Below are 56,438 nucleotides of genomic sequence, written 5' to 3' on the forward strand. Positions count from 1 at the left end.
ATAAAAATTTTCTAGGTTTCTCTAGTTTAAAGAAAATTGTGTGGAATTCACATTAGTTCTTTATTGATTTATCATTTCAATGGGAGAAATTATATGAAATTCCTCACTTGATCTTTGAGAAAATTAATGTTGACTTTTCTAAATGGAAACTAATCAAAATTGTTTTCTTGAACTTTACAACATTACATTTTCTCCATTTTCAATAATCTAGAATTTTTATGGTGTTCATATGTTTTTGAAATTGCCATATCAGCGAAAAAATCAAATAAATAAAAAAACATGTTCTTGAACTCTGTTTTTTTTTATAAAATTGGTTTTGTTTCAAAAAACAATTATTCCATGTTTTTGAGAACATCAAAATGGTGGTTTCGATACATATATTTCCTGATTTATGAAAGATGATGAGAGATATTGTATATGATTTGAAACAAAAACATATTTTTCAAACCTACAATTCAAGAACATGTTTTTTTGTTTCAATTTTAGATTGAAAAAAAAAAACACCAAGAACATGTTTTCCATATTTCTATTTAAGAATCAATTTGTTTTAAAACTAGGTGGCGGCTTTGATTTGTTTTTAGAACTTAGAAGTCACATTGAATAACACCCCTTAATGATCACTTTTTTTTTTTTTTGCCTTTTTTATTTATGTTTCATTCTTCTTTCTTTTCTACATCCTTCAACCAATCCTCGTTTTAAGGGGCGTTCTACAACATGAATTATTTTTCTTGTTGCTAGTTTGAAGAACAAATCAACACCATCTGGTTTAAAAACAGTTTATTTATCAGAATAAAAACACAAGTTACACAAAAACAATAAATATGTATGAATTTTTTGTTTTCATGCTTGAAGAAAAAATGTTGTTTTTTATTTAGAAAAACATAATTTTGATGGTTTGTTTTTTGGGCTGTGTTTGGAAATGATGCAAATAATTGTGAATGCAAACTTGTAGTGTAAAATGGTTCATATAAATTGCAAAGTTGGGTTAGTTTTGCATTGACAATTTTACCTTCTTACCAAACAGACTTTTAGCTGTAATGGATACAAATACGAATTCCAATAAAGCATATGCCTTTTTTATCAAAAGCCCACTTAATGCAAAATTTACTTCTTTTTTATATATTGATGTGCTTTTACATCTTATTATCAATGTAAATATGCATTGGTCTGTCATTTGTTAATGCATAAATTTAATGTTGCCAAACACAAGCAAAAATGAACCAGAGTGCAAATTTACCCTGAACAGGGATTTACACTCCATTTGCATTGTTTCCAAATGTAGCATTGGGAATAAAACCACATTTTTTTCACCTCCCCAAATAAATCAAAGTTAGAGAGCTTGCTTTCATTTTCTTGCTTATGATGTGACAACTCTGAAAACAAGTGAAAACAAAAACATTCACATTATCAAACATGCCCTTAATTTTTCAATCCGTTTGAACTATGGCATATAAATAATAAGCCAGGCAACTAAGTCCTCTCACTAAGTCTGTGTTTGGAACCACTGTCGTTTCTTGAGAGGTGTTTTCTTAGAAAATGGTGTTGTATAAGCATGTTGTTTTATCAAAAAAAAAAACATTTTCTCATGTTTTTTATTTGGTACCATTGCTATTGCTGCCACATAGACATTTTTCAATGCCATGTCAACATATTGTTGCTAGCAACAATAGAAAAAACTGGAAAACACCAAAAAGGGCATTTTCTCATACCACGCCTTCCCTGATTTCCAAGGCATGGTATAAGAAAACATTTTTTTTTTTGGAAAAAAGACTAATCAAATAGTAGACATTTTCCAAAAAAATAGATTTATGATGTGGTGCTGATGTAGCATTGTTTTATGAGAAAACAACAGTGATACTGAATACCTACTAAAATTTCAAATATTTTCTTCTAATATACACATTACACATTAGAGGGGGATTAAAGGGGTAGGAATAGAACAGGGTGTTTACATATTTTCTTTTGATAATCAACTTTTTAACCAAAGTTAAGGCATTGGAGCATAAGGTAGTTGGAACATTTAATGATGATCCCCACACTTAACATCAATTTCAAACAACAAGATGAGTGCAAAAACAATTTAAAATCTGAACCGTGTTTGCATTTAGGAACCGAAAAGAGGGTAAATATGTAGTATTCATATTTGTGTTTGCATTGCAATCAAACACAGCCTTTGGTATCCAAAGTAATATGAAATCTTGTTTTAGTGCAGCAAACAATGTGCTAGATGACAAATGAAACATTGAAGATGTGCATTTGTTTGAAAGGTTGATTGGATACAAAGATAAACTAGAAGATAAGGGAAAACATGACATGTCATCCAATGTATTGCCAAAAGAAGAATAAGGTGGGACTTGAAGAAAATTTTTTAGATTATTGTAAATTTTGAGATTTTTAATTTTATCTATACCTTGTAAGTTATTCATAATTTTTTTCTTAATTCCATTGTAAATTTTTATTTTCTATTTTGTTTTTGCATTTTTTTAATTTCATTTAATTGTTTTATATTTTCATTGTATGGATTGGTTATTCACGTAGAATAAAATTTTAAGATGATTTTTTTTTTCAAACTATTGTTGCAATCATTTAATTTGTCACTTTTTTTCCTTCATTTTTTCATTGTTTCTTGAGTTTTGATTTTTGTAGTGAAAAAAAAAAAAAAAAACTAAACAATATAGGTCGGCCCAACCAAAAGGTTTGTGAGCCATGAGCCCAGGTTCGTGTTGGGCCCTACCCCCAACCTGCACGGGTTGTGCCGACATGACCCAGTACAATAGCCGTGCCAGCTTGGCATGGCCCACCATAATACTGTGGGCATCCTGAAAATCTGGGCCGTGTTACCCCACTAGCTACTGGGTCATTTGCACCATAATCTTGAAACCACCATCAAACCTACCGATGATAGTGAAAACGGACTTGGGGACACTTCCATTTGTAGTTAAAATGTTTGGGCCATTTTTCTCTTATATTTCCATTCCGTCTGTCACCAGTATCTTATTGCACTCGTGTTTCTACATATATGCAGTGGACACTTGTCAGGAGCTAGGGAGGTGTTTGTTTGTGATATTCCACCTTTTTTTTTTTTTTTGAATTCTTTGCATGGTAATTTTCTTTTGGAATGATAATGTATAGTTTTATAAAAAAAAAAAAAATCAGAATTTGCTCATCACAGAGAATACCTCACACCAACCTCATAGTACATCCCACTGTGTATCAGGACAGATTCCCAGTATGGTCGTGACATGTTTTGACCTTGGTGGGGCATCCAAAACATCTCTGTATTTCTATGTTTTTATTCATGGAGAAATATTTCCAATGCACAGCTGGAAGGGCTGTGAAGTAGGTATGAGTACCAATTTTATGAGGAGGAAATCAGATTTCAAAGCCAGCATAAGCTTGTTTGGTAGCCATATACACATTTGCAAGCACCACAAGATTCAAATTAATGCTTGGTCATTGTTTGTCTGGTTTCTTCTTGAAGGAGCACTAGTTTATTCTCACTTTTACCCTCACTTCCACAGCATATTATCATTGTGCCACATACTAGCTAATGACCACCCTGTATTATGTACGGGCATTGGGCAATTATGTTTATTATGTTTATTTGAGATTAATTAATCTGATTTGAGGTTTTTGTTTAATTTAAGACATTAAATTGGGTTTAATTTGTAATTGATGACTCATTCATTGAGTTTGGATTTTCTCCTCACACCCACCTCACAATACATTGCAGCCATACATAGAAAACATCTCAGTATAAATGAAATCATACAAATATGGGAAATGTTTCCAATGCACATCTACAAGTGCTGTGAATTGATTGTAAGGAAGAAATCTGGATTCCATTTTCATTTGAAAGAGTGAGACCCCACACCATTGAATATTTTATGGTGAGTCTTACTTAATTAGGGTATTGAGCTAAAACTTTATATAGATCCCACATCATTTGAAATGGATAGTTATAAATAGAATAAAAAAAACATTGAGTTTTTCTGTGTATGTATAATGGGCAACGAAATAATAGGGTGTAGCCCTCTCCTGGGGTGATCATGGACTGGGCCCAAGTTGGGCTTAGCAGACTTGCAAAGGGTCAGCCTAATTTAAATCTAATCCAATTATATAAATACATCATCCAAATCTGGGATAATTAGATTAAATGTCAAATCTAACTATACATTTTCGGTATCTAACCCCTATGTCAGGTGAGGGCAGAATTCAATCCAAAATTTTTGTACCAATAACCTAGAGACTTTACTTCAAGCTATTTGGCACCTTCAAAAACACTGAATTTAAGTGTTTAACAAATAGACCTGTTCACGGACTGGGTTTCGAGCCTAACTTTACATTGCGTTGGGCTCGAACTTCAGGCCCATTTAAATTTTAGCAAAAATCAAACCGCAGCCCGGCCCATGAATAAGTCTATTAATCGTGGCCATGATATTAAACAATACAATATCCATGCAACCAAGCGTGAACTATGAAGGAGATTAGTTTGAAGCCAAGCGTGAAACCGTCGTCCACCACACATCTATCCGGTATAAGATATAACATCTCCGTTTTGGCTCTGCATCTGAAATATTTTCGTATTTATATGTTCTTTTTAAGGGAGATGTTCCAGATACACGGCTAAAATATGCTGTGAGGTCTGTGTGTGGCGCTCTTTGTGAGTAACAGATTCGAACACATCTTCTATAATACCAACATTACTTTAATCCTTGCGTGAGGTGAGATTCCTTCTTAGACTCGACACGCCTTTTCACATGTAACATGCTTCTTTTTATTACACTCCAAAAGCATCACAGAAAAATTCTAGCTTTTTCCTTTTTCAACACTAGCTAGGAATCTTCAATTTTATTAATTCAGAATATTTCAAGGTTTGACGGCTCGGATTATATCAACTGAAACCCTTCTAAGTGGGATCTCCCAGTGACTTTTGCCTTTTTTTTTTTCTTTTTCTATCCGTTTCACACGGTGGGATTTTATTCACAAGTATGAATGGGCTCATTGTTATCCATCAAAACCTGCATGGGTTCGTTCATCGTTGTCGCTTCCGAGGGAAGGAAGAAGAGATAGAAAGAAAGCGATATAGATAATACAGTATCCATAAGACCTTAAATCCAACACAAGCTTGGAAGCTGGAAATCTTATGTCTAACGAAGTGATAAAAGATAAACCCTAAGCCCAGCAGCTGAATTATTCCACTTCTTCAATAATTCATAAGCCTTACAGAATCTGACGCGTGTACTTCCAAGAATACTACTTTCCTACGAACCTCATCTCTTCATGCAACCACTCACGTCAACTCTTCCGAATCTATGTCCCTCTCTTACGATTAGGATGATTCAAGTGGAGCCAAGTGGAATATCTTGCAGAAAAATTCGTAGGTTGAATTTGAGATTGAGTTAAAAATATGAATTCGAAGCCTTATATTTGAGTTCTATTCGGAGATAAATTTTATAAAAAATAAAAATTATACATACAAAAATCTATATATATACATGAATAATTATTTCTTATTATATATATAAATATATAAATTAAAATATTATATATTAGTGTTTTTAAATCATTATTGATTCAGACAATTGGACCGTTTGGCCTGTCTCAGCAATCGGTTACCTGATCAGCGACCCACTGACTTCGGGTGATCAAACCATTAACTCATTTAACCCAGATGACAGTTTTGGCCCTTTCTTTTTTATTTAATTATTTTATTAACTGATGACCCAAAAACCTGTGGGTGATAGCTAAAGCGGCTCTGGTTCCGGATTGATTTGTAAACTTGCAAATCCACGAGCCAAGCTTCATTATATGGCCAACTGGGCCTATATATATTGGATTCGAACTCGAATGGCCCGAACTGAATCCATCTTTTCCTGAGGCAAGCTCAAACTCAAATAGTTTGTAAAAAAAGCTCAGCCTCTCTTTCTTTCTCTCTTCACAAATCGATCACCACCCCACCGACGAATAAAAGTCAAGAGCTGAAGAGCACCACTTGATCGGAGGAATTGCTCTGACCTCACAATTGATTGAATCTCGTAATATATATCTCCTCCGAATTTGTCTTATTCTTTAGACTAGAGAGCTTGCCAGTTACGTTACAATTCATAGGTTTTTATTTATAAAGGCAAAAGGTTTCTCTGATTTTTCATTGACAGACATGGCAACTCCTAGCACCATTAACGTCCGCTCCTCTCTGAAAGGCGGTAACGCTGAATCGGGTTCAGGACCGGCCAATTCGTCCAAGGGTTGGTGCTGCTGCTCTCCGACGACACACAGTGGCTCTTTCAGGTGCAAGTTTCATCGGAACCTGTCTTCAACTTGGATGAGACGCACCAAATCCGTGTCCGGAAATAATTCTTCTCCGTCCATCTCGCCGAAGTCAGTTGAGTCTACGTAGTTTCAGTACCTGGGAATTCGTCACCCCATTTATGTAAGGCCCTATATATGTTATGTCAGTAGTGTTGCTTTTGTACAAAATTTTAAAGGTAACTATCACCAGTTGATTGTCTGTTTTTCTTTTCCTTCTTTTGATTAAGTGTGAGGTATCAGATATCTCTCTTTCTAGTTTCGCTGGGCCTGAGATGGGGTAATTAAGGTCTCCTTCCAGTTTACAAAAATCAAAATCCAAAGCAAACCCAGAAAGAATTTGTTCTGTTAGAAAAGAATATCAATCTCCTTGGCTCTGAAGTCTGAACCTTTGTAGTTAGCTGAAAGGACAACTATATATATCATCGTATGAATTAAATATGTTTGTGATCAGATGCTGTTGGGGAACTGGTTATTCCATTAATGGGTTTTTGATGGAAATAAATTAATCGCTTTTAGTTTCATTCATCTATTTGATCAATAGATTCTGAATTCATTTTCATGGCTTCTGTGCCCATCTTTATCTTCAGAGTTGGAATTTTACAATCCAGGAATCCACAGTATGAGAGCTCTATCACCAAAAAGCCCATTGAACCAACAATAATGATCAATAATCCATGGCTTTGGGTCAAAATCAAATCATGGTTTTCTTTTCTAACACCTCAAAATTCATATTGGATAGATGGGATATAACCATCCAATGGCAATTCCGACCTGGTCCCTGGTCGAATGGCTGGGATCATCGATCCAGCATTCCAGTGAACACGATGTTTCTGCAAATCATTATTAATGGGAAACGTAAGGTAAAGTCCAGCAGGTATGACAGTAGGTGAAACATCTGGTTTAAAAATCAATGACATAAACCATTAATATTACGAGTTACGACAAATCCATGAACAGTACCAAGTAGTACAGTATGAATCAGTGTCTCACATCTCTTTCTTCCTTCGATTCCAAAACCAAATCATTCAAACCTCTCAACTTAATTACTTTCTCAAGGGAAGAGAAGGGTCGCTTTTGCAATCTTCTCAACACAATACTCAACAATATGCTTTTGATACCACAAGCTTTGTGGGTAGAGTAATCAGCGGCCATTTGATAACGGCTGAAGTGGCTGAACCCAAAAACTTATTGCTTTGTCTTTACTCTTTAGGCTCAGTTTGAAAAGAGTAAAAATGCAAGTATGTACAGTAAAAATATATATAAAATAATATAAATATAAGATTTTGCACTCTACATGTTTACATTTGTGCTTCATCCAAACTGAACCTTAGTTAGTAAATGAGTTTTTAAGAGGTTGTGAGGCTACTTGAAACTAATAATAATCCATTCAGTTCAATCACTTCAACCGTTACTCAAGGACTTGTTGCTTTAATTTGTCTTTTATTAGTAGATTAAATGAAATCTTTTAGGGGGCATAAAATATATAAATTCCATTCAGCCGTTAAGAATCTCACAACCTACTTTTTGACTGATTCATTAAAAAACAAAACAATAAGTTATTCAATTCACATCAGGTGTTCAGTGCTTTTACCCTAATATGAATACTCATACTTCTTCATTCCTACCATAAAAATCATAATTATCTGACGCCTAGGGCATTCTTGCTTTGAAGCAAATTTACATAGGCAAGCAAACAATTTTGTTCTCTTGGATTCCAAGAAAATTAATTGGTTAGTAGATTTGATGAACTATAAACCTCTAAAGTTGAACTCAACTGAAAATTTTGTACAATTTCGCCCCTTGTAATTAATTTTACAAATAAATGATTGTTATAGTATCGATGCTGCATATACAACACCGTTTTAGGAGAAAATTGTCATTTTTTTGTTTGGAAACATTGTTGTCAGATATAACGTTTCCTGGGGCAACGATAACACCTTCTGTTTGGAACTGGTGCTTCATATATGTTTTTAGCACTGATACCCATTATAAGAAGTCCACATCACTGCTACATCTTGTACTCATTGGCAGCAACAAGCTTCAAATTGAGTAAACATTGAATTCAGCATTTCCCTAGACCACGCCTTTTCGATTTCTAAGGTGTGATTTGGAGCACCGTTTTTTTTATTCCAAACATGTTATCGTTTTCTGGAGTACCGATTTTTCCAACATAATGCTGATGTGTTACCGTTTTCTGGAGCAACGTCATCGATGCCAAGCACCACCATAATCTAATGATGAAATCTTGAGAGTCCAACTTGGTTTCATGCATGGTTTATAACTAGAATTGTCTAATATTTATTAACTAATAATTCAAGCAACTTATATTAGAATGTATGCAATTTATTTATGTATATTAAATATATTTATATATGCAATAAGATGAAAAGACATTTAGACTGCAAGATGCCAACTGATTGGTTAGTAAGGTCTTGGCTGGTTGTAGGAGAGATTTGGCATTGAATCCTACGTGCACTAGGGTTGGGGGCTTATGGGTTTGGGGATGGATTACCCCTGGGTTGTGTAGACCCATTTTAGTTTTTGATTTTACTTCTTTAAATACTTAATTTGAATTTAAAAATTGAGTTATTTGAACAACCACTGTTTGCAAACGTTGACACCATATGATGCCATTAACATATTATCATTTAACTTTAATGGCTTGGACGTGAAGCCAAGACAAATATGGCGTGAGTAACAAAAGTATATACAAGTATAGCTCCCTAAGAAACATCATCTTGAACCTTTTTTGTATAAATTGCCATATTGGCTTTTATTTTCTTGAAAATTGACATCATAACAAATAAATAAGTTGAAATGTCAACACATTTATCGTATATACATTCTTTATCATACCATATAAAGAAAAAAAAAACAAAAATATTTTCTACTTACAGGGCCCACCATCTTGTACTTTCATTCTACTTCTTGTTCTTAGATTAAGTTGGTATTTTCTTCTATTATTTTTTTTCTCATTTTGGATCAATCGTTCTAAGAGTTTGTAATTTTTGTTGTTTTTCTTCCTTTCCTTATTTTTTGGCTTTAATTTGATCATATTTTTCACCTTGAAATTAATTTTAGTAACTTAGAAAACACAAAAGAATTTATTTTCCACCCTGATTATTAGAGGGCCAACTGTATGTAAAAAAGGCTATATTTGGTTTGATGAAAAAAGAAAGGCAAAAATTAGGGAAAATTCTTAGAGAATATCACAAATTCTTATTTTCTATCAAATCAAACATAACCTTATAAGGTATTGAGAGCAGGGTGATAGTAATCTAGCATTGAAGGGAGATGCTTCAAATACGTAGTGACAGTATCTTATGAGTAAGAATAGGTGAATAGGATATCCGGACCCACTAACTCTCTTTCCATCTCCTACAGCCGCACGTTGTGGCATGGTCCAACTTAGGTCACAAATTTAATGACCCAATAATTGGATCCAACTCTAGACCCGGTTAGAAGTGATACTGGATCTCCTCCCCATAAAATTTAGCCATAGCGGTCTTTAACATTCTACCGAAATTTCTACAATACCTTATACTTTCAAACCATTTGGCCGGTCCATGCCTGGAGAAACCCGGGTCTAAACCACTAAGACCCGAAATCAGTGCATATGTCCTATGATATGGTGTAGATTTGGGTATACCGTATACATTTGTCCCGGACCAAACCCGACTAGACATATCCCTACATGGGGGGCCGCTTTTCTTGTACCCGATTTGTAATCTTCTTGACACCCGTACCTGTATTGACATTGTTTCCTTCGCTGACGACGCCAACCCGAGACCCTTTTAAAGTCAAAACAAACCAACAAACAACGAAACCAACAAACCAGGAAAATTCCTCCCTCTCTTCCCCTCTCTCTCTTCGTCACGTCTTGATCGACCGAAAACCCAATCAGTTTATTATAAGTTTGTAACACCTTTTGCCTTGCTTCCCTTTGAAGTCTGAAATCCGAACTCTGAAGTCCAAACGCCAAGGTTGCTTGGTTGCAGAATGGCGGCAAAGGGTGAGCCAGTCTACTACTCGCCCATACCTTCTCCCCCACCAGAGCTCCAGTACCACCAACAACCACCGCCGCAGCAGCATTACATCATCCTCCCTCTCTATTGCCCTCCATGTCAATTCCGCGTTCTTCGGCGCCACCTCCTTGGCGTCGCTGCGCTCCTCCTCTTCGCCGGCGGGTTGTACCTCATCTGGCCCTCCGGACCCGAGGTCAACGTGGTACGCCTGGGTCTTGGCCATGTCCAAGTGCACACCTCCCCTCGTGTCTCCATCGACGTCTCAGTAGCCCTCACTGTCAAGGCTCGGAACAGAGATTTTTTCTCTTTCAACTACAGCTCCATCGTCATCTCGATTGGGTACCGGGGGAAGCAATTTGGGTTTGTGACATCGAACGGGGGTCATGTCAGGGCGAGGGGTTCTTCTTACGTGAACGCTACTCTTAACTTCAATGGAGTTGAGATCCTCGACGACGTGTTTTTATTGCTGAAAGATTTGGCTAAAGGTTCTATTCCCTTAGACACTGTTTCAGAAGTCCAAGGACAGTTACAGTTCTTATTCTTCTTCAACTTTCCACTCAAGGTAATCGCTCGTTCATCCTTTTTGTTCGATTGGTATGTGCTTGCTTGTGAATGCTTCAATTAGTTTAATTTCAATTGGTTGAGAAAACGTGGGCTTGGCTGAGTTAGTACAGATGTTGGGAGGAGGAGATGCTGGAAAATTGGGTTTATACTCAATTTGTAATTTCTTTTCTTTATTTAAGAGTTTAGTCTGGACATTCCAAACGAAGTTTACCTTTTAGGCTACAATGGTGTGGTGCTTCATAAAGACTTAGCTTCTGACACTTTAGGGAGACAGAGGAAACATTATTGTTTCCGTAGCAATTTCTTCATAGTGATTACATACAAATAGTTAGACTGATAGCTTGTATTCATGAATTATCAGAAACAAATTGATCAAACAAAGGGAAAAAGAATTATCATAAACAGTCTTTTTTTTTTTGTTTTTTGTTTTTGAAGAGGTAAAGTAAACAATCTCAAGCTCCGTTTCTGAATTATATCCATACTAAACAGTTAAACATTGCCTCTGTGTCGGGGTTTGAGAATTGCGGAGCATAAAGACTCTGCTCCAAAGTTATAGGTATGCTAATAAAAGGGAAATTGTTATTTGTAATACATAAACCTAGGTATTGTAAATCTGTTTTTCACTTCAAGTTGGAAACTCTATTCTTCTATCACATTCTTTTGTATGATTTCAATCTTGATTCAATTTTTTTGTAGGATTCATTTATTAGAATTAAAACTTATACTTAATTCCTACCAAAACCCACTCACATGCTCTTGTTAACTGGTTCAAATACTAATTGTTGGCCAACAAATTTATCTTTTAACTGCTTTGTAGCTTTTTATGGCCTATGGGGCCAATTCTTCTCACGGGCTGTCAGTGTAGCAGTATTTCGAACGTTAAGTGGTGGCATGTTTGCAGATTAGCTATTGAATGGTTTATGTAATAGGACTCTGTTTCTGTTAAATCTTCTTTATGCCTGGCTGTGACATTTGATCCAATTCATGGAAGCTTCACATTATCAGTTTGGGTGCATCTTTAAATCTTTATCGTGAATATGGATTATGTGTATTTTGATGTTCAACCGAATGTTCGCAATGGAATTCTTCTTCAGGGGTGCTTTAGTTCAGGAAACAAACTATCAGTAATTCCTTATCCGAGTCTGTCCAGTTTTTGCAAGCAATAACTATAAACTTGGCGTTCGATATCATTCTTTTATTGCACAATTGTACCAGATTGCATCAATATCTTAAATTTAGATCATATCTTTTTTGGATCAACTAGTCGCTTGGACACTAGTCAGTCATCAATTGACTAGAAGGGCCAAAACTACTAGTCTTTGCATTGATAAAATTGAGCCTAAGTTGTGTGTGTGTGTGTGTGTGTGTGTGTGTGTGTGTGTGTGAGAGAGAGAGAGAGAGAGAGAGAGAGAGAGAGAGAGAGATTTCACAAATCATTGTTGGATGAAACTCTCATGTCAATAACCATGGAACGTTTTTTTTCATAAATAATGTCCATGGAACATTAAACCATTACCTCCGTCATGTTCCTGCTGCCTGAATCACTCCACAAAAAGAGTCCATCCAAATTGCTTCATGGGATAACCTACCTTATGTAGGACCAGCTCAGTTCTAGTCTTTAGAGAATGTTGAATGGTCTTTTTGATCAGAGTTTTATGGCTGTTGATGGCTGTAATGGCTTCTTGAAGGAATAAAAGAGAAAATAGGGAGAGAAAGAAGAGAGAAAATACCTGGAATCACTCACAGGATGCCTAGAATCACTCTAGGGCATGGGAATCACTCACCATAGCTAGCATAAGCTGAAGAAAACTCAATATAATTCATTACCTTTGTGTAAAACGTCCATACATATTTATAGACTCTAAACTCATAATAATCCTAGGAGTCAAATTGTTAGACTCAAAATAGTCTTAGGAGTAAAACTGTTAAACTCAATAATCCTAGTAGGATTCCAACTAAGCTGTCATATCCTATTTCAATTCAAAGAAGACTCAATAACTCTAATCCTACTTATGCAATGACTCTGGAATTTTAAACATAAACAAACTATAACTAGGCAATTTAAGCCCTATCATTGGACCCCACAAAATTGCAAAATGACAAAAATACCCTTGGTGTTCAATTCACTCCAAATCCCAAGTATCATCACTATGCCATATCAGGACCTGTTGTAAGGCCTTCTTTCTAGAATAAGTCTTCAAGGGTGCTAATCGATTCCTATCACTACCTTATCTCTCCACAATACAAGGTTTATTGCTCCCATTGCTCCTCAGATTTCTTTGTTCCCTTCATATCAAGGGAAAAGCTCTATATTTTGGACTTACATATTGTTAGATTATGCATAAAGGCCCAAATTCTGTGCTTAAGTTTATTACAAAATGAAGTTTTGTGCTCATATTTCCCTAATGTTTTTTGAATTTATATTTTACCCCTTATACTAAAAAGTTATTAGCATTTGCACTGCTAACACAAAAGCATCCGGATTTGTAAGTTTTGGTTGAGTTAACAAATTGCCCTCAACCTAGTGTTTCCAGAATTTCAGAAAATGAAGGCAAAACTACCTATATACGTATCCCAGAATCTGGATTTTTGTGCACTGCCATGGTGCGGGCAACCAGGCACTCACTCCAAGTCAAGGTTTTCAAATTATAGGAGCTTGAATGGTGTTTTTTGCTAGAGAAGGATCAAGAGAAGAAGCGCAAGGGATAAAGTAGACTGATGCAGGGTGTAGGCACACATAGAGATAAGGAATATACAAGCTGCAGGAGCTTTAGTGTTCTTTACTAGAAAAAGAAGAAACAAGAGAAAATCTATAATCATTATTTCCTTCAACTGACAGCAATATGTTTCTTGGTTGCATTTTTTGATGTTCTATAAAAAAACCATGGTTACTGTTAAAAAAGACCATGGTTTCTAAATATTAAGCTTCAAAGTATTTGTGACTTTGTGTTAGAGGATCTTGTGGATTTGCATAAGTCTTAACTTGCAAGTTCTGTTGTGAGGATGAAGGATTTAGTGTACATCTTTTTTTTTGTTGATAGAAAAAGGATTTAGTGTACATCAACTTAGCATATAAACAAACCTTACCATTTTTGTGTTGGCTGGGGAAAAAAGACCCAAGGTTAGAGGTGTGCCCACTGTACTAGTCATCCTGCTCCCCCCCCCCCCCCCCACCAAAAAAAAAAAAGAAAAAGCACTAATTTAATGCAAATATTTGACAAATGATATTGTACTAACCATCCTTTCTAAGAAAAACTAGATTTTATTCATTAATTCTGTTGAGTTGTGTTTTATTTTTGGAATTGTTATCAGGCAAAGATATCTTGCGAGGTGCATGTGAATACGGTGAAGCAGACAGTCACTAGTCAAGATTGCTACCCCGATGTGAGGAATCATTTTCTTCGCTGCTACTTTAGATAGATTTCATTCTTAAATAATAATGTATTCAGTAGTTTAGTAATTAATCTAATTTCAGCTTCAGTTATTAAGGAACTCATAACTTCCTTGATAACATATTCACTAATAGACAAAGCAGTAAGTCATTCAGTTTATCCACTTCAGCTGTTATCATATGGCCATTAAAATTATATGCTTGTGTGGTAAGTGAATCTACCTGCCTCTTGAGTTCATGCATGGTCCATTTGATCCTGACACACCAGTCACCCAGTCACCATCCCAAAATTGTTCTGTTAGAGTCTATTCAAGTTCTGACTGTAGGACATTTTTATATCTGGCTGCCTATAGGTTTTGACTGGCCTGAGCCATAAAATTGTTCAGATGGTTTCTACGACTCTGATGAGCTACAGCATTTGGGCAATATTTAGTTCATTGATAGTTGTCAGGAATCGATGGATATGCACCTAAGCTTTGGATAAAATGGCTTGCAGAACATCTTTTTTGTTCAAACTGCATTGAGTCTTCATTCATAATCTTAGTGCTGGAATTGATTTCCTGCCTTTAATCATTCGAAGTTTCCATCTACTGCTTGGTACCCACTAATCCTTGCTTATCACTAAGGGGGGATTTTACAATATGAATTATTTTTCTTCTTGCCGGTTCCAAAAACAAATCAAAACCATCTGGTTTGAAAACAGATTCTTTCTCAAAACACAAACACAAAAAACTTGTTCTTGGCTGTGTACGTGTTATTTTTTTCATTTGTTTTCATTACTGAAACCAAAAACATGTTCTTGAATTTTCAAAAACATGTTTTCATCCAATTATTTAATATCATATTTCATAAATCATATGATTTCTGCACTACAAAATTTGTTTTGTTTTAAAAATCATTATTTTGATGGTTTCAAAAACATGTATTGTTTTTTTTGACACAAAATTAACTTGTTTTTGCCTTTGAAAACAAAAACAGTGTTCAAGAACATGTTTTTATTTTTTTTTGCTAACGTGGTGATTTCAAAAACAAATGATAACAAAAACATTCATGTTGTAGAACACCCCCCAAAAGAACAAGAGCTAAAGAAGAAAGAATTTATGCATTTTTACTGTGTGGTGATAACTTTTTAGCATCCAAATTTTTTTCCTAATTCTTACGTTGGTATTGGCAATTTGGCATATGCAGCAATAGTAGCAGGGTATTTCGTAAGAGATTCATATGAAGTTGGAAAGTGCTGATTCCCTGACTTTGTGGCACTCCTTGAATTTTCTTAATATGGGTACGGAGATAAACATGTTGGGTTATTGAAGAACAGGTTTTCTTTGTTTTTTTCTATTTCCCGTTGGTATATCAATGTATATGTTCCAGAAGTTCAGCGTGGGAAGCTATTGCAAGGAACTGAGTTCAGTGTTGATGAACAAATGGAGAGATTTTCCAAAGGAAGATCACTTAATATGAAGAGAAAAAAGACATTTTGAAGATGCCGGAGAACGTCGAAAGCAGGTGTATATCCACGGGCAGGGATGGAAGGAAATGGATCAGCACATGTTGCAGCAGCTATGGATTTCAGAGGTCAAGAAATGTCGTCGTTTTCCCCCCGGTTGGCTAGAAGAAACTCTTTCGCAAGACAGCAAGGTGGCTTGAGGAAAATAGCGGTTTCATCACTTCAATTTTCTCCCGTCTTTGGTTCCTGATGTCTTTTCCTCCAAGTGTATAATATATGTATGGCTTTTCTTCTAGTGTTTCTTACTTTCTTCTGTTTTGTCCATTTCTGTACTGGATTTTCCTGTTCTTCAATGAGATTTTTGGGTACTAAAAAATGTGTCTGAATGAGACTTCGATGCATTGATGTATCTATCTTATTGGGCACCTCAACTTGCATGTTTCTTCGAATCCAGATTTGCTCCTCACGCCAACATCACAGCATTTGCAGCTGCATATGAGAACATCTCCCTAACTTTATATGTTGTCACTAATGGGGAGATGTTCCCAATCCACGGCTGCAACGAGTTGTGAGGAGCGAATCCGAATTCCATTTTTTTTCAGCATGTCACTCATTATCAGATCCCATTATTTGGTTTGCATGCAATGGGGATTTGGGGAAGCTCATAAATCGGGCTGACGACTAGGCATGGGTCGCATTGGGACCCCATAAATTAGTAACCAGGTTCAGAAAGGTTGGAGAGGCATCAAATTCACTTTTTTTTTTCTTTCATTTTGCAATCTTAATCTGTCAGCTAACAGAGTACCTCTTGTCACAAGGGAAAGTTGAGGCCCTTGTGTCACTGCCCCCAAAGTATAGGGTATGCCCTTTTTCTAAAAGGAATTAGCAAGTCTCCATGGAACCTAAACCTAGAGCTCTGATCAAAGAAAGCAATCTATACGTTGGATACATTTTCAGAGAGGCTAATGCTGCTGCTGGATTGATTGGCCAACTCAGCTAATCATATAGAGTCAAGCAATATAAACAGGTCTAATTTCTCTCTAAATTATATTTGTTTCTGTGATATCCCTATTTGTGTAAAAGCCCTACTCTTTAATCTTTATATATGATAAATAATTTCCTGTTCTGGGTAAACTGAGAAATAAGACGCCTTCTCTCTCTCTCTCTCACTCTCTCATCCCTGCTTCTGTTTGCCGGCGTGTCTAGTTTATGAGATTGATGACCCAGCACTGAGAGATTACCCACAGTCCACAATCTACAAGCCCTATTTGTTGTTTTAATTTTCCAGGCTATAAGCCCTATTTCTTGTGCTGGTGTCCTTTCACCCCTTTAAGGCTTCAACTGAACATGGCGTCTGAGCTTCCTTCTGAAGCTACCCAAGCATAAGAAAGACTGAAAGACCGAGAGACCGTTAAGAAGAAGGAGCTCATTTGCAAATGCTGTCGTAATTATGGACCCAAAAATGACCCAAGTTGGGCTTTCATCCAAGCCCAACATGCAATCCTTTGCACACTCACAAAGGAATAGATTGAACAGTTAAAATTAACTGAGTGGGCTTTTGTGGTCATATTTAATGATGATAATCTGCAAATCAAAATCAACATATTCTACTCGATCTTATTAAGCCAATCTTCAAACAAGAAGGAGACTAGAAAAAAGAGAGCCCCTTGTTTTCAATTCAAAGTTGAAGCACAACCATCAAATATACACAGTTTCATGCTTAGGAGAACCTCTGATTACTGGCCTTGTGTCGTGTGCGACTGCGACCACCCCACTCGTACTCACCATGATGCTGCCTGCACCGGAACGAACCTGGATGCCGAGTGGGGGAACATATACACCTTCTCGGCGATCCCCCTGCTCCTCCTCCTCCTCCTCCACCACCACCACCACCACCTCCTCCCGCTGCCGGAACTTCCACAGTTGACGCTTGGGGGTTCACTTCCTCGAGCAACAAGGACACCTGAAGGGCAAACCATCTCCTTGCCTTGGCCAAGTCGCCGGGGCTGATCAAGGGAAGACCCGGATGGCACATCTCTCTTTCTTCTTCCTCTGGAGATAAGAGAAGAGAAGAGAAAGGCTAGCTAAGCTTTGGCCAAATGGGATTGATTCTGTTGGCTCAAGTATTTGTATATAGGAAGGAAAGAAAAAGGAGGAAAGGAGGCAAAGTGAAGCTGGGTATAAAGAAAAGACTTGAGGCTTTAGATCGATGGATTCCTCCAAAGGGATTGCTTTTTAGCTTTGGCCGTGGAGGTGTGGTCGTGGGTGTTTTGGGTGATGACGAGTCGACGTGAGAGACCCATCCGACGAGGAATAACTCACTACAGCACTTGTCCGAGGAAGAGCGTCTGCGAATAATTAGGCACTAAGAGTCTTGAGAGTAGAGACGTCCTACTCGCTACCTGCTACTTTACCCAATATCGGCTTCCCACCCCCATCACCCACCTGGGTTTCTTACTTTCATTATTGTTTGAATGCTAATTTTGAGCTCTAAAATAAATGAGAGGGATGAGACTTGACAGTCACATTGATCATTTTTAGTTTTTTCCCAGAAAAAACAAAAGTAAATATGAATTGGATTCCTTCATTGTTAGACTCTTATTTTTCCTTCACTTGTTCTTTATTTTGTGTTTTGGGTGGCTTTTATTTTTTATTTTTTTAGTTTGTGGAGCCCAATGGATGATCTCCCGAGCCCAACTCTAACCTTTGATGGATGGTTTTGTAAGAGAGAGAGAGAGAGAGAGAAGAGAGAGAGAGAGAGAGAGAGAGAGAGAGAGACTGATTACTGAGGTGAGTCTGGATTTAGTGTTTGGATGAATGGTTAGTTTGCAAATTTATTCTGATCCATCGCCTGCTGAGTGCTGAGTATTGCCACCCTAAAAGCTGAATTAGTTTCTCCGATTATTTTAGTGGTGAGATGTTCTAATGGGTCAAATGATCTTTGGAGTATTGGCTCGAACCAATCCATTTCAACAACATGGGAGGAGGGAGGTGTCGACTGTCGAGATAAGAATTAACGTTAGCATCATCTTTCATTCATCCAGATGAGCAGCATTGGGATGGTGAAAGGCCTCCTCTGAGTCCTCTCATCTTCTTGAAGGATTATTAGTCAAGTTGGACGTCAGTGGTCAGTCCATTAGTGACCGAAAGGGGAGTGATCCAAGCTGGCTGGGTGGAGAGAGAGAGAGAGAGAGAGAGAGAGAGAGATACTCGGCCATTTCTTATTATTTTGTTATCTTTTCCCCTATTTTAATCGACCATTCCCTTTCTTTTTAGAAAAAGGTTACAACTTACAGTGAACATGCACGTTTAATTAATGTAGGTAGATGATAAAGTTGGAGAACTGATGCATATGGTTTACCACCAATCTCTCTGTACATGATCTCTTTCTTTGGTTTAGCATAGTTATGTCTATATATATTACTGTTTACACAGGCTAGGATTCAACTTGGATCAGGTTCAGCCCAAACTTGGACCCATTGATATGAAGCTAAAAGAAATAGTGAGTTTAAATTAAATGTCATTAACCTCTTTATTAGTCTGTTCCAATTTGCAGGAGACAGACATGAGGAGAGAGTAATGCTGCAAACTCAAGCACATTGAATCCTCTAGAGAATGGAAATGCTACCTATATTTCCATTTTACCTTAGGGTTAGGGAAGCTCTGCCCATCTTGTGTTGCGCTTATCAACTTTCTTAGGACTAGAATAGTGATGAGTTTAATTAAAAGGTGAGATCAACTTAGGTTCAGCTTGCCCAGTTTCAGCACTTGCTTTTGTCCTAATTCGGCTTTTAGGTAGAGCAACTTTTCAGTATAAAGCCAACCGACCACAATGTACGTACCAAAAGAGGAAGAAACTAGCAAGTAGGATAGGACTAAGAAATTCAATTCCTTTTTCCTCTAAAAAGAAAAATATATGCTCCTAACCAAGTTACTTTAATTTAGGGTAGTAAACTGTAAGCTAGAGATGCTTTTATTTCTTACTGGAGGGACCCAATTTGATTTATTAAAACTAGGGGATTGAAAGACTGAACTCAATGAAGTTCTACGACCCTGTTGATCTATTGCTCCTCCTATAAATTTAAATTTGAGTAGGTCAAATAATCAGTTCAGGCACCTGGGGAGATGAATGTTGCTATTCAGAGATCAAAGGGGTCGTGACTCGTGATGGCTAGTTGGCCGGTGTGAGTGCTATTGACAAATGAGAACTTATTGATATGGAATTCGTGTAGGAATGTATGTGGAACGGGCTTGGGATCCAAGAATTTGTTAAATTCAGAACAAACCCAAAGGAAGCCCTGAATGATGAATATTGGAATTCCTCTTGTGCAAGAATCTTCCTTGGAATTGATTCGGGTCCAAGACATTTCGAGAGAGAGAGAGAGAGCACCCAGGGAGGGTGGATTTGTGGTGGTGCTTTAACCTTAATGTTGGTGATTCGATGCCTTTCTTCATCTCCGGTGATTCCTACAATAAAAGCAAGGAAATGGACTAATGGAGCATGAAATTTATTCAAGTTGGTTGGTGGGGGATTTTGAATTTTTGGGTTCGATTGTGATTGAAACGGAAGGGAGCATCTTGGCCTGGCCGGGTCTAGCTGGTGGGGACATAGGACTGGGTCTGGAGCCTCCATAAGACCACGACTAGACCTGTTAATGGGCCGGGCTCGGGCTGGGCTTTGACTCTTTATTAACAGAAAAATGTTGAGTCCGAACCCGAAGCCCAACCTAATAAAAGAAATTCGAATTTTTCCCTGTTCAAATTGACATTTTCTATTTTAATTTAGATTTTTTCCCCTATTTAAATGAACAATTGGCCTACAAGTGAATCAATAACATTCTCAAATCAAAAAATTTATTCAAATGAACATAACATAGGGTTTTTACTTAGGTTTAACTAAAGACCGGGCTGGGTTTATTTATGTTTAACCATAGGTCGAGCCGGGCCGGGCTCGGGCCGGGCTATTTTGGCAAAGTCCGAGCCCAGCTCGAATTTTATGCGGGCCGGGCTTTTTGGCCCGAGGTTAAGCCCACGGGCCAAAAAGCCTATTCAAGCCCGTCTGGGGGTCGGGCCGGCCCATGAACAGGTCTAACCACGACTTGCCGCTTCTGGATGTTCCTAAAGAGTCCCAATATGGTCCATAGGGTTCCAACAATCAGTCCCAACAACCATTATAGTTGTATATCGGAAACATCTCACCTTGAAGGATGGAGATGATTTCCCTTGCCGATATGGGGATGGGGTAATTTTTATTTCTGATGATGGGGATGGGGAGAGCACTCCCCACTAGCTAGGGGTGTCCATGGACCGGTTTTGGATTGGACCCTATCCAAAACAAAATCAATTTGGATAGATTGGATGGACCAACAAGACATATTAAATTGGTCCAGTCCAGACTTAATGGTCCAAAAGTATTTATTGGATTGGATTGGACCTGGTCCATATGTAATAAATTTATGAATATATTACAAAGAACCCTCATACTATGGGGCAAGTTTGGTCCAGTCCAGACTTAATGGTCCAAAAGTATTTATTGGATTGGATTGGACCTGGTCCATCTGTAATAAATTTATGAATACATTACAAAGAACCCTCATACTATGGGGCAAGTGACAGATAGTCGTTAGACAAAGACCCCCCTTTGTTGGCGCTCCGTCAGTTAGCTTCAAACAAAATTCTCATATGACTGTTTAAAGTTTTCCAAATACCCAAACCATCATTTTCTAATTTATTTTATCCTTTTCTTTAATTTACGAAATTATCTTACTTTGTTTTTTTACACTTTGTACTGTTCATTGTCTTCAATGGAGAAGTTCCCGGTCACTTTGTTGAAGCAACATATCTCCATTTGGGTTAGTTAGTTTTAAGAAAAAATGGCAAAAAAAGAAAATAGAAAAAGTTTAGTGGGATATTTTGGTAATTTAACGCCTTCCGTCATCTGACATAACTGTCAAGGCGGTATTTGTCACAATGTAAAAGTTTTGGGGGTCTTTGTCGCAAATTGAAGTATAGGGGGGGGGGTCTTTGTCACTAACCCCATAGTACGGGAGTCTTTGTAATTTACCCTAAATTTATATTGGATTCGGTTTGATTGAGCCAATACTTGGTCCATTGGTAGAAGATAAGAATATAGGTGTCAATAGACCATGTTTGGTTTAGAATTAATCTAAATTAAAACAAATTTGAACAGATTGGACTGGTCCAGACATTGAATTTGACCTGTCCAAAATGGTTTGAAATATTCAAAGGATTAGATTGGACCTAGTCCATTTGTAATAGACTCACATTGCAGTGGATTGGATTGGACCAAATCCAGTCCCATTGACACCCGAGCTCCCCACCCCATGGGGTCTACGATCCCTGCTATGTTAGGATCCCGGTTTAAATTTGTATAAATATTATTTAAAATATGGTTAAATATGTTTGAATTTATTTTGATACGATTGTAAATTGTAATTATTTTGTTTTTAAAATTTTTAATGAAACAAAAATCAAAAATAAAATGGAGTGAGGATCCCACAAGGATGGGAAAAGCTGGGTTTTTTTGCAGGAACAGGGTTGGGGAGTGACTCTCCATCCCCACCCCACTCCATTGTCATTCACAACCCAACCACTTTCGACCATCATTTGTAAAATTACTTTTCCACAGAAAAATAAAAAAATCTCCACATCTAAACAACAAAACTTGCTGTTATTGCTTCTGACATGGTTGCAAATGGATCAGATTGAATTCAAATAAGTGTTTATCTCATTCTGATCCTAAATATAATGGATGTATAAAATATAAAATAAAACTTGATTCATTTATATATCCAGATATTCAATTGAAAGATCTATGAAGTAGTAAAAAATGATACTTCAATAAAAAAAGACATGATACCCTTGATGGAAAATAATACATAATACCGGAGGGTTTTGACCAATCAAAACCTTCTGTGAGTTTGTTAAAAAGCAACGTGATTGATTATCACTTTTATAATACCCGTTGATTGGTCACAAATTTTTGCTGTATCGTGTTTTTTTCTGTATCATATTCAGACAGAATATTCACATTTTCAAATCATTTCCAGAAATCTTTGGTTGAAGAATGGCTTTCACTGATTTGGAATGATTTTCATCTCATAAATAAACCACTGAAGCCAGAATCATTCATGTTTTAGAACACTTGTAAGGATAGTTTTATTCTTCCAACCACACCCCTTTTTACCATGGTTTTTAAAAACGAACCGGTGACCGAACCGGTCAGGGGTTCAGTTATCGGTTTGAATGGTCCGATCATTCAATCCAAATGGCCGGTTCATTCTAACAAAAAAATAAAAAAAATAAAAAAATTGAAAAACGGTCAAAACCGTTCGAACGATTAACTAGCTGATTCAACGGTTTATTGACTAAAATCAATGGTCAGGTGACCAGTTCCCAGTTTTTTCGGTCCGACCGTCCGATCCAGTCCGATTTTGAAAACAGTGCTTTTTACTCATGGTCATCTTCACCTAGGGGTGCAATTCGGATTGGTTCAATTTAGCATTTTATACTTCTTCATTCCGAGTAAGTTGGGTTGGGTTCATTTAAATTTTGATGAAAGTCCAACCCAAACTTGTTCAAATTGCACTGACATCAGTCCTAACAAATAGAAGTTTGACCCATCATGTATGAGATGTGGAGTGTTTGATCATATTGAAAGCGTATTGGAACATAATTTATGAGAAGATCGAGGATCCCAAGTGATTGGTTTACATGTTGTCGAATTCATGAGAAGGAATGAAAAAGAACATAAACAGGGGTAGGCATGCTAATGCATAACTCATTATCAAAACAATGGAATATAAGTAATATATGAACGAAAAATTATATTAATATTCAATCCCCCCCCCCCCCCTATTCATACTTTCAAAGGGTAAACAAAAGCAAAAATAACAAATTTTGCTTTTATTGGCAATTCAATTATTTTCAAATTTCAACCAAATGAGTTGTGACTTATGCATATACGTAAGAAAGTGGTAGTAGAATAAGACACCCTTGTCTCAAATCATAACCAATCTGTTTTTTTCTTCTTTTATTTATAGTTGAAAGTGCTTTTCTTTTCCTTGGGTGAAGAATGACTTTTCTTGTTTTTCGCTGTGTTTTGTCCAGCAAAAAGAAGAAGAGTCGTCTCTTCTGAAAACAAGAAGTAAATTTAATAAAGTTGAATAAATTCTACGGATAGCAATTGTTTTTTCTTCCAATCACATCATCACCGCGTTGCTGAACAAGTAATCTTGTTTTACCAGAAAATCTAGAAGCAGAGACGACATGCCTACAACAACAAAAATAACAATAATGGATCAGGATTCAAACATCAACAAGGAAAGGATTTATTTATTTATTTATTTTTTCATTACTTGTGAAGAAAATAAATGGAAGGGCTAAAATTAACATGACCGGTTTAGAGTTTAGACCATCTGAAGGATCAAAATTTTATAACATATCGGATTATATCGGTCATGTCGTATCAATAGGTCACTAATACATCAGATTTTGGTTTTTTGGGGTTTTGACCCATTTCAGATGGTAAGGCAAGCCTCAAACCAACCCCTGAAAAAAAAAAATTAGAAAAAGGAGCATGGGGTCGGAGTCGAAAGACCCGATACACCCTATCCCGCATATCGGGGTCGTCGATATGTGGAACCTTGGTTTATCTGCTTCTTATAAAACCCCTTCTAATAGGTCACTAATACATCAGATTTTGGTTTTTTGGGGTTTTGACCCATTTCAGATGGTAAGGCAAGCCTCAAACCAACCCGTGAAAAAAAATTAGAAAAAGGAGCATGGGGTCGGAGTCGAAAGACCCGATACACCCCATCCCGCATATCGGGGTGTATCGATATGTGGAACCTTGGTTTATCTGCTTCTTATAAAACCCCTTCTAGAGAGAGAACCCATAAAACTGTCAAAAACCCCAGCATCTAAGAAAGCTCACTAGGCTACCGGTTTAACCTCGGGTCCAATAATGAGACCCATTCTAAGCACAAGATGTTAAATGGTGAGGCTGAATAGACTGCAGTCCACCTCAAAATTCTGAAATTACAATCGTGCTCACATCAGTGTTATCCATAAAGTGATTCCACATCTCTACCTCGTTATATCACAGATCTATATTAAGAATATCTCTCGTCATTCATCGGGAATGATTCCAATCATGAGGCAATAGCCGTGTTGGTCAGACTCGGATCGTGCTATTTGAACCATAATCCATTCACAAAAATGATATTTACAGTCGCTGGTTTAATTCCAATCATATTATCATAGGGCAGTAACGCTGTTTTGTCAGACTTGGACCGTGATCCAGTGATAAAACGATTTTAGATTTTCTTTTTCTGTTTTTTTTAATGTTGATTTGGTAAAAGATAAGATCAAAGTGATAAACTCATAAACGTGTTACCAAGTATTAAACCATGCACCTAGTATCTGTTGTTTTAAGCTTGTTTGGATATTAAAAAAAAAAGGTTTGAAAGACATTATAAAAATACTTTAATATTTTAAAATGGATTGAGTGGTTGATCATATGGTCAAACCATTTGACCCAGACAAACCAGCCCCCAACGAGTCAACATCCGGTCTGATTTTTATAGCACTGATGTAATCACCAAAAAACAAAAAAAAAAAAGATTATCTCTTTAGTGCTAGTCAATTGCGTGATGTATGCATCCACGGGATAGATCACAATTCAACCCGAGATTGGAAAGCATAGATGGACATGGAGGAGGATTATAGCTCGAATTGATACCCTATACCAAAGGCGTTAGATTGGAATTTTCTATCTATACAAGAATCCACCAGTTCAAAGATACTAATTCAATGATCTTTTCTAACAACGCGGCTGTAGACCTTGGCGCGTATTTTACACTTATGGCCATGATCTACGATCTTCTATTGATTGTGACAGTTTCTGACACATGGAGCCAATCATAAGTGCCTGTTTGGCAGAGCTTTTTCACAATTTCACGTAGTGATTTTGATCTTATGACGTGGATCCCATGATAAAAAAACCGGAGTGGATTGCCCGATATGTATCGTATCGGGGGTTTCCGGATAGGGGAGTTTCGGGTTTTGGTCTAATTTAATAATAAAAAATATAAAAGCGACCAAAAATATAGGCCAATATGCTAATAAGAACATATTCACCTATATCATATTTTGAACCTTGCTATCAACAATGTTTGGAGAAAATCCATTAAGATTAAAATAGCTTCGATAAAATATATTGACTTTTCAGTACAGAGTTCGGATGTGCTCCTCACACGAACCCTACATTATGTATCGGAAACATCTTCCATTATTATATGTTATTATTTATGCGAAATGTTCTCAATACACAGTGCAATGTCACAGTGGAGTGGGTGTCAGGAGTGCTCAGTGAGGACCCTAATTAATTATACTCAAAACGACTCTAACCAAAGCTTAAGCCCTCCCAAACGGATCCTACTTAATTATATTTAATAATAAATAATAATTAAAAAATGTGATTTAATCTCCTAATCTTGTTATTAAATTATCATTCAACGTAATCCCGGTCAAAGACCGGGCCGGGCCCTCATTCCACACATACTTCCAAAAAGATTTTCTTATAAATAACAGTGAATGTCACGAGGCACTCGTCGGATGAGCCAAACCACCCAACGAGTCAGCGTTGGATCCTAGTCAACCAGCCGCCCTCGGCCCACCGAGTTTAGATCAAAAGTAGCCGAGTTTTTACTGCGTTGCTTCAAACCCACTCACGCTCACGGGTACACTTCCTGGAAGCCCAAGCAAAAGCGGCCAAATCACCCCTCCCTCCCTCCCTTCGCTCTATATCTATATAGGCACGAGCAACTTCCCCTGTTCCACATCCTCTCTTCAGAATTAAACATCTCTGCTTGTCTCTCAGCCAATCCATTTGAACGCCTTCCTTCTGCTCTCATCTCCTTCATCTGTGATTGTTCGAAGATGAGTTCCATGAGATTCTACGCCCTCTCGATAGTGGGTTTCTTCGTGTTGGTGCTTTTGAATGTAGTTCAGGGACAGGGCAACTCTCCTTCGCCTGCGCCGGCTGGTGTTCCGGCAAACGACGGTAATTATTATTATTGTTATTATTTATCTCTGTCGCTTTCATTTTCTCATCTTCTGTAGTTATTGCAGTAGTGTATGATTGAAACTGAAGAATTGGGGTGTTTTCTATTGTATGCAGGCAAGGCAATTGATCAAGGGATCGCTTACATACTTCTGCTGCTAGCTCTTGTCATCACATATCTCATACATTAATCTTTTACCCAGAAACTTGATTTTATCCATTTAATTCTTCATGTATTTCTCTTGATATTCATCAGGAGTGATTCATCCATTTTTGTATATGTACCAGAGATTGGAATTTATTGGATTTGACTTTTGAGCTAGTTTCGTAACTCAACTCCCATATCCCTGTTTCAATTCGAATCCACCCAATGGAAAACAGAGACAATAATTCTGGGAAAAGGGATGAGGTTTCAGATGCTGCAGTTCCGGTTCCTTGTCTATATTCTTTAAAATCTAATTTATCCAACGTGGAACTACATTGGATCTAATAAAGCTCAATTTGAAAAAGAGTAAGCAGATTATGTTTAACTAACCAGGCAATGCCAAAGTGCCTATAAGATGATGCTCACCAACCAGACAAACTGACAGTGATTGTCAGATTATTTCCAACTTCCCATCTTTCTTTCGCAAGGGACAATGGTTGTGTTTGGTACCATTGCTTTTATCTATTTAACCCTTTTGTGTTGATGAATACAAATTAACGAGAGATATGTTTTGTCACTAGGTTTTTAAACGGATCGAATTTGAATGGGATCAGGTTACATTCGAATTTGAAATTGATTATAAATATCGATATTTGAATTCAATTTGATACCCAACAGATATTAAATACATCAATTCGAATTCGATTTTGATTATTAAATCGAATATTCCATTCAATTCAATTCGAATCGGACCAATTGGCTTTTCGAATATATTCGAATCCGATTACATTGACAAAATTTGCAAGTTAGGGATTAGATTAATTCAAATCTGATTAGATTAATTCCAGTTTTACAATTAATACCCCACTTACACCCAGTATTGTTTCATCTACCGGGCTTGATGCACTACATTTGTAGCCTTCAACTGTTATTTATCCCCTTATGAGGTATTCTGTGTTTACTTTCAGCTCTTTCCAATTTGATAAAGAAGTACAAACATGATGCATCGTTGATCATTCTAACCAACAGAAACAATTTCAAAGAAGCCATCATACGGATCGAGTATTAACCTGATGAACTTCTGATACTTACCATTACCAATAAGAATAACATGAATACGAAAACTTTAAAAAGATGATACACTTGAGCTTAGTAACCACATATGGCATTAAGTTCCGAAATGGTGAACAAGGATAGAATAAAGAGGACCAGAGTATGCTTACATAACAAGGAAAACCAGAATTTGCTAGCAATATCCGAACTCCAAACCAAAAGGATAAAGTTTTTTTTTTTTCCAATTAAAAGTGAGACACTAAGACACTAAGATCTTCATTTTCAGATGGAATTATGAGGAAATTAAAGTTGTTATACTTCACATTTGATGAGACACGATCCGGGCACTCCTAGCTGGCTACTGACTGGCTCCTAGTTGGCAACGGACAGCACTTGAGAGGAAGAAGATGAAGGATTCCTGGGGGATTTGCCCAGCGGGAATACTCTGAAGCTTAAGTTAGAACGTTGGGGGAGAAAGCAAAGTGTGTAGGTCGCGCTGGATCACTAAGTTCTCAAGATTAGCTCGAGAGCAAGTAAATTTCAGATAGGATCTCAAATGTTCGAGAGAGAGCTTCCCTTTAACTAGGGAGCTCTTATATATGCGTTCTTGTCAAATCGGGCGTAACCGCCACTGGGCTCCTATAGCAATTGTTACTTGCTAGGGCTGCATAGGTGACCGTTGCAGGGTACTACCCAATTGGATGGGTGACACGCCCCGGGAGGACAGGCACGCCACCATCTGTTTAGAGATGTGGGTACAGTCTTCCGAATGGACAAGGACTGCGCCGTCAGTCAAGAGACGTGGCATACTCTAACGGGTATGGTCTTGTTAGATAGAAGCTTCCTTGAGAGCGTCGAGTTGCTTAGTCGCAGGCTACCTTGTAGCGAGCTACCCTGTCATGTAGCGAGCCATCTTGTCACGAGCTACTTCATAGCGAGCTCCTAGGGGTACTTCGAGGTGACCCTCATCGGGGTTACCTTTGGGGCAGTTTTTCTACCTAAGTGTTGCAGCAAGCTGGTACCCTAGCTCGCAAGTTGGGATAGTCTTGGAGTATTCCCTTTCAGTAGCTCGGGGGAGCTCGAGTTCGCGCTGTAGCGAGCTCCCCCTATAGCGAGCTGTCCTATAGGCTCGTTACTTAGTCACAGTTAGGCTGCGATGCTGAGCTGTTGCTCGTCTTGAGTCAGGCCCACATGTCATTATTTCAAGGGGTCGAGTCAAATCATCCTCCATCAATTGCCCCCACTCCTCGAGCTAAGAGTGCTACCTTAGCGTGAGGAGTTCATGAAGTGGGACAGGTGGATTTGACTGAAGTTCAAACTTGATTGACTACTCGCATTAAATGCGTGTACAAAAGTCAGGTGATTTCTGACGTTTCGAATGCCAAGAAATGCGCCGAAGCAGCTCTTAATTCTGGATGTCGTGCAACCGTCATTACCTCAATCATGGAGATGTGCCACCAGTCACATTTCAGTTTCAGAAGACGTGCGGTCAGCTTGATTGCGAACTGTCATATCTGCCTCAATCTAGGTCGTTGGTCTAGGGGCACAGTGGCTATAAATAGGAGGGACCCCAGGCCTCATTTTCTTTCATGCTAACTTGTTGTCTTCGGATTCTGAGGTCACGCATCCATCTAGTTTGCCTGAGCTCTTCTAATCGCACCATTTTATCTTTTCGATGAGTCATTCATTCTATCAATCATGTCTGGGTATCCGTACCACGTTTATCCCCAGGACGGTGACCAAGACGACGACGCCCCCTCAAGCTCGGGGGGAGCTTGGCAGCAGGCTTCGGAGGCCTCCAGCAATGTGGCTTCTACCTCTCGGGGCAGAGAGCTCGACACCTTCGGTCCCTCCTCGATGACGGTCGGGAGACTCAGATCTCTAGTCCACCATTTTCACCTTCCCGGGGACCTTATCTACGGTCTCCCCTCTGGTAACTTTCCTTGGGAGCATGATCCCAATGATATAGTAATTTTCCAAGAACAGCTCAAGGTTGGCTGCGTCTTCCCCTGCACCCCCTAATAGTGGAGGTGTTGAATCATTTTAACATCACCATTGACCAGATCCATCCCAACGCCATCCGGAATGTAGTTGGGACCATTTTCCTATGCTATGAGTATTGCCTCCCCCTTGACCTCAACATCTTTTCTTCCATTCTTTGTATTAAGAATGCCACTCCTAGAGCGACCCCAGAAATGCGTTCTTATTACTTTTCTCCCCGCCGCGATTTTAAGCTTCTGCACGACCTGCCGAACAGGGTTCCCGCCTGGAAGCAGGACTATTTTGTGGTTCGTAACCCCGAGGGGTGGCCCTTCCCAATCCAGGACCCCAAGGTTGAGTTGGACTCTGAAACTCGGAAAATGCTATTGTCCTGGGCAACTGTAGGCCTTCTCTGTTCAGATTACTTGACCGAGGAGAAGCTCGCGTAGGCTGGCCTGAGCCCGGGTAGGTTTCCTTTTATGTCGCATAGTGCCTTGTAAAAATATATCATGTGTATACATATATTTTCTTTTTTACTGGACTAATACCTTATGGTTTTTTGGCCACCTTCTTTCTAGCAACCAAAAGCGTAAGGCTAAGAGGTCACGTCCTGACTGAACTTTCACTTCTGGGGGCACTAAGTTTGGGTCTGCTGAGCCAGACTTTGTTTCTCCACCACCTGAAGTTCCATCGGCCCCATCTGAAGGAGGCGCCAAAGAAGGTGGCCTCAAGGAGGGCGAGCTCCCAAGGCAAGGGGTGATTCCTCCTGGTCCCTCCTGCCCATTCCCCTACCTGTAGTTCCCGGTAGAGAACTGGGAGGGTGTCAACGACTACATCATGGCGGGCCGAAAGAGCCAAAGGGCAATCTACCACGAGGAGGTCACTAGGTGGGGGGAGATGGAGCCCAAGGCGCTCGCCACATTTGCCGCCTCCCACTGTATGGTGGTAAGTAGTCTTTTCTTTTTCTTCTCATTCTTTCCCTTCTTTTGCTGTTCTCTGACCTTAGTCTCTTGTTGGCAGGTGAACACCGCCATCCACACCATGGCCCTCCAGACCAATATCCACTCTGGTGATGCTCGCAATCAGAGGGCCATCGTCCAGAAGCTCCAAGGTGAGCTCGACCAGGCCCGAGGCGAGCTCCTTCAAACTCGCAAGGGGAGGGAGGCCCAGGAGTTGCTCGCCCATGACCAGGAGGCGTAGATCGACAGGCTTTCTGAGGAGAGCGCGCGCTACAGGAGATTCGTCGAGGGTGGCAACGGAGAGGGAGATCCTTCGACAATAGGTCCGGGACTTGGAGTCTACACTTCTGGACCAAACTCGGAACTTCGACACCATGGTGGAGGCTGAGCGGGCTAAGACAGTCTGGGACTTCAAGGACTCCCAAAAATATCACGACCTCCAAGTGGAGTATGGCTCGAGCACGTACCGCTTCGGATTCAAGCTCTGTTGTTGGTTGGTCCGAAACAAATTCTCTGGGCTCAACCTCGACGGCATCACGATGAAGGACCTGGCTCCCGAGACAGCAGACCAGGCGGAGGAAGAGGAGCCTGACTCCCCGGAGGACGAGGACGAGGTGGACCCTTGAGGCTGGCGGCTCTGTTTTTATGCTTTTCTAACTGATTTCTGGTGGTTCCCGGGTGCCAGAACCCGGTTTTCAAAAAATCTTCTTCTTGGGCAGTTGTGCCCTTTTTACTTCTTGTTGAACTTTCCCCAGCTGTTTAGCTCGGTTTTTTATTTATGAAGTAGTAATGAATTTTTTCTTTTTTCTTCTAAGTATGATGTGCCCTTTTATTTTTCGCCAAAGCGATTTCATCACTTGAGCTATTAGAGCTACATATCCCTTAGTGTCTCGAGGCATTTTGATAGTATGCCGCGAAGTAGTTACCGTGCATGCCTGAACTGTGTGTTTGTAGGTTGTACCTTATCCGGTCCAACTGTTGTGTTGAGACGAGCTATGCTTCGTAGGGTTCAGCCCCAAACTGCTTACGCCTCTGATACTTCATACTTTGCCTTCGTTGGCGAAGTGGCTAAGTATTTCATCATGCCGAGGTCTTGGTTAACTCGGTGTTTTAGCCCTTAGGCTGAGGGGGTGACTTATAGTCTGCCCTTAGAGTTTGCCCATGCCATGGAGGCGACTGGGTCTCATTGCGCCGAGGTCGTGTTAGCTCGGCATTTTGGCCCTTAGGCTCTGAGAGTGACGCATGATCTACTCAGTAGTTTGCCCATGCCATGGAGGCGACTAGGTCTTATTGCGTCGAGATCGTGTTAGTTCAGCGCTTCGGCCCTTAGGCTTTGAGAGTGACTCGTGGTCTACTCAATAGTTACAGGTACTTGTCTTGGCCCTTAAGTTGACAATATTCCATGTCGAGGTACTTGTTTCCCTTCAAGGGTTTCGAGCTCGTATGTTCCTTCCCTCGAGCACCTATTTCACTCGGTAGGGTCCTTCCCAATTCGGTCCGAGCTTTCCAACGCCAGGCTCAGGTACCATAACTTTATGAAGGACCAGGTCACCGACGCAGAGGTTCCACTTCTTGACCCTGGCGTTATAGTACAGGGATACTCTTTGCTGGTAAGCTGCGGTCCTGATATACGCGAGGTCCCTTACCCCGTTGAGTAGGTCGAGGTTGGTACGTAACTCGTCTTCATTTCCCTTGTCATCATATGCTTCCAGTTGTAGCAAGGGAACCTCGATCTCAGTTGGGATGACTGCCTCGGTGCCGTAGGTGAGGTTGAAGGGAGTCTCTCCTATAGCGGTCTTCTCGGTGGTTCGGTAAGCCCATAGAACACTAGGTAGCTCGTCTACCCATAGTCCTTTAGCTCGGTCTAACCGTGCCTTCAGTCCATGGAGGATAGCTCTATTCGTGACCTCTGCTTGACCATTTGCTTGGGGGTGTGCGACCGAAGTGAAGTTCTGTCGGATCCCCATATCTTGGCACCAGTTCTGGAATTTGATGTCCTCGAACTGTTTACTGTTATCAGAAATCAATACCCGAGGTAACCCGAAGTGGCACACTATATTCTTCCAAAAGAAGTTCTAGACGTTTCGGGTTGTGATCGTTACAAGAGGTTCGACTTCTACCCACTTGGTGAAATAATCCATTGCTACCACTAGAAACTTTCTCTGGCCTGTCGCTGGTGGAAATGGTCCAACTATATCGATGCCCCATTGCGCGAAAGACCACGAGCTGGTGAGATACTTGAGATCGGAAGTGGGCTGATGATGGATATTGGCATGCTTCTGGCACTTGTCACACTTTCTGACGAGCTCAATAGCGTCTGCTTTCATTATTAGCCAGTAGTATCCCTATCGTAGTGCTTTTTGGGCGAGGACCCTGCCCCCCAAGTGTCTGCCGCATAGGCCCTCATGAGTGTCACGAAGTACGAGCTTGGCTTCGGACGGTCGCAAGCAACGCAGGTATGGGAGCGTGTAGGATCTTTGGTACAACCGTTCGTCTATCATGACGTATTTGGCTGTCTGACGCTTTACCCTTCTGGCGGCATTGCGATCTGCAGGGAGGGTCCCGTGTAGCAGGAAGCTCGCGAGTGGGTCAATCCAGCTCGGCTCTGCTTGAACCACAGGAGCGACCTCCTCTACCCCCCCTCCCCCCCCCCCCCCCCCCCCCCCCCCCCCCGAGAATGCTAGGCCGAGACAGGTTCTCTATGTACATGGTTCTCATGGTTTTATCACTAGTGCTGGCTAACCGGGACAGGGCGTCAGGCTCAGTGTTCTCTAACCTCGGGACTTGCCTGATGAAGTGAGACTGGAAGTTGAGAAGAGACTCTCTTACTTTGGCTAAGTAGGCAATCATAGTTGGTTCGCAAGTTTCGTATTCTCCTATGACCTAATTGACCACGAGCTGGGAATCGCTGTAGATGATAATGTGCTTGGCTTTCATTTCTTTGGATAGAGTTAGCCTAGCTATCAACGCTTCGTACTCTACTTCATTGTTGGATGCCGCAAACTCGAAGTGTAGTACGTACTCCAGTTTCGTGCCACTTGGGGCCGTGCAGGACTATTCCGGCTCCGCTTCCCTACTGGTTCGAGGAGCCATCTACGTGAAGGATCCAGGGCTCCTCATCCCAATTCGCGCTTGGCCTAACTAGGAGAGATGTCGCGCTGACTACTACCTCACGGTGCTCGGACTCAACCGACCTAGGAGCTCCGGGCTCGCCTGAACTGGGGACCTCGTGCTCAACCGGCCTGGGGACTTCGGAGCTGAAAGTGCACTTTGCGACAAAGTCTGCTAAGGCTTGGGCCTTGATAACAGTTCGTGGCTTGTATTGGAGGTTGTACTCGCTGAGCTCAACGGCCCACTTCGTCAGTCGACCAGAGACCTCGGGCTTGAGTAGGACTTGCCTCAGAGGTTTGTTGGTGAGGACGATAACAGTATGAGCCTGAAAGTACAGACAGAGCTTTCGAGCCGCATTAACCAGTGCATAGGCCAGTTTTTCTATCTCTGAATATCTTGTTGCTGCTCCCTGCAACACTTTACTAACATAGTAGATAGGTCGTTGGACCCGATCTACTTCTTTTATTAGTACCGAGCTGAGCACTTCGTCACTTGCCAAGAGGTATAACTCTAAAACATCGCCCTCTTCGGGCCAGGTTAAGACTGGTATGCTAACAAGGTACTTTTTAAGCTCGTCAAACGCGAGTTGACAATCATGGGTCCATTCAAACCCTTTGCTTTTAATTGCTTTGAAGAAAGGTAGGCAGTGATCTATTGACTTGGACATCAAGCAGCTTAGAGCGGCTATTTGGCCATTCAACCTCTAAACCTCCTTCATTTTTCGGGGTGGTCTCATATCTAGGATGGCCTTTATTTTGTCTGGGTTGGCTTCAATGCCACGCCGGTTAACAATATATCCTAGGAATTTACTCGATGTGACACCAAAGACACACTTATTCGAGTTTAGCTTCATATTGATTATACGCAGGATTTCAAAAACTAAATTTAAGTCTTGTATTAAATCACATGAGAAGTGGGTTTTGACGACCATGTCGTCTACATAACATTCTACTTTTTGGCCAATCAATGGCTCAAACTGTTTATTTACAAGTCTTTGAAAGGTCGCCCCAGCATTTTTTAGCCCAAATGGCATGACCTTGTAGCAGTACAGGCCAAGCTTGGTTATGAAGGCAATCTTTTCTTTATCTACCAAGTCCATCCTGATCTGATTGTAGCCCGAATAGGCGCCTAGAAAGCTCAGCAACTCGTGCCCCGATGTCGCGTCCACCAGACGGTTGATTATGGGGAGGGGGAAGCAGTCATTTGGGCAAGCTCGGTTTAGGTCAGTGTAGTCAATGCACATGCGTCATTTACTGTTAGCCTTTTTCACCAGAACGGGGTTGGCCACCCAGCTAGGGTAGTGGACTTCCCTGATAAAATCGGCTGCAAGGAGCTTCCCGATGTCCTCGTCGACTGCCCTTCTTCGCTCTGAGGCTAGGTTGTGTTTATTCTGTCTAACGGACCTAACTATAGGATCGGTATTAAGCTTATGAGTTATAATGCTAGGGTCTATGTCGGGCATTTCTGCCACAGACCATGCAAAAACATCTAAATTTTCAAGTAAAAAGCATACCAGTTTAGATCGCAGAGGCTCCTCAATGGAAGCACCGATCTAAAGAGTTCGGGTTGGGTCCTCCATCGAGGCTAGGATGGAGATGGTCTCTTCTATGGGCGCAGCTCGCTCCTCGCTCTGCTCCGTAGGTCACTCTAGCTCGAGGTCATCGATTGCCTTGGCTTTCCCTTTGAGGGCGGCGATGTAGCACTTGTGAGACTCAAGCTGGTCACCTCGCGCTGTCCCAATTCTGAAGTCCATGGGGAACTTCATGGCCAAGTAGTAGGTGGACACCATAGCCCATAAGGCATGAGTAATCAGCGGACCTACTATGCGCGTTATATGGGGAGGGGGTTGCGACCACTAAGAAATTGTAGTTAAGCCTCACTATGCTAGGCCAAGTGCCGACCTCCACGGGTACTGTAATCCTTCCTTCCCAAGGGCCTGATTTCCTCTCTGTTGAAGCCTACCAGGGGAGTGTTCGCGGGATTTAGGTCGCTCTCCTGGAGCTGCAATTGGTCGAAGGTTGCTTTGAAGAGGATGTCCGTCGATCTGCCTGAGTCGACGAGGACGCACCTGACTTCGAAGTCATTGATCTTCACCTTTAGGACGAGCACGTCAATCATGGGGGTAGTGGACCCCGCACGTGTCATCTTCTGTGAAGAAGATGGGATCTTCCAACCTTGGACGTTTTGGGGGGTTCTACTCTTCCCTGGCGGCTTTGTGAGCTGATGTGCGAGCTGTAGCTAAGGTACAGCCTGCCACAACCGAGCCTCCAACTATGACGTGGATGGTCCCCCGAACTGGTCTCTCTTCGGCGGGTTGCTTCTGTGGCTGTTCCGCTTGCCTGCTGGACTCGGGAGCATCTCTACTCTGCTCCCCTTGCCGACCTGCTTTTTATTATTATTATTATTATTATTATTATTATTATTATTATTATTATTATTATTATTATTATTATTATTACTTTGTACAAAATTTCTCAAATATCCGCGACGGATGAGTTCTTCTATCTCATCGCGGAGATTTTTACAACTTTCAGTACTATCACTGTGATCTTTATGAAAGCTACAATACAGATTTTTATTTCTAACATTAGGGTCCGCCTTCAGTCGAGGTGGCCACTTCACGTACAGAGCATCCTTGATCGCCATGAGGATCTTGGCCTGCTTCGCATTGAGGGGTGTATAGTCCCTTTCTGCTGTTGGAGCTCAGAAAGGATGATTTGGCTTTGTCCCCCGAGCTTGGTCCTTCTTCTTCCTGCTATCTCCCTGAGATGGGGGCTCTGGTTCCCTCTTCCTTTTCTCAAGGGCCTACTCACCCTTCTGGTTGATTTCCTCCTCCGTCCCTATGAACCGGCCTGCGATCTTGTAGAACTTGGTCACGGTCTTGGGTTGATTGACAACTACGTGCCACTTGAACTCTTTGTGGGTGATACCTCGCTTGGCTGCGGTGAGGCGAACTATGGGATCCAGGTCGGGTATCTGTAAAAAAGCATTATTGAACCGCTTGACGTAACTCCGAATGGACTCCCCTTCCTTCTGAACTATGCCAATGAGGCTTTCTTGAGTTATCAGGCACCTTTTGCAGGTGACGAAGTGGGAGATGAAAACTTGCAAGAACTGTGCCCAGCTTCTTATCGAACTAGGCGCGAGGTTACGATACCATGTGTGGGTTACCCCTTTGAAGGTGGTGGAAAAGGCCACGCACATGCAGGATTCACTGGCTCTTGTTAGGTGCATCTAGGACAAGAAGACATCCACATGAGGTCGGGGCGATATAGGCTTGGTTGGCGGGGAGGCCCCCGACCTGCCCACAGGCTATGAGGCGGGGGTGGCTGGCCTCTCCTTCTGGCTATGGGAGGAGGCTTGGCTTTTGGCGAAACCTGGGCCTGGGAGGCCTCTCCCCGACGAGGTAGTTCACTCATGCGGGAGGGCTTGGTCTGCTTCATGGTCGGATGCCGACAGGGAAGCGATGACTGGGCCTGAGGCAAAGAAGGAAACTACTGGTAATACTGGTATTGGGAAACCTGGTGCAACACTTGTTATTGATAGAGTTGGAATTGTTGAAATTGTTGCATTTGATCTTGCATGGCTCGCATGCACTGCATTAAGTCCTCCAACTGGTTCGGGTTGGCTGCTGGGGGCACAACCGAGGGTTCAACAAAGGTTGTTCCAACTATGGAAGGGAGTGGAGCGACCGCGAGTGCCACTGTGAGAGGCACGTTCAAACTGGGAACTCCATCCACGGAGAGGGGGACAATGAACTGCCCAATACAGACAGTAGGAAGTTGGGGTTGCTCCCCAAAGGCGTTCTGGCTAGTACCACGTCCGACATTGCTGGAGGAAGCCATGAATGCTGAGTTTTTAGAAAAGGAAACTGTAAAAGCTTAAAGGAAGGCTTCTTGAAGCGTTTTCCACAGACGACGCCAAATGATGTGGCACGACCCAAGCACTCCTAGTTGGCTGCTGACTAGCTCCTAGCTGGCAATGGACGACACCTGAGAGGAAGAAGATGAAGGATTCCTGGGGGATTTGCCCAGCAGGAATACTCCAAAGCTTAAGTTAGAACGCTGGGGGAGAAAGCAAAGATTGTAAAGAGGCTAAGAGTGTAGGTCACGCTGGATCACTAAGTTCTCAAGATTAGCTCGAGAACAAGTAAATTTTATATACGATCTCAGATGTTCGAGAGAGAGCTTCTCTTTAACTAGGGAGCTCTTATATAGGCGTTCTTGTCAAATTGGGCATAACCACCACTGGGCTCCTGTCGCAGCCGTTACTTGCTAGGGCTGCGATGGTGACCGTAGCAGGGTACGCCACCATCTGTCGAGAGATGTGGGTACAGTCTGCTGAATGGACAGGGACTACGCCATCAGTCAAGAGACATGGCGCAGTCTGATGGGTACGGTCTTGTCAGATAGAAACTTCCTTGAGAGCTTTGCGTTGCTTAGTCGCAGGCTACCTTGTAGCGGTCTACCCTGTCACGCAGCGAGCTATCTTGTCACGAGCTACTTCGTAGCGAGCTATCTTGTCACGAGCTACTTCGTAGCGAGCTCCCAGGGGTATTTCGAGGTGACTCTCATCGGGATTGCCTTTGGGGCAGTCTTTCTGCCTAAGTGTTGGAGCGAGCTGGTTACCCTAGCTTGCAAGTTGGGATAGTCTTGGAGTATTCCCTTTTGGTAGCTCGGGGGAGCTCGAGCTCGCGCTGTAGCGAGCTCCCCCTACAGCGAGCTATGACGTAGCTAGCTGTCCTGTAGGCTCATTACTTAGTCGCAGTTAGGCTGCAGTGTTGAGTTGTTGCTCGTGTTGAGTCAGGTCCACATGTCATTGTCTCAAGGGGTCGGGTCAAATCATCCTCCATCAACATTCTTGACTTCATAACTCCTTCATTCACAAGAAAAAAAAAAAAAGAGCACAAATATGTTGGCGCAATAGAAGTTCAAAGGGTATTGAAGAATACCTGTTGGCGCAATACAAATTAACGAGATATATGTTGTCACATCACATTTACATACATGAGAGAATTACTTCATCTAAAATTGTTATACATTTCTCCCACATGAAAATTTTAAGGTATGCCTATTTCAAAATAAATAACCTCAATTGTACCAAACACAACCAACATCATTGAAACAATATTAGGACCACCCATAACTTGTCACATGATGAATGTCGATACTCCGGAACCAGGACTGAATACAAGAAAGCACCCAAGGCCAAGTGTAGAGCTATTAATGGATCGGGTGTGCCCGATAAAACCAAACCAATCAAACCGATTATGTTGGTTCTGTGGTTTATGCCCCCAACTAATAATTGGACCATATCAGTTCTTACATTTTTGAATTGATTTTATGGTTAATAATAAGTGAAAGTCACCATTTCTTTTTCAAATTTTTGTTATATTTTGTGTCTAAAAGGTTAAATGTTATAGACTGTAAGGTAAGTTTGGTTAAAAATGCTAGATTTATCAACATATACAGTTTTTATCTACTGTCAGATTTTATTAAGGTTATACTACCAAAAAAATAAGCTCTAAGTTATTGTTATGAGTAATTAATTAATTATAAATGTCAAGTATAATCGATCTAACTGTTAGTGAAAAAAATAATATAATTGGGTTTAATCGGATCAATCCTAATTATCCCGATAATAATTGATTTGGTTCTTGCTCTGCATTATAGAGCCGATTAATTATAATTGGTTTGGGACTTACCCACCCTGTTCCCAACCATACTTGACCCATTGACAGCTTCTTACAAGTTTAAATCAGCCTCTCACAAAATTGTCTCTCACAATGTCTACATTCCTGTCATGTATTGAAAATATTTCCGATGATGATATTATTATTTTTGTGATTATCACCGAGAGATGATTCCAGTAAACGGCAGGAATGTGTTGTGGAACGTTGTGGGGGACAATCTTGTGGGGGGCTGACTTGGTCACGTTTTTTACCAAAAGAAAAACTCGTTGACAGGAATCCGGATCTCCTGCCCACAAGAACTCTACCCACATTTATTATAGTCACATATGAAGAACATCTCATCCCTTACATAGTATTATGCAAGGGGAGATGTTCCCAATTCACGAGATTTTAAGGAATGGAAAGAGGTCTTTATCTCACAGTCACAATACAAGAAGGGTCTTTGCCGTAAAACAAAATACAGGGGGTCTTTATCACAGACCCCAAAGTACAGGGGGCGTTTTTATAATTTACCCAAAAAAAAGCTGCCAAAACCATCATTTAACTGGGTCCAGAAAACCCACTGGTTACCGATTTTTATGGTCTGACCGTCTGATTCGTGCCGAGTCTTAAAAACACTGATCAAAGCTCTGTGATCTAGAACTGCATTTAGCAGAAACAAGAAGCTCCTTCTCCTCCTCCGAAGTATACTTCTGTAAAAAAGCATTGATAAATGCTAGTTCAATAATAATATGCATCTAACCACAGGTGTAGCATGTATCATTAATGTCTTTCCCAAGTAATCTATTCCTACCCCTTGAGAGTTGAGACATTTCCTTTCCCCTCCTATTTCAAAAAAGAAAGGGAATTTAAACTCATTTGGTCAATGGAAAAAAAAAAAAAAAGAAGGGAAGCCTATAGCGATCCATTTAAACTCATTCATATTTCTTATGATGTTATGAATTTATTACAATGAACCCACCCTGTAGTTCATTTGGAGGTCGCAAAAGAATGCTATGACCACAGCCGCAGCGGATGTTTAGTGAAAGTCCTGTTCCAACTGCATGAAACCTATTCCACCATATCATGCTATGTCGTATTACATCCATTCTTAACTTTTAGGTTCTCCAATTATTACTCACTACTTCAATCTTATATTGTTTATCAAGGTTTTAAAAATTAGTTTGGACACAGAACCGTTTTGATTATTGGTTCTCGCGTCAAACGGTTTAATTGTCCAATTCGAATGAATGGTTCATTCTCATTAAAAATAAATAAAGAGTTAAAAAATAATTAAAATAAAAAAGATAGCCAAAAATCGTTGTTTGGGTCGAGGGGTTAATGGTTCGATTTGCTTGGATGTTGGATCAGCAGATCGTTGATCAAATCAACGATTTTTGGCCCAAGAACGATTTTGGGGTGAAATGAAAACAGTTGCCTAACCGATTCCCAGATCAAAAAGTCCAACTGTCTGATTCAGTCCAATTTTCAAAACTATGTTTTTCTGACTGCTGCAGTCTTTTAGACCCTTAACCAGTCAAAAGTCACACCTTTCTGATTTTATAGATAATCCTCTATTCACGTAATTAAACCATCTTATATGAGAAAGGATTAACTGAACTTGGTAGCTGTTTTATGGGCTGTGGGACCAATCATTTTGTTCCTCACTAGCAATAAATGCAAGTAATTGTAGGCCAAATGCACTTTATGGATGGTGTGGAGCAAATTGATTGAGCCCACAGCTAATCTGCTCCTATATTAGCCCCATTTGATGATGATCTCTTTTTTTTATACCGTAACAGAAACAAAGTTATTCTAATGAGACTGGATCTGTTCCTCACAAAGGGTGCCTCATACGCACCTCATACACATCCTACCATGCATTAGGAATATCTCCCGTACTTTTAAATTATTATTCACGGGAGAGGAGCAAATCCTGTCTATTCCAATTTCGTCCAACGAAACAGTTGAGATATTCCAATTCCAATTCTAAACCCTTATTCCAGTGAACCAAACGGGCCTTAGAATTGCATCCAATACCCAAATAATAGAGTTTATGAAAACTAAATCTTGAGATGAAGAAAAAAGGGTGCAACTTCAATTAGCTGGGCTAGGTTTTAGGCCATAAAACATTTTATATTTAAAGTCATAGGCCCAAAGCCTGGCCCGGCCCATAATCATCCATAGAACGGAACACCCACATTTACACAGGCAGGTTACCTACCCACTGCGAAGACCTTCCATTGAAATCTTTTGCATTGCCATTAACATTTGCAGATTCTACTTGAATGATAAGCGAAATGTCACAATATTTCCTCTTTATTTATCAAATTTGAGATGAAAAAGATACCAACCCAACGTTCTCAGACATGGTCTCCGACTCTCCAGTTTACCCCCCACCCAAAATAAAGCATGGTCTTGAATAAACATCTGAATCCCATTCTTCTCATACCATGAAATTCATAACAAATTGATACACGCAAAAGGGATTTTTTTTTATTTAAAACAAATAAAATTCTTTTGTTGGGTTAGATAGAGTAGAGGTACTCATCAAAAAAAAAAAAAAGAACCAAATTGAAAAATCCGGTTAGTCAAGCCAGTTGGTTCGGTTTCAATTAACCAATATGAAAACCACCGAACGGGACTGATATATATTCCATATGCATTATATATTATATATAATGTGAATATATATAGTAATAAAAATTATTAATAAAAAAACAAGAAGAAAAGTCACATTATATTTTTTTTTCATAACCATAATGTACAAATATTATTAGTTATTACAATTTCAAAGAAAAACTGATTATATGATAATTATTTTAATCAATAATTATTAATAAAATATACAAAAACAGAATCTAGAGAGTTGATAATCACTTTTGTTACATTAAAAAACAATGTTATATATAATAAAGAAAAAATAAAATGTAATAATGAGTTGGTTAAGCATTATTTGTCTTTTACATTTTACTTTCTCATAGAATTTTCTCTAGGGGTGTCCATAAAAAACCAAACAACCAAACCGAATCAAGAAAATCGAACCGAAAAATCTGGTTAGCCGAACTAATTGGTTCAATATTTTTGAAAAAACAAAGGACCCATTTCGAATTCGGTTTAGAGAAATGGAAAAACCAATAGGACTGGTTCAATTTGAAAAAGTGCCTGTGATTCGGTTAACCAAACCTTGGACACCCCTAGTTTTCTCTTGGAAACTACAATAAAAAAGAAAATAGTTTCTTATTTTAAGCACTTATCTCCTTTTTAAAGTTAAAAACTTAGTTTTCATCGAGGCATTTTAACTTAAAAAAGGAGATAAATTCTTAAAATAAGGAATGCCAAATGCAACATTAATATGTTAGTCTTGAAAGTTAGATATAAAGAGATCATGATGTACTTGGTTTCTTAAATGTTGCACCAAAGAAATAAAGGAAGATCATTAACATTTATGAGATTGGCAATGGGAAAGGGTGTGGTATCTAGTGGCAAATGTCAATCATGATGAATGTCAATTTTAAAACCATAACCAACATAATCAGTTTGGTGGGTTCTGTTCTAGCAAACACATATGGGTGAACCTTGAAATCTATAATTAGTGGGATATAAATTAAAAAAAAAAAACACTTGCCTATTCTAGGCCTTCATAGGTACCCAAAAATTATACATTAGCAATTCTTTAAAAATAATTAAAGAACTACCAAAATTGAAGCACTTCTATTGTTTATTTGCTAGGTCTCAAAATTCAAGTGCTTAATGTTTTAAAGGCTTGAATTGAAATCCATACAACAAAGTTGAACATCATTACATAGCTGAGTTTTAAGTTTGAACTTCCACACAAATGAAATTGTGTCACATACTTTCTACATGTTCAACACAAGAGGATAGGAACAACCTAGTTGGCAAAAGATTAATTTGATTCTACTTCATTTAAAAAAAAGGAAAATTTTAAAAAACTTGTATATACAAAAAACTAATATAAGTATATATTTTTGAATTTGTTATATATAAATTTATATATAATATTATATAATATATATTAAATTATATATTTTTATATTTATATATACTTATATAAATTTTATATAGTTAAATCATTATATATTATAATATAATCAAATTCAGATTTTATTTTGATTTACAAATCAATAGAATATAGGTGTAAGTGGGGTGGTAAGGCTAAGTATGGTGGTCTCCTCGAAACACGAAGAAGGGTCGAGGGGTGTTAGGTAGCAAAGGGAGAAAAGGGTCTCAGAATAGACGGAATCGTGTCTCGATAGCGATTTATTCCCCTTTTTATAGGGGAGACTCCAAGGCCTTGAAGGGAATGAGCCAAAAGGTGTTTGAATTCTATTTGGAAAGGGGATCTTTGATTCGACGTTGGTTGTCAGGATGACACTGTTGGGGATTTGCCACATGTAATGCAAGATCTTCTCAGAATGAAGTTTCTTTTCGTCCAATGATTCTCATAATGCACATGCGCTACTTCCCCTCACAAGTCTCCTACATCAACATGGCACAGGTGATGTCAAAGTTAGTTTGACGTGTTTCACATAGTCTGTTAGGTGTCTTGTCGTGAGTGACTTCTGCAATGATCCTTTAGTCCATCGTAGGTTCACGATGGCTTCAAGCTCATCGCAAACCTAGGATGGGTTGTGGGCTCATCACAGGCCCCTGATGGCTTTTATGTTGTCATAGGCATTTTTGTCATTCTGGTTTGATGCCTTCACCGCGATCACAAACATAGTGAACCACATGTACTTACATTAGGTGTGGGAAAAATAAAATAAATGTCATTCAAATGGGAATTTAGGCTATCAATGAATCAGATCTAGTTATATCCGAAACCAACCCATCATTTCCCGATTCTTGGAACTGAAACAAACCCATCATTTTCAGTTCTTGGAATTAAAATTGGCCTAATTGGTTTGGGTCCATCACGTATGCCACATCAAACCCAACCCATTGGGTGTCAATAGTATTTGAAATCTGATTTCTAATTTGAGGTTCAACATAATCGAATCAAATGCAGATAATTCAAATATCGTAATCGGTCAAATTCATATATGATACTCATATCGTTTAAGTAATCAAGTCGAATTTAGATATGACTTGATTCTATTTGATAAATATCTGAATTCGACCGATTATTTAATTTTTATATATGATATATAAAATATTTAAACATTTTATATAATTTATATATATAATATTTAAGCTAAATAAATAATGCATATAATTTATATCAATAAAATATTTATTTTATATATTTATTAATTAAATACCTAAAATAATTAATCAGTCAAATTTTAATTGAATAAAATATTCGAATATTTAATCAAATTCAAATTCAAACATTGACTTTTAATATTTGTCAGATATCAAATCAAATATAGATACCGAATTTACTAATTGAATTCGAATTCAGATATTGCTTGTTTCGATTCAAATTCGATCCATTTACACTGCTACCACTGCCAACCCTATTTTTAAGAAGTATAAAATGTGATTGATGAAGGATCATTTGACCCGATCTATGAAACGGTGACACGTGGACACTTACCCGACGTAAGCGACAGCTCAGCATTGTGGCCCGGTACAGCTAAGTAACGGGCCTGTAAAGCAGCTCGCCATGACGCAAGCTCCAGGTTCCCTGAGTTACCCCCAAAGGGATATTTCGAGGCAACTTCAGCTCGCAAGCTAAGAAAACCAGTTCGCCCGAACTCCCAAGCAGACAAGTCATCCTGATGACTAATTTTACTAAGGGTACTCCTGAGGTATTCCGAGCTCACTGCAAAGTAGCTCGCGAGAGGGTCGCACGAGCATTCCACAGGAAGCTTCTATCTGACAGGCCGTACCAATCAGACTACGCCATATTCCTTATTGATGGCGCAGTCCCTATCCTTTCGATAGTCTGCGCCCACGTCTCTCAGTGGACGGAGGCGTGCCTGTCACTTTGGAGATGTGTCACTCGCCCGGGTAAGGAGTACGTCACAACGGCCACTTGCGCAGCCCTGACAGGTAACGGCTGTGGCAGGGGGCCTAGTGGCGGTTATGTCCGATCTCCCAAGGAGCGCCCCTATAAAAGCCCTCAGGGCAGAGGAGAAACTTCTTCTTGAAACCTCCAATCTCTCGAGTACAGGAAAATTGCACGACCTCCACTCTTAGCCTTCGTCTTTCCCTTTACTTCCCATACATAGTACTAACTTAAGCATCGGAGTATTCCTGCTGCGTAAATCCCTGGGAATCTTCCTTTTCATCTTCTCAGGTGCCGTTTGTTGCCAGAAAGGAGTCAGTCAGTGATCAGCTAGGAGTGTCTGGATCGCGCCACATCATTTGGCGCCGTCTGTGGGAAACGCTTCAAAAGGCCTTTCCCTCTAAACTCTCTCAGTTCCTTCTTCTTCCTTGAAACAATCCAACATTCATGGCTTCCCCTAGCAACGTCGGTCGAAGCACGGGAATGGATAACTCCAGGGAACAACCTCAGCTTCCTATTGTCTGTATCGCACAGTTCAACGTCTCCCTCTCAGCGGACGGAATCCCCAGCTTGAACGTGCCTCTCACAATGGCACCTGTCGTGGCCCCACTCCCTACTACAGTTGGAATGACGTTCACCGAACCTTCAATTGTGCCCCCGGTGGCCAACCCGAACCAATTGGAGGACTTGATGCAGTGCATGAGAACCATGCAGGCCCAAATGCAGCAGTTCCAACAACTTCAACTCTATCAACAACACGTGTTGCACCAGGTCTCCCAGTACCAGTATCAGCAGCAGTTTCCCCAACTGCCCCAACCTCAACTCCAGCCTCAGCACCGGGCCTTGCAGCAAGCCAAGTCTCGCCGCCAGAGCGAACACTCTAGCCGAGGAGAGGCCCCCCAAAGTCTCCCAAAAAACCAAGCCTCACCCCACGACAGGCGGGAGAGACCGACTACCCCGATCTCTCCGTGGGCGGACAGGTCGGGAGGACCCCAGCTCGGCAGGTCAACGTCGCTCTGACAGTCGAAGTTTGGAACCCCGATCCTTGAGAACATGTTCAAAATCCTAGCAACAGATTCCAAGTAGGCCCCTTCTGTCCTTAGCCATCACCAGTAGACCGGGCTACCCCCGACGCAAATTGTTCTGGATAGCGTGGAAGTGAGCAGCACGAATGTTGAGCCCGTCAGGAAGCAGAGGCGCCGACGCCGAGCTCGTCGATTTGTCACCCGCGATTTGCCCAAGCTCATGGGCAAAGAAGAGGTAGGCTCGGCCAAAGCCAAAGCTCCCCTTCTCTCAGTTCTGTCCCCCCTATCTTTCGAACTCCTGGCAGTCCCGATGCCCAAGGATTTCAAGCTCCCCCCTCTTGACAAGTATGACGGGTCGTTCAACCCGAGTGATCATGTAGATGCCTTTCAGTCACAGATGCACCTGGCGCGAGCCAGTGAGTCGTGCATGTGCGTGGCCTTCTCCACTACGTTCAGGGGAGCAGTTCGCACAAGCCTTCACGTCCCACTTTGTCACCAGCAAGTGGTGCCCGCGAACTAAAGAAAGCATCTTCAACATAGCACAAAAGGAGGGAGAGTCCATCAGGAGTTATATCAAGCAGTTCAATGATGCTTGTATGCAAATACCGCGCCTGGATCCCATCGTACGCCTTGTAGCGGCCAAGAAGGGCGTGAAGCACAAAGAGTTCAAGTAGCACATGGTCGTCAACCAACCCGCGACCATAACCGAGTTTCTGAAACTTGCGGATAAGTTCATAGCCACTGAAGAGGAGATCAACCTGAAGGTTGAGGGCGCACCCGAAAAAAGAAAGAGAGAAGAGCCTCCCAATCAAGAGGACACCTAAAGAAAAAAGGAAACAGCTCGGGGTGCAAAACCAAGTCAGTTGTTCCGAGCTCCTGCTCCGGACCGAGCTGATTACACTCCACTGAACGCGAAGTGGGCCAAAATTCTGATGGCGATCAATGACGCCCCGTACGTGAAGTGGCCACCTCATCTGAGGGGGAATCCCAATGATAGAAATAAGAATCTATATTGCAGCTTTCATAAAGACCACGGTCACAGTACCGAGTTGTAAAAACCTCCACGACGAGATAGAGGAGCTCATCTATCGCGGATATTTGAGGAACTTTGTACAAAATAATAATAATAATAATAATAATAATAATAATAATAATAATAATAATAATAATAATAATAGTAATAGTAATAGTAATAGAATAGGTCGACAAGGGGAGCACGGTAGAGACGCTCCCGAGTCGAGCAGCAGGCCGACCGAACAATCGCAAAGATAGCCTCCGGAGGAGAGGCTAGTTTGGGGGACTATCCACATGATAGTGGGAGGTTCAATCGTTGCAGGTTTCACTTTAGCGGCGGCTCAGACGTCGGTTCGTGAGGTCACCCGAGAGGAGCTGAACCCCCCAAAGCGGCCAAGAACAGAAGAGTCGATTTTCTTCACATAAGATGATGCGCAAGGGGTCCATTACCCCCACGACGATGCACTCGTGATAAAGCTGAGAATCAATGACTTCGAGTTCAGGCGCGTACTCGTCGACTCAGGCAGCTCAGCCGACATACTTTTCAAAGTTGTGTTTGACCAGCTCCAGTTGCAGAGAAGCGACCTGAAGCCCACAGACACTCCTTCGATAGGCTTCAGCGGTGAAGAAGTCCAACCCCTTGGGAAATTAAAAGTCTCTATAGAGGTTGGCACGTGGCCTTGTGTGGCCAGATTTGAGCACAACTTCCTGGTGCTAGCGACCCCCTCGCCCTACAATACCATAGTAGGTCGACCGATCACCCATGTCCTACGGGCGGTGGTCTCCACTTACCATTTAGCTATGGAGTTCCCAACAGACTTCGGGGTGGGAGTAGCGCGGGGCGACCAACTTGAGTCCCGCAAGTGCTACGTTGCCGCCCTAAAGGGGAAAACCAAGGTAGCCGATTACCTTGAACTGGAGCGACCCATGGAGTAAGGCGAAGAGCGAGCCACGCCCACGGAAGAAATGGTCGTGGTCCTGACCTCGACAGCAGACCCAGTTCGAATGCTCCAAACCGGCGCTTCCGTCCAGGAGCCCCTACGATCCGAACTGGTAAGTTTTTTACTTCAAAATTTAGATATTTTTGTATGGTCCACGGCAGAAATGCCCAGTATAGACCCCGGACTCATAACTCGCAAGTTGAACATTGATCCTGTAGTTAGGCCCGTTAGACAGAAGAAACGCAACCTAGCCCCGAAATGGTGGAATGCGGTCAACGAGGAAGTCGAAAAGCTCCTCGCAACGGACTTCATGAGAGAAGTCCAATACCCGAGCTGGGTAGCCAACCCCGTCCTGGTAAAGAAGGCCAACGGCAAGTGGCGCATGTGCGTCGACTACACCGACCTGAATCGGGCTTGCCCGAAAGACTGCTTCCCACTCCCCCGAATCAACCGTCTGGTGGACGCGACCTCAGGGCATGAGTTGCTCAATTTCTTGGACGCCTATTTGGGCTATAACCAGATCAATATGGACCTGGCAGACGAAGAAAAGACTGCCTTCATCACAGAGTTCGGTCTCTACTGTTACAAGGTTATGCCCTTCGGGTTGAAAAACGTAGGGGCAACCTTTCAAAGGATTGTAAATAAATTGTTTGCATCGTTAATTGGCAGAAAAGTAGAATGCTATGTGGACGACATGGTCATCAAAACTCAATTCTCACATGAATTAATACAAGACTTGCATTCTGTTTTTGAAATTTTGCGTAAGTTTAATATGAGATTGAATCCAAACAAGTGTGTGTTCGGTGTAACCTCGGGTAAGTTCATAGGATACATCGTTAACCGGCGCGGCATTGGAGCCAACTCGGATAAGGTTAAGGCCATCTTGGACATGAAACCACCCCGAAAGCTGAAGGAAGTTCAGAGGTTGAATGACCGCATAGCCTCCCTAAGTCGTTTCATGTCTAAATCAGCGGACCGTTGTCTGCCGTTCTTTAAGGCAATAAAGAGCAAAGGGTTTGAATGGACCCAAGATTGCCAGTTCGTGTTCGACGAGCTCAAAGAATACCTTACTAGTGTGCTGACCTTAACCTGGCCTGATGAGGGCAATGTTTTAGAACTCTACCTCTCGACGAGCGATGAGGTGGTCAGTTCGGTACTAATTAAGGAAGTAGATCGGGTCCAACGACTCATCTATTATGTTAGTAAAGTATTGCAGGGAGCAGAAACGAGATACCTGGAGATGGAGAAGCTAGCATACGCATTGATAATTGCAGCTCGGCCAACCGCGAGCTGGGATGAGGAGCCCTGGATCCTTCACGTAGATGGCTCTTCGAACCAACAGGGCAGCGGTGCTGGAATAGTTCTGCACGACCCAAGTGGCATAAAACTGGCGTACACGCTAAACTTTGAGTTCGAGGCATCCAACAATGAAGCAGAATATGAGGCGCTGATAGCCGGACTAACCTTATCCAAAGAAATAAGAGCCAAGCACATTGTTATCTGCAGCAACTCCCAGCTTGTAGTCAACCAGGTCACGGGCGAATACGAAGCTCGCGAGCCGACCATGGTCGCCTACTTAGCCAAAGTCAGAGAGGCCCTGCTCGACTTCCGATCACACTTCATTAGATGGATCCCTTGGTCAAAGAACGCCGAGGTCGATGCCCTATCCAAGTTAGCCCGCACTAGCGACATCACCATGAGAACTGTGTACATAGAGGACCTGTCTCGGCCTAGCATTCTCGGGGGGCAAAGGAGGTCGCTCCCGTTGTTCGACCAGAGCCAAATTGGATTGACCCACTCATGAGTTTCTTGATACACGGGACCCTACCTGCAGATCACAATGCAGCCAGAAGGGTGCAACACCAGGCAGCTAAATGCGTTATGATCGACGAGCGGCTATATAGGAGATCCTACACGCTCCCGTACCTGCGTTACTTGCGACCTAACGAAGTCGAGCTCGTACTCCGCAACATTCATTAGGGTCTGTGCGGCAGACACTTGGGGGCAGGGCCCTTGCCCAGAAAGCGCTTCGACAAGGGTATTATTGGCCAACAATGAAGGCAGACGCCATTGAACTCGTTAGAAAATGTAACAAATGTTAGAGACATGCCAATATTTACCACCAACCCGCTGCCGACGTCAAGTATCTCACCAGTTCGTGGCCCTTTGCACAGTGGGGCATCGATCTACTTAGGCCATTCCCGCCAGCAACGGGTGGAAGAAAGTTCTTAGTAGTGGCAGTGGACTATTTTACCAAGTGGGTAGAAGTCGAGCCCCTCGTGACAATCATAGCCCGAAATGTCCAGAACTTCTTTTGGAAGAGTATCGTATGCTGCTTCGGACTACCTCGGGTATTGATTTCTGACAATGGCAAATAATTCGAGGACATCAAATTTCAAGATTGGTGTTGAGACATGGGGATCCAACAGAACTTTACTTCAGTCGTGCACCCTCAAGCAAATGGTCAGGCAGAAGTCACGAATAGAGCCATCCTCCGCGGACTAAAGGCACGGCTGGACCGATCTAAAGGTTGGTGGGCAAATGAACAACCCAATGTCCTATGGCCTATCGAACCATGGAGAAGACCGCCACGGGAGAAACACCCTTCAATCTCACCTACGTCACTGAAGCAGTGATTCCCACGGAGATCAAAGTACCTATGTTGCACATGGAAGCATACAGTGATCAAACAAACGAAGATGAACTACGTACCAACCTCGACCTACTCGACGAAGTAAGGGACCTCGTGTACATTAGGACTGCAGCCTACCAGCAGAGGGTAGCTCGGTACTATAACGCCAGGGTCAAGAGGCAAAACCTCCGTGTTGGCGACCTGGACCTTCGTAAAGTTATGGTGCCTGAGCCCGGTGCTGGCAAGCTCGGGTCCAATTGGGAAGGTCCTTATTGGGTGAAACGAGTGCTCGGGGAAGGAACATATGAGCTCGAGACCCTCGAAGGGAAACAAGTACCTCGAGCATGGATAATTGTCAACCTGAGGCAATATTACCTATGAAAATCAAGTGGACAACACGTCCCTTCCTAAGCCTAAGGGTCAAGATACCGAGCTAACATGACCTCGACACAAGAAGACCCCAGCTGCCACTTCGGCCTAGGAGAAATTCAGGAGCGGACTACGGGTCCCTCCCAAAGCCTAAAGGCCAGAATACCGAGCTAATATGACCTCAGCACAACCGGACCCAGTCGCCTCTATGGCTTGGGCAAACTCCGCGAGTAGGCCACGAGCCACTCCTTCAGCCCAACGGCCAAAACACCAAGCTAACAAAGACCTCGGCGTAAAGAAAAGACACTTTAGTGGCTAAGGCAAGGTATGAAATATTAAAAGCGTAAGTAGTTCGGGTTTAAACCCTGCGAAGCATAGCTCGTCCCGATACATTGGTCGAACTGAGAAATAGCCAACCAATGCTTAGCTCAGACACACGTTGTAATCACTCAGTGATATAACACACAGGCCTTAAACGTGACAAATTGAGATAACGCCTACCGAAGAGCCCTACTTTAAGTGTGTAACTTTAACAGCTAAAATGATGAGATTGTTTTAGTAAAAATGAAGAGAGTCCATCATACTCAGAAGAAGGAAGAAACTTTCATTGACAAAAAAAAATGGCAAGTGCAGTAACCGAGCTAAACAGCTCGGGAAAGGTTCCATCGTCATAGGGCACAACCGCCCAACTGAAAACTTGTGAAAGACCGGGTTTACGGCACCCGGAAGCCACAAAAGCCCAGAGAAATGCCACCTCAAGAATCCGCCTCCTCATCCTCCAGAGAATCAAGCTCCTCTTCATCCGCTTGGTCTGTCGTCTCAGGAGATAGACCCTTCATAGTAATGCCATCGAGGTTGAGCCCGGAGAACTTCCGAACCATCCACCAACAGAGCTTAAACCCTAAGCGGTACGAACCCGAACCATACTCCGCCTGGAGGTCATGAAATTCCTAGGAGTCTTTAAAATCCCAGACCGCTTTCTCTCGCTCAGCCTCCACCATCTGATCAAAGTTTCGGGTCCGATTCAAAAGAGTGGACTCCAAGTCCCGCACTTGCTGCCTGAGAAGCTCCCTCTCCCCCGCCATCCTCAATGATTCCTCCCTATAGCGTGTGCTCTCTTCAGTAAGCCGAGCGATTTGAGCTTCTTGGTTATGGACGAGCAGCTCCTGAGACTCGCTCCCCTTGCGGGTGTGATGGAGCTCGCATCGGGTCCAGTCGAGCTCGACTTGGAGCTTCTGGTTGGTAGCACGCTAGTCAAGGGTGTCGACGTAGTGGATGTGTGTCTGGAGAACCATGGCATGGATGGCATAATTTATCTATCGGCAAGAAAGAAAGATCAGAAGACAACGGAAAAGAGCAAAACAAGAGAAGAAGAGGGAAAAAGGTCACTTACCACCATGTAGTGAGCAGAGGCGAATGCGGATAGATTCCCGAGCTCCATGTTTCCCCACTGAGCGATTTCATCATTGGTAATTGCCTTCTGGCTCCTCCAACGGGCTACCAGATAATCATTTACCCCTTCCCAGTTTCCCACTGGGAATCGGGGGTAAGGACAAGGTTGAAGGGGGTTGAAGGATACCTCCCCTAGCTGGAGGAGCTCGCTTCCCCCAGGGTTAGTCCCACTAGTCCCCTCAGGAAGGGGCAACAGAACCTCGGGCGAAGGAGAGGGTAGGACCGACTCAGCAGACCTGAACTCAGTGCTTCCCGAAGGCGGGGTTCGGTCGGGGCGCGTCCTCTTCACTTGGCGTCTCTGGCTGCCCGAGAGAAGGCGACGTGAATCGGCACTAACATGATGGCTGCCACAAGACCACAAGTTATTAGTCCAACAATAAACAAAATGCATGTGTACACAAGTCACAAGGCACTACGCGACCTAAAAGACCGACCTACCCGGGCTCAAGCCTGCTTGCACGAGCTTCTCCTCGGCTAAGTAGTCCGAGCAATGGAAGCCTATCGACGCCCAGGACAGCATCGTTTTCCGAGTCTCTGGGTCTAGCTCGGCCCTGGGGTCCTGGATAGCGCCCCTCCAAGTAGTGGGAAAGGGCCACCCCTCGGGGTTACGTCCCACAAAGTAGTTCTGCTTCCAGGCGGGAATCTTATTTGGCAGCTCATATAAGAGCCTATAGCCGCGACGGGGGGAGAGGTAATAAAAACGCCTCTTCGGAGGAACCCCAGGAGCAGAATTCTTTATACAAAGGATAGAAGCAAAAATATCAAGATCTAAAGGAAGGCAGTACTCGTGACATAGGGATATAGTCTCAACCATGTCCCGAACAGCGTTGGGATGAAGCTGGTCAATAGTGACATTAAAATGATTCAACACCTCCACTATCAAGGGGTGCAGGGGGAGACGCAAGCCAACCTCGAGCTGTTCTTGAAAGATCACTATATCGTTGGGACCATGCTCCTAGGGGAAGTTGCCAGTAGGGAGACTGTAAACCACGTCCCCAAGGAGAAGAAAGTAGTGGGTCTCCGCTGTCATTAAGGAAGGGCCAAAGGTATCAGGCTCCCTTCCCCTAGAAGTAGATGCCATATTGCCAAAGGCTTCCCGAGCCTCCGGGATATGCTCCCAGGCTCCTCCCGATCTCAAGGGAGCATCATCATCCTAGCTATCGCCCATGTGATAGGTATGGCGTGGGTACCCAAACATGGCTGACGGCGATTGGGAATTACTAGAGTAAGACGGAACGAAGCAGACTGAGGAACTCAACTAGGTTAGGCGAAGTATGCGACCTCAGAATCCAAAGGATGGCGTGGAGGAAGATAAGGCCCGAGGGGGGCCCCTATTTATAGCCCCCGCCCTTTCAAACTGACGACCCAGATCAAAGCAGATCCAACGGTCCGCAGATATCCTGACCGTACGCATTTTGAAAACCGAAGGTGATTGGTGGCACACCTTCCACGATTAAGGTAGTCGCAGCCGCACGACGTTCGGAATTAAAGACCACCTCAGCACGTTTTCAGAATCCAAAAAGTCAGGGAAGACAGAAAATCTCTTGATTCCCGCGAATGCATTTAATGAGGGTAGTCAATCAAGTTTTAATTTTGGTCAAATCAGTCCATCGCGCTTCATAAACTCCCCGCACTAAGGCGATACTCTTAGCCCGAGGAGTGGGGGGCAATTGATGAAGGGTGATTTGACCCGATCTATGAAACGGCGACACGTGGACATTGACCCGACATAAGCAACAGTTCAGCATTGTGGCCCGATATAGCTAAGTAACGGGCCCGTAAAGCAACTCGCCACGACGCAAGCTCCGGATTCCCCGAGCTACCCCCAAAGGGATATTTCGAGGCAACTTCAACTCGCAAGATAAGAAAACCAGCTCGCTTGAACTCCTAAGCAGACAAGTCATCCCGATGACTAATTCTACTAAGGGTACTCCCGAAGTATTCCGAGCTCATTGCAAAGTAGCTCGCGAGTGAGTCGCACGAGCATTCCACAGGAAGCTTCTATCTGACAGGCCATACCAATCAAACTGCGCCATATCCCTTACTGACGGTGCAGTCCCTGCCCTTTCGACAGTCTATGCCCACGTCTCTCAGTGGGCGGAGGCATGCCTGTCACTTTGGAGACGTGTCACTCGCCTGGGTAAGGAGTACGTCACAACGGCCACCTGCGCAGCCTTGGCAGGTAACGGCTGTGGCAGGGGGCCCAGTGGCAGTTATGTCTGATCTCCCAAGGAGAGCCCCTATAAAAGCCCTCAAGTCTGAGGAGAAACTTCTTCTTGAAACCTCCAATCTCTCGAGTACAGGAAAATTGCGCGACCTCCACTCTTAGCCTTCGTCTTTCCCTTTACTTCCCATACACAGTACTAACTTAAGTATCAGAGTATTCCCGTCGAGCAAATCCCCGGAAATCTTCATTTTCATCTTCTCAAGTGTCGTTCGTTGTCAATAAGGAGCCAATCAGCGATCAGCTAGGAGTGCCCGAATCGTACTACATCAGTGATGATTGGCCAAAGATAAGGGAGTGCCAAACTATGGATATATTGATACATGAGTATGGATTAATTTATTTGGAATTTTAAAAGCAAGCCTGTATGAAATTATGTGAGTAATCCTCCCTCACAAGTGCTCTTTCTTATGAGAGAGGACATCTCGGGTCCCTCTCAATGGCGTAGGTGTCAATCTGCTTCTGTTTTGTAGTTGATTTCTTTTATAATATCAGGTTGAATATAAAAAGAAAAGAAAAGAAGTGCATTTAGCCAAATAAATAACTTACCCAAAAAAACGAACCGGGTCTAAATTTTAACCGGACAACTTTCGGGTCTCAATGGTATTCTCAGTGGTTGAAAGAAATAAATAGGACAAGATACAATTGTACATTGTTCCATTTAAGATGATTGCTGACAGTGTTAAGATGTTAGGTGAGACTAGTCAGCACAAAGCTTTGATCAACTAAACATGCAGCGCATGGTGGGCTATTGGGGGCCCAAACGGCTATACGGCGGATCCAAGACCCACTCTTTTGACTTTATAACAACAATAATATAATAATGAATAAATAATTAGTGAAAGAGAGTGTGTAGGTGGTGGAAGAAACTCAAGTCAGTACCTAACCGCCTGTACAAGGTCGACCTGTTCAAATCCATGTTGCAGAAATTGAAACTAGCTCTCTAGAAGCCTAGATTGAATGCCCCTTCAGAGCTTTCCTCTGTTCAGATCAGGGCAGAATAACGAAGACAAGAGTAAGCAGAGTGATGAGTTAAATTTATGGATTCCTGTCTGTTAATAAC

General features: G+C 41.6%; 1 protein-coding gene and 2 long non-coding RNA genes across 3 annotated transcripts; all 3 read left to right on the forward strand.

The window, feature by feature from the left end:
• The first annotated feature begins 5,754 nt into the window (after positions 1-5,754).
• LOC148869189 (uncharacterized) lies at positions 5,755-6,833 on the forward strand. The gene is made up of 2 exons (XR_016107742.1): positions 5,755-6,038; positions 6,159-6,833. It is a non-coding gene; the product is annotated as an uncharacterized LOC148869189 (long non-coding RNA).
• Positions 6,834-10,134: 3,301 nt separating this feature from the next.
• Positions 10,135-16,052, forward strand: LOC148869190 (uncharacterized). Its single transcript, XM_088973746.1, has 3 exons — positions 10,135-10,899; positions 14,214-14,285; positions 15,481-16,052. The coding sequence occupies exons 1-3, from the start codon at positions 10,312-10,314 to the stop codon at positions 15,484-15,486; spliced, it is 666 nt and encodes a 221-aa protein (XP_088829872.1). The 5' UTR covers positions 10,135-10,311; the 3' UTR covers positions 15,487-16,052.
• A 10,332-nt stretch (positions 16,053-26,384) lies between these two features.
• Positions 26,385-27,147, forward strand: LOC148869191 (uncharacterized). The gene is made up of 2 exons (XR_016107980.1): positions 26,385-26,825; positions 26,943-27,147. It is a non-coding gene; the product is annotated as an uncharacterized LOC148869191 (long non-coding RNA).
• The last annotated feature ends 29,291 nt before the right edge of the window (positions 27,148-56,438 follow it).

Source organism: Nelumbo lutea, chromosome 2 (assembly GCF_056320005.1).
Source record: "Nelumbo lutea isolate HS-2025 chromosome 2, American lotus-T2T, whole genome shotgun sequence".
In the NCBI taxonomy this organism is placed as follows: domain Eukaryota; kingdom Viridiplantae; phylum Streptophyta; class Magnoliopsida; order Proteales; family Nelumbonaceae; genus Nelumbo; species Nelumbo lutea.

Excerpts from the sequence above, each read along its gene's own strand:
- LOC148869190 (XM_088973746.1), top strand. The coding sequence starts at position 10,312 with ATGGCGGCAAAGGGTGAGCCAGTCTACTACTCGCCCATACCTTCTCCC. Across the intron at positions 10,900-14,213 it reads TCTTCAACTTTCCACTCAAG|GCAAAGATATCTTGCGAGGT; the intron begins GTAATCGCTCGT and ends AATTGTTATCAG.